This window comes from Cygnus olor, chromosome Z (assembly GCF_009769625.2).
Source record: "Cygnus olor isolate bCygOlo1 chromosome Z, bCygOlo1.pri.v2, whole genome shotgun sequence".
Taxonomy (NCBI): domain Eukaryota; kingdom Metazoa; phylum Chordata; class Aves; order Anseriformes; family Anatidae; genus Cygnus; species Cygnus olor.
The window spans coordinates 38,231,620-38,292,567 of record NC_049198.1 but is presented as its reverse complement, the minus strand read 5'-3'; the positions used below and the strand labels follow the sequence as shown (position 1 = coordinate 38,292,567).

The 60,948-nt window shown below is 35.5% G+C and overlaps 1 protein-coding gene across 1 annotated transcript; it reads right to left on the bottom strand.

Annotated features, from left to right (window-relative positions):
* Positions 1-15,373: 15,373 nt before the first annotated feature.
* On the bottom strand, positions 15,374-52,996 carry ALDH1A1 (aldehyde dehydrogenase 1 family member A1). Its single transcript, XM_040540009.1, has 13 exons — positions 52,759-52,996; positions 43,060-43,164; positions 37,999-38,139; positions 34,881-35,010; positions 33,819-33,880; positions 31,727-31,855; positions 28,866-28,979; positions 27,015-27,117; positions 26,195-26,379; positions 21,615-21,779; positions 19,898-20,055; positions 18,104-18,178; positions 15,374-15,991 (listed from the first exon to the last, which is right to left on the bottom strand). Exons 1-13 carry the CDS (start codon positions 52,846-52,848, stop codon positions 15,919-15,921), a joined length of 1,530 nt encoding a protein of 509 aa, XP_040395943.1. The 5' UTR covers positions 52,849-52,996; the 3' UTR covers positions 15,374-15,918.
* Between the last annotated feature and the right edge of the window lie 7,952 nt (positions 52,997-60,948).

The following is a 60,948-nucleotide window of genomic DNA, read 5'->3' as shown; positions in this document are numbered from 1 at the left end:
CTTGCTCCTTGTCTGCTGTTTCATATTACAGTTCACAGCAGAAGTGAATTGAGAGTTGTGGTGAATGGAGCCAAATCCAGTTGGAGGCCGGTTACCAGTGGAGTCCCCCAGGGCTCAGTGCTGGGGCCAGTCCTCTTTAATATCTTTATCGATGACCTGGATGAGGGGATCGAGTGCACCCTCAGTAAGTTTGCAGATGACACCAAGTTAGGTGCGTGTGTCGATCTGCTCGAGGGTAGGAAGGCTCTGCAGGAGGATCTGGATAGGCTGGACCGATGGGCTGAGGCCAACTGTATGAAGTTCAACAAGGCCAAGTGCCGGGTCCTGCACCTGGGGCGCAACAACCCCAAGCAGCGCTACAGGCTGGGAGATGAGTGGTTAGAAAGCTGCCTGGCACAGAAGGACCTGGGAATACTGGTTGATAGTTGGCTGAATATGAGCCAGCAGTGTGCTCAGGTGGCCAAGAAGGCCAACAGCATCCTGGCTTTCGTAAGAAACAGTGTGGCCAGCAGGTCTAGGGAGGTGATTGTCCCCCTGTACTCGGCTCTGGTGAGGCCGCACCTCGAGTACTGTGTTCAGTTTTGGGCCCCTCACTACAAGAATGACATTGAGGTGCTCGAGAGAGTCCAGAGAAGGGCAACGAAGCTGGTGTGTGGTCTGGAGAACAAGTCTTATGAGGAGCGGCTGAGGGAGCTGGGGTTGTTCAGCCTGGAGAAGAGAAGGCTCAGGGGCGACCTTATCGCACTCTACAGGTACCTTAAAGGAGGCTGTAGAGAGATGGGGGTTGGTCTATTCTCCCACATGCCTGGTGACAGGATGAGGGGGAATGGGCTAAAATTGCGCCAGGGGAGGTTTAGTTTGGATATTAGGAAGAACTTCTTTACTGAAAGGGTTGTTAGGCATTGGAATAGGCTGTCCAGGGAAGTGGTTGAGTCACCATCCCTGGAGGTCTTTAAAAGATGTTTAGATGTAGTCCTTAGTGATATGGTTTAGTGGAGGTCTTGTTAGTGTTACGTCAGAGGTTGGACTAGATGATCTTGGAGGTCTCTTCCAATCTAGATGATTCTGTGATTCTGTGATTCTGTGAGTCAGAGACTAGAATTATATTTCCTTGCTTAAGGTATAAGTTTACCTCACTGTCTTACACTTTACATATTAAGAAATTCAAAATAATAATAATAATAATAAAAAGCCACTGGTTGTACTAACTGTGGACTTTGCTTATAGTTTGATTTCTGCCCTGTTCACTTTATCACTATGCACTACAGCTACATATGTCATAAATTAGCATTTAAGCATGAATATATAAAATAGATTCAATGACTACAGAATCATGCCTTAACATTGTGTACTCACTTTAATAATTGCATAATTGAAATTAATGTTAACCTATGGGAAAAATAAATAAATATATAAAAATGTAATTTTATTACTACTGGCTCCATCTGCCAATCTACTTCCTTTTCATCTGTTTTTCCTGGTCAGACTTGCTGACTGCATCATTTAGGATATTTGTAAACTCTTTGGAGTAGGATAACCTTTTCATATGTTTGCTTGACTCCCACTGCAGAGCTACTGCAAATCTGACTAGGATATTTGAGTCTTAGTAAAATGAACATCTAGGTGTGTGAGTACTTAACCATTAGTTTCACATCCATATGTGTCATCAGATATTAATTAATTTAGTATTCAAATGCATAAGAAGAAATGCTTATAAAGCTTACTGTAACTTTCTTTTACTTTCCTTTCTCATTGCCTAATAAATAAATAATAATAAAAAAATGCATGTACCTTGATCTTTTCTCCAGCAGAGGTCACAACAACATAACATATTGTCCTGAATCTGTGAGCAGCTGCTTTAGGAAAAGATAAATCAGTACCATTTGATCCTCTAAAAGTTAATGAAACTAAGTATGCTGGTAGAGGTTCAGATCAACTGGGAATTCATAGGAATGCCAGAAATTTACTGAAGAGATGTTTGGACTAATGCCAGTAGTACAAGCTTTGCTGTGCTGGGGTTATTTAAAAGGAAAGGAAACAAATAATTTAATAGGTTGTCTGAAACAGATCAAGGGAAAATTCTGTGGAAAAAAAAATCTTTCCAATATTTGTGTGTATTTCAGATCTAATAACTGGTAGTGTAACCACTTGGGAATAAGTTTATTTGTTTCTGTTTTTAAAAACAGCATTGCTGAATCCTATACTCTGACTTATAGGTGTATTGCAAGTCAAAATATTCTATCTGTTCCCTCATTTCAAACAAGACAATATGTAACATTCATTCAAGAAGACAGCTGTAAACATTATTTATGAGTACATAAAGAAGCCAATCTGCAAACTCTTTTGAGTTTTTATGTCAGAAGATTCTTTCTAGAAAAGGAAAATAATCTTCTGATTTACATGTTATACATAAAGGAACTGACCAATGATTTTACATTTCACTGGCGGAATGCATAGATATATGGTAATATTCAAACAAAGAAAAGTCTTATCCAGAATAATTTGGAAAAAGTTTTTGTTAAGCAAAGATATTTGGTCAAACTGCAAACCGTTGGCTCCTTAGGGAATATAGCAAGTACAGGGAATTCAACAACATTCCATCTCATGAACTCTCTGTAATAGTCCAAATACCACAATAAAGACAGTTCACACTCAGAGATATTACTGAAAAGAGTCTCAGATTTTATAAAGTATAAGAGAATAAGGTGGAAGAGAGATGGTTCAGCCTCACACAAGCTGAAGATAAGTCAAGTACAGCTTCAAGGTTTGAGAAATCCACTGCAGGATATTACAGGTACCCTTACCTCCACCTTTTTTTTTTCCTGTATCATGGGTGAACAGGAACAAGAGTATCTTTCTGTTTTCTGACACCCATCTTCCCTCTTCTAACACAAAACATGAGTATGAAGCTGTGGGAAGGATCTTATTTCCAATGCAATGTAAGGCAGAGGTGCAGCCAGTTGGCAGAGTAGTGGCATATCTAATTCCTACATTGTATTTCATTTAACCACAACAAACACACATACAGTCATAAATAACTCTCCTGTAGACAACCTCTAGCATTGCACTAGAAAATGATCAGAGGGCTGGAACACCTCTCACATTAAGAAAGGTTGTGAGAGCTGGGGTGGTTCATCTTGGAGAAGAGAACAATCCAGGGAGACCTTACTGTGTCTATTCTGTATATAAAAAGGGCTTATAAGAATTACGGAGAAAGGCTTTTTACTAGGGCTTGTAGTGACATGGCAAGGAGCAATAGTTCTAAACTTCAATAGTGTAAATTTAGAATGGATAGAAGAAGAAATTCTTCGTTATGAAGGCGGTGAGGCACTGGAACAGGTTGCCCAGAGAAGTTCTGCATGCCTCATCATTGAAAGTGTTCAGGTTGGATGGGGTTTTGAGTAACCTGACATATTGAAAAATGTCCCTACCCATGGTGGGGTGTGTGTGTGTGGACATGATGATCTTTAAGGGTCCATACCAACCCAAAAAAATTTGTGATTCTGTGATTCTATAAAAGACAAATATCACCTTAACTCAACCTGCCACTGTACAATGTGGAATAAGTTCTTCTTGGTCTCCTAAGAATCACAAACAAACTAAAATGGTGTGGGAATCCAGCAACCAAAAAAGCAGGAAAAAGAAAAAAAAAAAAGGAAAAAAAATCCAGGGAAATATAAATACAAAAAAAGAACTTTACCAGGATAATTTTCTACACTGTATTCATTCCTAGCAATATTTTATTACTTATGTGGGTCTATTTCCCTGTGGCATTTTATGATGTGCCAAAGATATATAGCAGAATTCTACATGTCAGGTGATGTCTCTGCACATGTGGTGAACTTTGCTTTTACCCCAGCAAGACTGCGGGAGATTGTGCTGCTTGAAACTGCCATTGAAGTTTGGCTTCTTTTTCTAGGGTTTGTCTGTAAATGAATACATGGCCATCCAAAGTGATTCAGTTCAGACCTATCTGCAGAATGGCCAAGGAATGAGAGTACACCTTTCATGTATCAGATACACCTCTAGCTGAGAGATACAAACTAAGGAGGTGTATCCACCAACAAAGACAAGTATTTAACTTCCACTTCCATTGCTTGTAGAGAGAATTTCAGAATAAGAATATTCTCTTTCTTGCTGCCTTTCCTGAAGTTATTTGAAGTTCCTGTGAAAGATCTTTCCATCAGCAAGTTTCCCTGATGTCTGAGTCTACTAGGGCATGTGCAGACCTAATTAAGACATGATTGATACAAGTGTCAAATGCCATTTCACTCAGTTGTTCCAATACCTAAATTATCTTGTAAGTTAAAAAGTAAGATTCAGTCTTAAAACCCACTAGCTATAAGGGTGTATGTATTGTAGAGCATGATTAACACTGTGAATGGTCAGGGCAGTACTCCCCATTCTGTCCTAGAGTTCTGTTAGTGAATGGGTTTTGTTGTATACGACTCCAGCTCCAAATCTCTGGTACCAGATTTTTCCCATTGTCTTTTTCTCTTCAAGAAATGCTTGTATAGTAGCCTTCTCTGAAGATGGCTCTTTCTCCATTTCTCCTGTTCCACTAGAAACAAAGCAGTCCTCATGCCGGAATGACTTCAGAACTTCAGAGCCCACTGGTTATTGGGCCTATGTGAGAAGCTGATCTCTAGTCTGTGTCACATTTAGTTGCAGTGTTACTCCTGACTATTTTATAATTGATTATTAGTTCACAATTGATTTTTTATTTTTTAGTTGCAGATTTAAGTTCAATGTACTTATTGTGCTGGCTTGGATTCTGAGATCTCAGGGTACCTCTTGGAAATGTTCACAGGCAGCAGAGCACCTTGCAGTTAGAGATCTCAAGCCTGAGCAAGGTAATTTCCATGTTATTTTGCCAGTCTCTTGGAAGTTCACAAGTGTGTTTGCCGAAGGATTTCACTGAAGAGTAAATAAATAAAAAAAATAATGTTTACTGTTTTAATTTAATTTAACTGTAGCTCTACACACAATGTCTGTGGCATTGTGGCATAAAAAGCATGATTATTTAATTTTTTTCTTGGATGAATAATTAAAGAATATTTCAATCCTGGGTTAAAAAAAAATAAATATCTTCATGGTTCTAGAATAACTATATAATTGTACATTTATGTGTTTCTATTTCACTGACTGGCAAGGCAAGTTAAAGTAATGTTCTGCCATCACTTCCTTCAGGCTAGAACATTCTCTTTGTACAAACCCTTCTGCAGATATTCTTTTTGCAGAAGGTTTTTCTTCATATGTATAGATATGTTGAGGGAGAAAGTATTTGTATTTGCGCTATGGCAAAGGAAAAATATGTTTACTGTGAAGATAAAACAAGTCCCATCTGTCACAAATGTCATAGCAATAGTCAGATTTCACAGATAAACCATTGTTCAATGCCTTCTTGAAATCCTGACTAATATCTACACCAAAGATTAAGCTGAATGACATCCTACTCATTAGTAGGTTATCTGCAGACAATTCTGCTCTTGTATACAGCTGTTTCTTAACTATCAACAATAAAGGAGAAAATACAAGAAGATGAGATATAACTTAAATGTCAATAAATTCATTTCTCTAACCTGGACACATAGGTTCTCAAACGGCTTCTTCTCCTTTCCTTAGTACAGAACATCACTGTAAAATTACAGAAGTTTGGGGGTCACACTATATCTTTTCTGTCATGTGTACTCGCATTTCCTTTTTTTTTTTTTTTTTTTTTTTTTTAATTCTAGCTAAGAATTCTCTTAATCTCCATTATACTGAGTTTTTTCTATACATTTCTTTTCCTGAATTTAAAATTTTTAATGTCCATGTGGATCTCTAGCCTCCTGGGATATATATTGCTTAAGGAAAGATAAAAGGAAGAGTTAAAAGCTTAGGAGCGGGACATATTAGATGACCAACAAATGCAAAAAAAAAAAAAAAAAAAAAAAAAAAGAAATGGGATGAAATGTTTAGTTAAATGACAATTTTAAACGATGAAATGAAAACTTTACTCTTTCAAATGCTAAAATATGATTTTATTGATTTTATTTCCTGTTACATCATATGAGACATTTCTTTCTACCTCTGTAAAAGATTCAGTGTATTTATCTACATCAACTCATTATTAACTTTCATAACTTTTCTGCCAACATAAAATTTCTCTCTTCTCGAGAGGGATTCTTAATTTACTTTATATCTTTACTCCTGCTTATTTTTACCATGTTTACTTCTTAAGCCCATAAAGTTTTGGGAATTTAAAATCTTCTTTACCTTGCTCATCCAAGAAAACACCATGCCTTTGATTACTATGAACAAAATTTGACCTTGACATTATGGATTTTGCTAGGTGGTTGTAGTCCATGTGCAAACTTATACTGGCATATACATGCACAGATTTGTGCATCAGTGCTTTAAAGCAGCAAGTTTTCACACAGAGAGAACATTGACTGAAAAGTAAACAGATATTTTCTGTTTAATCGTGTAATGTCTTATTTATACAATGAGAATTTTAGTTTTAAATATTTAACTTGTTTCTGGATTCTCTCAACTGGTGTGCTTTTCTTTCTGTCCTCACATTTGTTATACATTTCCCTGGTTGAATGCCATTATTAAAAGTCTCACCTTCAAAATAATTTATTGTATGCAGCATTCAAGAGAAAGATTAGCTTTAAAGATGTCCGTTTGTTTTGTTTAAAAATTAAAGAGCTAAAATGCATCTTTCAGATAAAATATGTTTTTGGAAGTCAAAACAGTAATGTCACACAAGCAATCCTGAGGCAGTAAAGCACCAGACCACAATGAATAACTGGTTCTTCTGTTCAGAGCATAGCAATGCTAACAGAAGATGTTTACCTGAATTATGTGGATATCCGGGGCTCTCTAAATTAGTGCTAGCAACAGATGACACCACAGAAATCTTCAATTTAAAGACTGCCTATGTGGATGACACCGAAATTTTTATAAAGGCTATAGAATGTTTAGGGTGGTCTCTGTTGTATACAAGTCAGTACCAGCACGGACAGTGCAGAATGCTCAATTTAAGCTTTGAAAATCATATCAGTCTATTAGATTTGGTGGTTATAGAAAGTTTCAGTCTGTTAGGGGGAATTCATCACTTTAATATACAGCTAGCTTCTCCCATACAGCTCTCAGTGTGTCATGAAAGAACTGCTAATGAACTGTGAATCTTTTCTCTCCAGCTGTGGTGGTGACATAAAAACACTCAAAAATCTAAGTTAAACTGACTCACCCCACTTTCCTACCAGGTAGATGATTGTGTGCTAGGGAAATAGACACAGAAGGTAACAGTGAAGCTGTTATGAACTTTATTTGGACAGGTATGTTTGGTGTCCTCACACCAAGAAGAAGACATTCATAAGACACCTATAATTTTTTTCTTATCTGTCCAGTAGGTCAAGGTTTTTAATTTTTAAAATCTTCTATTATGAAATAAAATTCTGCTGTGTTCTATTCTTGTGAATACACTCCATAATACAATGATTTCAATATAAACTCATCTTTGTATGTCAGTGCCACAGGATTAGTACTTAAATGTACTAAATACTTAAATGTTTTTTTTTTTTGGTGTAAGCAAAATATTTATATGAAAAACAAGAAAGAAAAAAAAGTAAAATAGGTACTAAATATGTGCAATAAAAATGTCTCATAAAATTTTAATCATTTGATTAAATAAGGTTAGAAAACTGACATACATAAACCCACATACATAAGTAGTTCAGTTCCTTGCAGTGAATAAACCAGTGGAAGTTAACAATTCGGTCTGTATGTTCATGGAGGCAGAGAAAAGTGACAGATAATATGCTGAAGGTTTTGCAAGATCTCCCTTGTTTAGTGATGGCTAGTACATCACGTACAGAAAGAAACAATAGTATGTGATTTCCCAAAAAAGCGACATATTGTCTGACATGATCAGTCTTGTATCAGGGAATGGAGTAATCCATAGGCATTTTTTCTTTTGTTAAAGATAATTAAGACCTCTCTGAACAGGAGTACAGTGACATAGTGCAAGATGTGGAAATGTATTGTGAATGAAACACACACCCTAAAGACACCTTACTTTGTAGATCTTAAAATTTAGGTTTCCAAGATGTTTCCTCATGGAGATTAACCTGTCCTTAGTGTTAATGGCATCAGTTGTTTGCTTATAATTGTTTGCTGAGAGATGAACATAAAGAAACCCAACCTCCCCATCAACATCAGTGAAATACAAGATACAAAACAAGATGTTTATTAGACTGTGAAGTTTCTGTAGGTCTATAGAGAGGACTGGTTGTTTTGTCCATTTGTATAATACCATGACTAGTTGCCCATGTAACTAACTCCACAATTGTATTCCTCAATCATATTAAAGTTATTAGTTATGGCATTCAATGTGAAAGTTAACTTCGTAGTAAACGACTCCTTTATAGAGGTGTTAACAGAGAAAATAGACATGCAGCGCTGGGAAATATGTACATCAAGAAAAGCAGGTTGAAACAGGAGAAACCTAACTGCTTTTCCCATTGCACACTGGATGCCCTATCGGGAGACTAACAAAGAAACTATATGAGTTTCAATGAGATGGAATTTAGGTATGTGAACTGGAAGTGCTTTTCTTCTCTGTCTTCTTACCATTGTTAGGACTGTATTGTTCCTCTGATTTGTGATCATTCGAGAACAGGCAGTCAGCAGTTGACATGTAGAGGAGGTTTTGTACCCAAAAACTTCTTTGTTGTTCTGCTGTTTAACCTGATCTTGTAGAAAACATCTCTCTCTCTCTTTTTTTTTTTTTTTTTTTGGCCTTAGATCCCTAAAACCACAACATTAATGATGACTGTTTGTGTTTTCCTCCTTTAAAATGAATCTCAACAGAAAACTTTTATTTCCCAAGACATTAAAAAAAAGTGCTTCTAGAGAATCTTGACTCAGTACATAGAAAGAAGACCTATTTTCCCCTGAAATTGCCTGCTAGGAGAAGGCAATACCTTAATAATATTGAGTAATATAATTCATACATCAATATTGAGTAATTTGCAATGAGTGTTTACTGTATGTATTCATCATTCTCCTCTGCTGGAGAAATCTCTGTAGACAAATTACGATTTTCTTATGTTTCTTCATCATCCAAATGTAGGCACTGGCACTTTTTTCCCAGTAGTTTGACCATGACTAGAGTGCTATATGAAAGTCCTCGGACTGTGCTGAAAATAAATACTCTCTTATTTAGTGATGGAAGTTTATATGAGACATCTTGCATTTCTGGAGACAGTGAAGGCTGTAAGATCTTATGTTTTTCAAAGAGAGCCATGAACACATCAGATAAGCAGGATCAGTGATCCTTTATGTAACAGACAGATCTCTAACAAGCACAGTTTTTAGCAATATACGCTGCTTGTCCATAGTCAGTATTCTGTAGCACGTATCTATGTGTCTATGCGCTGGAGATATTTAGAGTCCAAACACAACATTCACATAACACTTTTCTTTCTTCACACTTATATGAAGTCTTTCTTAGTTCTTGATCAGAGGTACTCACAGACAGCTTTGTTTATTCCTGTTTGGTTCACTTCTTTTCCTGTCAGACATTCCTCTCTTCCAATGACAATAAACCACTAATCTTGCTCAAATTTTGCCAGTCTTGTTCTTACTGTCACTACATGGTGTGCTACTTGGTCCTTAGCATGGTCGCTATGTCTAATAAGGATCTTTATTCAGAAAGAAAATAGAATCTATATTACAAGAGTCACCAACATCCTTCTAGGAACTAATAGGTAAAGCTTTGTCAGCCTATACTTATTTGATGGTACAAAGACATTATCCTGTTTGCCATAGCTGGATATAAGCTGTGTAGATCATGTTATATTATCTAAGTTTCTTAATATTCCATGAAAGAAGTACTAATGGCTAAGAAATTTTTCTGCATTAACGGTGAGAGGGTGGTGTTCTGTTGCAGTGCTTTATTTAAAAACTTGAAATGCTTGCCAGAAGCTGTCAAATTGCTCTTTATGTCTTCAGCCATCTTGGCAAGGGGTATATTGAACATTTGTAACTGTCGAGTAATAGTGCTATTATTTAGACATCACCCTATGCTCCACATAGAACTATAAGCAATATGACTTATATAAGCTAAACTACTAAACAACAGCAACAACTAAAACTTCTCTCCTTGTTGCTGTCTCTTCTAGTTTTCTTGATTCTGAATGCCTCTTATACTATTATTATTATTATTTTTTTTTCCCTTGGAAGAGTTTGCTGCTTACATTCTGCTGCCGTCCAGGACAACATTCTTATATTTTGGATAATCTTGTATTTTGGTTAACACATCTTCCAGATCTTTCTGCAATGCCAGCTAGCAATGTATAAAAGCAGCTGTGGTCTCTTCCTCTTGCATGTCCAGTTTATTATTCTGTGTATGAATCATCTGTGTCATTGCCCTTTGAGGACTATTTCACAAGTTTGAATTTCAACAGTCAAAACACCCAATACTCAGTTCTGTTTATTGGATCTCTATGCCTGTCCAATTTTTCATGCAATAAGTGATTTATGTCCTTCCTACAAGACTATGCAGCATTTTATTTGTCTGAGTCAGTTGATGTTGTACTTCCAGATCTTTAACTTTTTTTTTTCCAGAGAAGTATATTCATCAAGGCACTGTTTTTCTCTCAGTGTAGCAAAGGTTACAATTCAGCCTTGAGAAGAGTCCTTAAGGCCTCCCACCAAGTTTACAAGACACTATTATTCCCATTTTTTCAGAGGTTCTTCTTTGACTCTTTATTTTTAAGTAGACCTTCCTAATAAGGAGTTACTTAAATCTCAGTGTTCAGTAGAAAGATAAATGGAAGACAGCTTTAACACTAAGAGAAATGGAAAATGAATGATAAGAAGGAGAGCAGAAGGATCAGGCAGTACAAATATAATCTGAGAGCAAACATGGTGACAGGGACATGTGGATGGGGGTTTAGGAGGCACTTCATCCTTTAAAGCTCTTCATATGAACTCTTACAGAATTGCAAATTGCAGTGAGATCTTACAAAATCTCAAGGTGACCTGCAGCTTTACTTTCAATCCTTCTTGCACTCCTTGTATTTCTATCATTCCTCCCTTCCTTTCCCACTCTTTTTCTTGCACTTGTCTTTTCTGCAGTTATCTTTTGTGTCCCAGACCCTACTCTCCTCCCCTCAAAACTCATTACTTGCCAAGATCTCACATCTTTTAAATTCCTCCCTAAAACCTACTTCATCAGGGAATTTTCACTCCTTATCCAAGCCAGATGCCTTTCTTGCTCTGAATACTTTTTCCATATCATCTCCTGTCTGTCTTAAGACCTGGATATCTGGCAGTTGAGGATTATCAGTAATTTTCTTTCTTGAGACAGAATGAGAATTCCTTACAGCTTCACTGTTTTGACTGAAATAGCCTAAAGGTCTCTCTATCCTGCTGTTGCTGTTCAGTAGCCTTCCTCTTTAAAAATTAGCACACTGGGGGCAGGAGAAGCAGGGAGGGATGGCTTCCATCATGGCAAGACAATGACTTTATAGACCTCACATTTCTAAGACTTGTTGTAAAGACATGGTGTAAAGTAGCCTGAATCTGATAACTTTCCAAGAAATCTGCAAAAGCATGTCCCTGGTCATAATTTCAATCTTCCTGAATTCCTTGCAGAATTAACTGTGTATTCAATAGTGTTAATGGAACAGAAAGTTTTGATCTGTGAATGAAATCATCCTATCCAATTCTTCTGGGATTTTATTGTAGATTTTTTACTCAGGCACCCACTGTTTTGGAGAACTATACTAAAAATATCACTGTTTCAATCCAAACATAAAACGTATATTTAGTAGTTTCTGCTGGCTGCAAGAGTCAGTTTTCAGAAGCTGTAGAAGAAAGTGCAGCAAGTTCACCCCTCTTTTTAATTTTTATTCTCTGTGAAATGCTGAACACAATTTCACTAACATTATGAGCAATGTTTGTAGAGAGATCAACTAGTGTTCTTCTCATGTTTCATCCTAGTAAATTTGAATGGTGCTGCTTTAGCATATTAGAAGTGTAACATGATAGTGATTCAAGCCCAGAAAGAAAGGGCCTCATTAATTACCTGTGTAATATTTGCAGAGTTTAAATCCTTATTTATCCCTGCCCTGACTGGGTAATCACAACCCATCATACCATATGCAGGTATGATGCAAAGAAAGAAATAATATTTCACCTTGAGATAAATGAAATATTTAGTGCTATAGCCCCTGCTATGAACACTCTTAATTGTGAAAAGACTCATTGGTAAAATACATTTAATTTTTTTTTTTTTTTTTTTTTTTTTTTTTTTGTGTGTGAGTGTGCTTACAGACAGATTGTATTAGTATTAACAGTGTGTGCATTGTGGAGAGAAATCCACTCCTGTCCTATGTGTTAATAACTACGTGGTTGAGGGAAAAATGGATGGGACCATATTTCTGAAATTATTTGGGTTGTACATTTTTGTCATGCACTGTGAACTGATTTTCTCTTGTTATGCAAATTGGACTATACAACTTATTGAGGCTTTGGTGTGCCTCCCCTAATCATATTTCAAGTACTTTAGATAAACACATATATTGAATTCCTGAAACTTATCAGATGCCAAAAGGCGTATCTCTTTACATTGGCATCTCTTGGGAACAATTTCAGTGTGTCATCAGATTAACCCAAAGATATACTTTGCTCTAATGAAAAAGTTGGGTATTTCACCTTGGTTGAATGGCAGTCTTTGCCTTCATTTTCATGCACAATATACACATTGACACACTTTGACTCAATACTTTTGCAAAAATGAGAACTTGAAGGCATTACTAGATGTTACATTTTGATCACATTAAACCATTTAGATTGACAAAACGGGAACATCACCATCTTTCTTTTACCTGTAAATAAATGCGAGATTGTCAAATAAGAAGTAAAACAGATTTTCAATATTGTGGAGAACTATATATATATATTGTTTGGGCATTGTAAGAAATAAAATATACATGCATTCAAGGGCAGAGTTGGTACTTTTTGTATATCCCAGTATTTATGTGTTTTGTTGTTGGTTTTTGTTTGTTTTCCTTTCCTTGGGTTACATTTCATAAAATCATAGAATCAAAGAATCATAGAATCATAGAATCATAGAATATCCTGAGTTGGAAGGGACCCATAAGGATCATGGAGTCCAACCCCTGGCACCACACAGGTCTACCCAAAATTTTAGACCATGTGAGTAAGTGCACAGTCCAAACATTCCTTAAACTCCACCAGGCTTGCTGCAGTGACTACTTCCCTGGGGAGCCTGTTACTGTGTGTAACCACCCTCTCAGTGAAGAACCTCTTCCTGATGTCTAGCCTAAACCTCCCCTGCCTCAGCTTGACACCATTCCCGCGGGTCTTATCACTGGTGATTAAAGAGAATAGGTCGGCGCCTGCCCCTCCACTCCCCCTCGTGACGAGGCTGTAGACCACGATGAGGTCTCCCCTCAGCCTCCTCTTTTCCAGGCTGAACAGGCCAAGTGACCTCAGCCACTCCTCATACGTCTTTCTCTCGTCTCCCCCTAGAATCATTAGGGTTGGAAAAGACCTCCAAGATCCAAGATGGTCCAACCATCACCATACTATGACTCTCACCCACTAAACCATACCCCTAAGTATCAAGTCCAGCCTTTCCTTAAACACCCCCAGGGATGGTGACTCCACAACTTCAAAGTCATTCTTTGCCTGTGCTTGCAATAGAAGACAGCATAGCTGAGTAGGACTGAATTTGCTGTCCTACACTGCCAAAGGACCCTGTTAGAGGATAAGGACAAACTGCCCACACTATACAAATTCAGATGTGAGTTGCTTCAGACTAGTGTCAATCTGTTTCTAAGAGCTGAATGGATGTTAGTGCTTGAATGAGAGTGCTATGTCAGACGTAACATAAGTGAGCATTTTCTGGCTTAGTGGCATTCAAAAGACATCCAGTTGTGCTACCCTGTATCACTCCTTCATGTGAACCAAAGAAGATAAGAGAGGATAATCAGGAAAATCACTTAAGAAATTCACTGCTGATCCAAAACAAAATACATATGTAGACTTATTGTCATTTGACTGATTTATCCCCCATTTGGACTTCCACAACTGACTTCAGCAAAAGCAGAATTTGGACAGTAAGAGATTTATAAAGCCCTGTACATCTTCTACATTATGTTTTTCATTTCTTTCAAATATTTAATTTTTCACTGAATCCATATTTTCTGTAATACTGTGGTTCTTGCTGCCTTTAAAGCGTTTCTGAATTTTTTTACTTTTTTTTTTTTTTTTCCTTCCTTCTCTGCACCTTATCTATTTAAGAATTTCTTCTTTTTTTTTTTTTTTACTTATTTTTTTCCTTAATTTTGCAATTATTTTGTTTTCTGTCCTTCTCGATGCTTTTCTCTGCTGAAAAATCTCTGTTGATCAGTACACAGCACATACTGACACAGTATATTTTTCACTTTTGATTCAGTATTTCCTCTTCTTTTTCTGTTGTTTTGTTCCATGTTTCATGATATGGAATCAGGGAAGTGTTTATTTGCCATAGCTAATGAGATTTTTTCTTGCTGATATGTGGCACTTTGTGGTGTGCTATATTCTTACTAGTGGTCATAGCTTGTACGTAAGTCTGTAAGGTTGTATGCATGGCTGACTCTAACAAGAGACAAACTGGACTTCAGTGAGGCTTAGACAAAATACGACTTAATGAGCAGGAGGCTATGCAACTTCTGTAGGTGGTGTCTGCAGACAGATTTTTCCTGGTTGCTGCTGATGGTTAGCAGCCGTCAGAGGGTGTTGATGGCTGAGCTAGTAGAGAATTACTGGACACTGAAGCTGCACAGACTGAAGGACCTTATGAAGTTTTGATCAGCTTGAGATCCACATGTCTGCAGAGGGACTAATGAGAATAAGTAAATATATATATATATATATATATATATATATATATATATATATAAAAATAAAACCCTATTAAAAAAAAAAAAGGCAAAAGACTGAGGAAAAAAGATGAGGGGAAACAAATGAACTAGAGGAAGAAAAAGGAGGGAGGAAAAGATCCTTTCTCTTACGTATTTCTTGTTTGTCATCTATTAGGACTTTTTGATATACATAAACCAAAGTTTTATACCAAAAAGCCAAGCTCAATCTCTTTGCAAATAGGCCAGTGTTCTGTATATTCATATTTTTCCATTGATAATACTTGCAAAGAATTAGGGAGTTTAGTCTCCATATAGCCAATGTAATATACTTCCAATAACCTAAATGTACAATTGAGATAGTAGTTCTTCTTTAAGGATATAAAATATGTGCTATGTAGTGCCCAGTGGTAAATGGATGTGATATAAAAGACTAATGAAAAATCAGTAATGTTTTGAAGATGTATTTTAATACTGTTTAATATTATCCAGATTACATTTGTGTAGTAATCAATATGATGAACAAATTCAGCAGTCTAAGAAATATATATAGAAGTCTACTATTTTTGAATGACAAAGATAATTATCTATCTGCTAGTTACTTATAAGTGCTTTTGTTAAGGCCACGAAGAAAGGACAGCTTGGCATCTAACATTTAGAAGACCACATAAATTTAAATGGTACCTGCAAGATATATTGGAAAACAAATATTTCCAAAGCACTACAGAAAGCTCCCACTGAAAATAAAAAATATTTTTTTCTTAATACAAGTTTAAAAAGACATTAGTCATGTTCCAAAAATTAAAGTTTCCCTTTCTCAGTTAATCATGGTAAATTTTTCTACATTATTCTTTGTATTGTTAATGTAAGCAAGGTTCTCTTTTACAATCATAAAGCAAAAAGGTTAATGAATAATCTGGTATATAAAACTTTTCAGAATTGAAATACATTTTTCAGATTCAAGAAGAAGATACACTCTGCATGTCAAGCAGCATTATGAGTTCTTCTGTGGGATTTTGATAGTGACAGTCTTAACTTCTGTGTATTCATGAAGACCGTATTCTCCCCTAGATAAAACAGAACAAAGAGCCATACTTAGGTTAATGCTTTTTATATGAATTATGTCCTTGATGCTATTTTCTGTTGGTGCTGTGCAATTGGCCAGATGTTTAACAAGGATACTGGACATACTTGGAAGACATCTGTGCAGCTAGACTACTGCTGGATGCCTTTTGAAAAGCTGCAGCAATTGTCTCCTGGGAAAAGTGTGAGAGAGAGCAGTTTCGTTTCTGTGCAAAAGAATGCTGATTAATCAATTTAGTGCATTTCTAAACTGAGTTTCGTGGTCTTTACAAGCATGTTCATCAAGTCTTTTGAAAAAGCCTTCCTCTGCTGTCAAGATTTTTTTTGAGTCAAAAAATAGGGACTTCATCTCAAGTAAGTGGGAGACATAATTAATGTGAAATCTCCCAGACAGTAAAAAATACTTAAATCTTACTGACATGTCATTAGCATAATTTCATCTTCAAGTTTTACACGATGAGATGAATCTTACTTGTATGCCTAGCTGTTTGGTAGTTGTCACAGACAAACCATTTAGACATAATTGACTGTTTTATGGAACACAAAGTTTTTACAGTACACTGGATGCCATCCAGTTCCCATAGCCATCTTACTCGGTACATATGTATGCAAAAGAGAAATCAGGACTCTGTGTTGTAGGAAAATTATTACTGATTCTCTTTTTCACATTATTTTGAGGAAGCATTCTGTTAATATGTAGTTTTCTTCATAATGGCATTATTATTCCAAGAATTACACAGGTATTTTTATTCTGTGTTTCAAGGAAATCAATGGTTTGACACAATGACTTCCTGATTATTTCAATGAAATTGCTTCACACATACTTCTGCTGCTCCTACAACTGATTCCCACATATTTACAAAATTTCATTTTTCCATGGCAAAATTTCATGTCTATCCCATCCTTGCCTTTTAGCAGAAATATCTTTATTGTTTCACTAATTGTGATTTTGAACAGCATGAGGAAAACTTCATTTACACAAAAGCTGAGTACCTTCACTTTTATAGAGATAATTAATTTTTATGATAGCATATTATTGTTTTCCTGTTATTTTCAGCAAATAGATCATCAAAACACTTCTGCAAAAATCAGCAGTCCAGAATCAATTTTCCGATTTTTGGCAATCAGCAAATGCAAAACAGTCTGTGTTAGTAACGGCAAAAATGTGGTATTTATTTATTTATTTATTTATTTTCCGTTTTGACATTTTCTAAAGCTCTCAGCATTGGCATAACTGCTTCCTTTGAAGTCAGTGGAAACTTTGCCATCAGGAGCAGATTTGATCCAGGGATGAGCAAGCATAAAAACCCAAGACTTTATCTCTCTTAAGAAAAAAAAAAAAAGAGCGAGAGAGAGAAAGCATTGATGTATTTCATTTGCACATATAATTTTTAATTGCTTCAATTACTCAGTAAAAGTGCTTTGCAGTTTGCATAATGTCAGGAAGAACATATATGTTCTGATTTGTATTCTTTGCTTTAAAAATAATTTAATTAAACAGTGTAACACATTATCCATTGTTAATATGAAAATCACAATGAATGCAGGAAAACAGGACATGATTCAAATTGAACCTGAATTAAACCTTAAAAGTTTGAACCAATTTGATTAACTTTTAATTTCTGTAAACTTCATTTCCTTTCCCACTTCTTTGGGGAAAAAAAAAAAAAGTCTGAAGACTACAGAGGGTTATTTCTGTCATTACATTTATCCAAGCTGTATAGACCTTTCAGGGAGCATTTAAAGGGGATTCCACAAACTATGTATGAACTGTATGTATATTTAAATATATTCATGGAAATTACACTTTCTATATTTATGCAAAAACTGTACATCATAAACACGAGGAGCAGTTTTGCATATCAGTAGACTGAAAAATATTAAATGCAATCATTTTGGAAAGATTTGTATCTAAGCAATTTTCTTATTGGCTTCATTGAAGAATTCTTTGCTTGACATTGTGTCTGACAATGTGTGGCCTCTGAGGCCACAAAGTAGTCTGATAAATCAAATAGGGCATCCTAGTTGTGAATGTTGTTTTTAGAACTTCATTTTGTAGTTCCTGTGAATCTACAGTTTAAAAAACATTTACTTACATTTCTCGTCCATTTCCTGACATCTTAAATCCTCCGAAAGGACACTGAGCAGACATTGCACTATAACAATTAACCCTGGAAGAATAGGAAAATGACTTTAGTGTTCCACATTGTGGAACAAGTTTATTCACTTCTGAAAAATCAATGTTGTTCCATGAAGTATAATAAACTTGTGGTGATATTCACAAACTATATATGAGCAACACATTTGCAAAAATACATGTATTTCAAGACTGAAAAAAACAAAGCATTACTGGAAAATACATCACTATTACCAGGGCTCTAAGGCCTACAAGCAGTGACACATATCTATCTGTTAATAATTATAGTAAATCTCCTTCCAAATTAATGAGCCTAATTAATTAGGTAAATTCAGGGTCACTTCAGTATCTATTTAGGGAGTTTTGTTTGGTTCTTCTCAATGTTAAGCGATATTCTGTACTATGGTTGAGAACAAAAATACAATAATAAGTGAGAATGGAATTTCATAAAAGAATTTGTAGCATGAAGATTTTTGCCAGAATGTACATTCTACTCCATAGCTGAGAAGTTCTTTCTGTCTTGCAACCTTGTCAAATCATATATTCTTTATTTTCATATCTTATAATTTCTCCAACTGCCAGTCTACTGGTTTCAGATTAGATATTAGGGAAAGATTCTTCACTGAGAGGGTGTTTGGACACTGGAACAGGCTCCACAAGGAAGTGGTCATGACACTCAGCCTACCAGAGTTCAAAAAGTATTTGGACAATGCTTTTTGGACAATGCTGACATATAGTTCAATTTTCGGATGGTCCTGTGTGGAGCCAGGATTCGAAATTGATGATTCTTGTAGGTTCCTTCCAAGTCCCAATTCAGTAAAAAAGGTTCTCCTCATTATTAAGGATTCCTTGACAGAGCAATAATCACTTAAGAGTAAAAATCAAGGATTTTACTTTTATTTTAAACTTTCTTCCTTTTGAAAGATTATTGACAATAATTTTCAAAATTGTTTATTCTAAGAAAGGAGATGTTTTTTAAGTCACAGGACCCGGGCAGGAATTTTTAGTGGCTGCAGGTGCTTTCAGATAAAACTTGAAAAGGACACAAATTCCTTTGAGTTCAAGTAAAATTGGTTCTCTTTCTGATGCATTGTGATAACTGTAGGGAAATGCAGGTCTCTGTCAGTGATAGTCGTCAGATGGTCTTCTATTCCTCCAAGATTTCACTATTGTTTCTCTCAGACTTTGCCTTTCTTGATCCATGTAGGTGGCCTCTTTCTTTTCTATTTCTGCATGGCAGATTCATCGGCTGCTTTTTCAGCCTTATAGTTTCCCTTGGTATCTTCTTACTTGAAACAGTTCTTTCCCCCTCTTGTGATTTTTTCCCTTTCTCAACCACATTTTATTAATCTTTTTCACTACAGGAGGATACTCTTCACAGGTTAATGACCAAGCAATTACAGAAAATGATCCCTGTAATTTGAGGATGTGTTGGGGTATCCCCAGATCCCGAATGGAAAGTAAAGCAGTACTCTTACTGTTTTTTTTTTTTTTTTTTTTTTTTTTTTTTTTTCAGACTAAGTTTACAGGACAACTGCATGAAGACTTAGAAGAAATATTTGTCTAGCAGCACTTTAAGTATGGAAAGGTGAGGGGAAGAGAGTCAGAGGAGGATGGCACTAACCTACCTCTCTAAAGGTGAAAAAGAATGGAAATAAAAATGTATGCCCCCAAAGAAGTGTTAAAATGTCCTACAATTACTGCCATTGTCAACTGTAGTTCTGAGGGAAGAATTAAATAAGTCATGACTTACCATACTGTCCCAGCCTGAAGAGCAGCTGCAAATGTCAGTGCTTTATCAATGTCTTTGGTAAAAACTGCTGCTGCTAAGCCATAACTAGTATTATTTGCCCTCTTGATAACTTCATCTACAGTTTTAAACTTCATAATTTGTTGAACAGGTCCAAATATCTGTTTCAAACACACATAAACATATGAAGTGGACTAGTATTGTTAAAAATAATAAATATTTAATACAACTTTTTTTGTTGTTGTTGTCAGACAGTCTTATTCCTAAATTAATTTGGTCAAGAGGATACATTTAAAACAGAGTTCTAAAAAGGATTATAAATTAACATAAAGGTAAGACTTTTTAGCCTGCAGCAAATGAAGTTAACCTCTAATGGGGAAAAAAATAAATAAAATTACCCAGTGGTAATGCTGTATAGGCAGGGGGCACTACCACATCTAATTACTCTTTTTCCCACAGATTGAGTTTTCCACTTGATTTTCCTTGAAAGTGTTTAATGATACTTTCTCACTGGACTTGTATGGTATGATTCATATAGATCAGAAGAACGTTCTCCCACAACCCAAATATTCCTTAAATTGCCTTGGCTTTGTGGAGGTTTATTATTCAATAGATTCAAAATAATGTGAGAGGATCTGTTCTTGTTGTATTATTGACCTGAAGGAAACATCTCTGTGTTGTCTCCTACCTACCATCCAGACCAAAAAGAATAACTGAAATTACTTCTTGGGCAGCTCTCTCCTATTTTTCTTCCCTTTGCAATCAGATCTTTATGCTCTGCTGTTCGTTCATTTTAACATGAAGGTATGTTCAGCAGAATGCAGCAGCAGTATTGCTGGCTGCAAATAGTAGCACCTAGATTTCTGACAATTTTGAAGGAGTTTCTAGTGTGAATTATAATGGACACCAGTTGCACCCATTATTAATCAGGATGAATGTAAAAAAAAAAAAAAAAAGACAACAACAACAACAAACAAAAAACCAAAGCAACCAACCAACAACAGCAACAACAACAACAAGCAGAAAGAGAAGAGGTCATAACTGCACTCTGGGGATGTTTTTGGAGGACTGGTTTCTCAAGAGAAAAGCAGATCTGCAGTCCTAACGCCCTGGTTCCTTCCAGCTGGTCATTGCTGCCCTGGGAATGCCCCCTTAATTGATTTAGTACAAGCCGTTCAATACTGTGTGGGCACTTCTGCAAACAGATCTAGGTTAAATAACCCTGCAGAGGCAAAACTTTGCTTTGTTGAAATTGTTACCAGGCAAAATGCGTGTGGAAGCACAACCTCTCTCATTGCAAAATAATTGTTTGGCACATTTGTGTCAAACCACAACCTGAGTGGCTCCTTAAGGAGTGAAGAGGTCATAAGCTGTGATTTCAAGGTTTGTTTCTCAGTTACAGGTTACCATGACTGATATCTAAGACACGGGTAGTATGGGGTGATGTTATTAACAGTCCCAGCCTTAACATTTCTTGACTCCTATCAGCTTAAGCTGGAGCCTTTGTTGGCAGGCCAGCCTCACACTCCTCTCCCTCACCTCCACTGAGTTGGTGAAATGGGCATAAGAAACCAAGAAAAGGATTTTAAACAACACCAGGCTGGAACGACAGATTTACTGGGAACATTTTTATGCCACCACTTGACCTTCTAAATGGATATTTTGTACAGAAATTTAAACAATCTCCAGTGAAAGTATGGACTGCCAAGAATTTATTTACCTCTTCTTTGGCGATGCGCATATCATCTGTAACATTAGAAAAAACTGTGGGCTGGATGAAGTAACCTTTGTCTCCCCATGGACCTCCTCCACATTCCAGTTTGGCTCCATCTTTTTTCCCACTCTCAATTAGCTCCAGGATTTTTTGAAACTGCTCCTTATCAATCTAAATGAAAAGATATTGCAGGGATGAAAGCAGCATACACTGATAACAATACTTCTAGCTCATTAACTGCAACTTAACAATGTTCCAGCTTTGTTCAATTAAATGTGTTGAAGTAGAACATCTGGACAGCCCTGCAAACATTCTTGTCATTAACTTTTCAAAAGTTTTTTTTTTTTTTTTTTTTTTTCTCAAATAAATCATTAAAAAGAAATTTTGACATACTAGCATCAGCTGTGCAGGGACTGATATGCTGTGTTTCTTCAATACAAAAGAAAAAAAAATGTATCTTATACTTCTCCTAGTATTGTTGTCAACCACAAATGTTTAATCCAAATGAGAACTGCTGAACTTTTTTCTGCAATCATAACAGAGGACTTGATCTAGCCTGCAAGATTATTCTGTGCTTTGCTGTGGCTGGTAGCTTGTCCCTGCTTTTCCCCTAAACTATTAAGGAAAGGTAAAAAGAAATAGTACATTAAAACTGAAATTCGGTGCTGTTTTCTGGTCCTTCTGAGTTGTTAGTGGAATAAAGACTCTTACCTTTGTGGTTTGAGAAAAACAGATGACAGATGTTTTGCTGGATGAAGCCAATCTCTCTCCCTCTCCCCCAAGTTCACCAGGAAATACAACATATGCCAAGCATATTTCAGTTTTGCTCTATGGTATAGCAGGTTTTAGTGCCTTTGGCTGGAAAGGGAGTTTACACTTCCACTCACAAAAGCTCACAAAGGGGCTACAAGAGAGATTTCCACTTCTCTAACTATTTTTTTAGTGACAAAATGGGTTGAAGAAAATATTGTACACCTGAGTAGAAAGAGCTCACATTTATTACAGTCCCAGAATCATAGAATAGTTTGGATTGGAAGGGACCTCAAGGATCATTGAATTCCAATCCCCCTACTATGGGCAGGGAAACCTTCCACTAGACCGGCTGGATCAAAGCCCCATCCAACCTGGCCTTAAATACTTCCAGGGATGGGGCATCCACAACTTCTGTGGGTAACATGTTACAATGCCTCACCACCCTCTGAGTTAAGAAATTCTTCCTTATAGCTAAACTAATATTTTTTTTTTTTTTTTTTTTTTTTTTTTTAGTTTAAAACTGTTGCTCCTAGTCCTATCACTCCACTCCCTGACAAAGAGTCCCTCCCCAGCTTTCCTTTACGACCCCTCTATGTATTTGGAAGGCCAGTATAGGGTCTCCCTGGAGCCTTCTCCAAACCGAACTACTCCAACTCCCTCAGCCTGTCTTCATTGGACAGGTGCTCCAGTCCTTCGATCAAATTCATGACCCTCTGGACTCACTCCAACAGGTCCATGTCCTTCTTGTGCTGGGGATCCCAGAACTGCATGCAGTGGTCCAGGTGGGGTCGCACAAGAGCAGAGTAGAGAGGGAGAATCACCTCCTTTGATCAGCTGGTCACACTGCTTTTGATGCAGGCCAGGATTTGGCTGGCTTTCTGGGACTGCAAGTGCACACTGCCAGCTCATGTTGAGCTTCTCACTAACCAGCACCCCCAGATCCTTCTCATCAGGGCTGCTCTCAATCCATTCTCTACCCAGCCTGTATCTGTGGGATTTGTGGGATTGCCCCGTGCAGGATTTGGCCTTGTTGAACCTCATGAGGTTTGCACAGAACCACCTCTCAAGCCTGTCCAGGTCCCTCTAGATGGCATCCCTTCCCTCCAGTATATCAACCACACCACACAGCTCGGTGTAACTGACAAACTGGTCCCAGTACTGACCCCTGAGGAACACCACTCATTACTGATCTCCATGTGGGTATTGATACATTAAGTGCAACTCTTTGAGTGCAACCATCCAAACAATTTCTTACCCAGCAAGTGGTCCGGTCCATCCATCAAATCCATGTCTCTCCAATTTAGAGACAAGGATATCATGCAGGACAGGAAAGAAGAAAACTTCTCATTTCCTTTCCTCTTCTCTCTAAGACCTCTAAGATCATCAAGTCAACAGTTAACCTATCACTGCCAAGTCTACCACTAAACCATGTCCCTAAGCACCACATCTACGTCTTTTAAATATGTTCAAGGATGGTGACTCATTCACTTAATGGGACAGCCTGTTCTAATACTCCACAACCCTTTCAATGAAGAATTTTTTCCTAACTTCATGCCTGTAGGGAAATTGTGTACAAGGTAACATTTATTTCAAGAAAAACTCAATGCTTCTTTGATAAAGGCCTACAATACAACACCCTCTCTTTTATTAATTAATTTATTTATTTATTCACAGTTTCATGACTCTTTTCTTCACTCTTTCGGAGTTCAACCCTTCAAGAACTGGCTCACGAAGACACTGAGATTACTTCTGGGGGGACTTTTGCGCGAACACTACTTCTCTATGATAATATTTATCAGCCAGTGAAGTAGGTGTGCATCTTATTTTCTTATTCATACAGTTAAAAAGGTGGCATTTCAGCTTAAGCTACAAGTCTTACCATTGTAGAAAAAATATAGTATTTTAAAATGTTTTGGGGAATCTTGGATGTGTATTAGACTAAACAGTTACTCAACTAAAGCTATGATAAAAGCTATGATATTTATGGGGATATTTATTTATAAGGATATTCATAAGGAGGTGGTTTTTAGTTCCATGTGCTCCCCTTGTCATTATGCTTTCAAACAATTACCTTAGTACATGCTGAAGACATAAAGTTTCTGCTACCTTGGTGGCCAAATATCTCTTGTGCATAAACATCATGAAGAGAAGAAAACGTTTAGATGATACAGCTCATGTTGTTTTCAGTCATCCCTTTGTTATTATTATCATCATAATTTTTCTTAATAATGTGTGAATTAGCATATATATGATCTTTTGCATTCCAGTAGGGACTTTGTCTCTTCTTTCATGCTCACTGTGCAAAGCACTACACAAACTTTCTGCCTGAGGCAGGTGCTGTCCCAGAGAGCCTGTGAACTGGAGGACAAATTTGGCTTTCAAGGAGGCTCTATGACACAACACAGTGAATAGGTTTCCTTTTCAAAAGAGAATTAGGCAAAGAACAGCACATGATTTAAGGGCAATGAGAGACTAAAAGCAATTACTGCAAAATAAATTTATCTAAAGTGCATGATTACATTTTCCATTAAAATTGGACTATAAGAACAGCACAGACAGAAACAGAACATACCAATTCTAGCAGGACAAATTTTGTTAACCTTTGAAAAACTCATGATTTCTTCTAAATCTTGCTAACAAGTAAAAGAGGTCAAAGAAAGCAAATGAGAGCAGCTGAGAGGATTCCTCCCCTTCCTTCTAATGTTTTAGTATTTTTTTTTTTCAAATGTTTAACTGTCCCTTTTAAGTAAAATTTACTTTTGTTTCTTATTTAAAATGCTAATATGAATTTCAAACTCAGTAAAGCCACAATAATATAAGACTAGATTTCTGTTAGCTCTGTGTTAGCTGTACACCAGACTGACAAAAATATACCTGAATTCCTGGAGTTCCTTGTTAGAAAATTCTTGTCCTCTGGCATTTAGATTTATTTAGCTGAACATATTAGCTCATTAGCTAGACACATCACAGGATATCAAAATAGGATCCTTATGATTTTTACATTAGCTTGTGTAGCTTGGAATAAAATTTCCCAATTTACTTTGTTTCTTTGATTACAAAAAATGACTGTGATAACCAATGAAGAATATATTACATTATTGAATGTGTGGGAGTTCCTTTGTCTCCAGCTTTTGCTTTGTCTCTGGTACAATTCCTTTGTTCTGTGATGATCAAATGTGTTTATAGTAGCTCTTCCAAGAAAATGTATATCCTATAGTATAAACTGATATGGGAATAAGACTCCGGAAAAAAATAATTTAACAATTCTCTGACGTGATTGACAGAATCCACTGAATCCATAGTACTATGATAGTAATGCTTATTAATGTTGCATTTCAGCCTTCATTTAATAGGGAAGCTCTTGGCATACACTTTTAACACAACCAGTAAAAAATATAAAGTGCTGTTTTTTAATTGTGGAATATTCTAAAATTGAGAACATCATAATGAAACACTAGCACCTTGGAAAAGGGTAAAAACCACTACCAGCTTTAGTTTCATCAAGCTACTCATTTACATTGGCAGTGTTTGAATATAATGCTAGCACTCCAACATGGGTGATCGAACTTACAGTTTTACAGCTGTTGCTCTGTAATTTTCTCAATGCATTTAAGTTCTATATAATTGTCCCCTTTCCATAATACTGGAAAATAGAATGAATATCTACCCTTAGGCATATCGTGGTAATACAAACAACCCTCACTCCATTTTTTTATCCAGTCTAACTACTGGACAATAATAAGTAGACTTAACACTAGCACTGGAGTAGATTTTGAAGTACTTTAAAGTGTGATGTTCTGTCAAAATTATATAAGATGTATAATATTACTTACTTGAGGGCCCTGCTGTACACCAGGCAACAGAGGATCCCCAAGGGTATACTTCTTTGCTCGTTCAATGCTCCGGCGAACAAACTCATCATAAATGGGCTCTTCCACAAAAATTCTAGATCCTGCTATACAACACTGTCCTTGGTGGTAGAATAGACCAATATGTGCAAATTCCACAGCTGTGTCCACTGTAAAGAAATGCAGAGTTCATCAGATCTTAAGTTTGAGTGGTCACCTCTTAAATTATTTGCAAACCTTTGTAATGACATCTCGTTTCCCTTTTTAACAGTTTTTATTTATATGGTCCTTTAAAACATGGGTATTCATCTATTTACTCAAGTCCAAAGCTACTCTCATGTAGAGTAGCACAGTATGGCAAGACAAACACACATTCAACTGTTGTATGTGAAATGTTGGTTCAACATTATTTGATTTATCGACAGTACCAAGAGAAAAATTCAGCTAGGAAGTTAATAAGGTCCATCTAGCTGTTTTTGGTTCTGAATTCATGTTCCATTAGAATCATAATTACAATAAGGCTTGGCAAGCTGTCAGATGTTCCTGTTCATTCAAGAGCCATCAATTTCTGATGACAGTTTGCTTTGAAACTATGGCAGGACCAGAAAACAAAATGGAATAAAACAAAACAAACAAGCAAACAAAACAAAACAAAACAAAAACAAAAACGAAACAAAACAAAACTCTTCTTTAGGCAGATGCTTTTTTTTTTTTTTTTTTTTTTTTTTTTTTTTTTAACAAAGAGGAGAAAAACTATATGGGACTTGAAAAAGTAGTCAGTTTATGTAATGAAAATGCTACTAACAATCCGCATCTGCAAATATAATGTTAGGACTTTTTCCTCCAAGTTCCAATGTAACTCTTTTCAGGTTGCTCTTTCCTGCAGCTTCTTTGATCAGTTTTCCAACCTAAAAGGCAGAAAAAAAGACACCTTAACCTCAAAAAATATCACCCCAGTAACACTTCTCTGATTTCCTTGAAAGTGGAAGTCATAGCTCAGAATCGTGTAACCAGTAGCTATAGAAATAAATAATTGTAGAAATAAAAATAATAAGAAAAAAAAAGGAGAGAGCAGAATTGGAAGGAAAGAGTCAGTGTGTAGATGAATTGCAATCTACAAAGCAGAACTGCTTCCTAGAACTGTTTTCCCCTGGAAATATTAATTTTATCTAACAAAGAGATCTGATGTCCGTTTGGTACCATGATTCTACTTGCTTGCATGTGTAATCAAACTAGACATTGATTTGTGCTCTGCTACTTGCTCTCAATAAATTGAAATGTATATATGGGAAAACCCTTTGATACATGAATTGAATGAGAGAAAATGTAGATATCTACAGTGCCTGCATGACTAACTGCCTTATTATAGTTTCTCCCTTATCAGTAATAAGGAGACCTGAAAGAAGAGGAAATGGGCACAGCGAGGCAGAGCCCCTGTCCTGTTTCTTTCCACTGGTGGCATAATTAAATGAACTTTTTTTTATGAGAATTATCCTGGGAAAATTGTGAGGAAAAAAAAAATCTTGCGGCACTTGCAGCTTTGGCCTGTAACTGCTAGTGTGTAGTAACCATCAGATATCTTCCCTTGCGTGTCAGCCTTCCTGTCTTTGGGAATAGCTCTTCATGATACTGTTGGAAGAAAGGGACAGCCACCAAAATCAGGAAATATGATTCTGAAATATGATCCTGAAATATGATCCTGTCCACCTGCCTTTGGAGGACATTGGGCATGGGGAACTTAGTTACTGTCTGCTGGGAATATATATGGACTATTTCTCATATGTCCTGGTTTTGGATCCTTTTCTTTTCCCACTATTTTAATGCTGATGGTTTCTGAGAATAAACACAGATCTTGCTCTCAGTGTACACTGACTGTTGACATGAGGCAATGATATTTATCTTTGGAGTGCACATCCAAGAAGTTAAAAGACCAGTTGGCAGCTCTTCCATGTAGCATGCACACAAACAGAAAGCACTATGCATACAGACGGATAGTACTGTACTGTAGTAAGGATAAAGTTAGAGAGTGCCTGCATTGAGAAATCTTCGGTCATATCAATCTTTGTTCTCGAGAGCAGAGGTTAGGAAAAGTTAACAGTGACCTTCCTTTCAATTGTTAAACTGATACATATCCTTCTGATGTATAACTGATACATACACTTCTAAGACCACCCAAATAATTATCTGTATCATTCAAATACCCTAAACCCATCACCTCACCTACATGTGTGCAGGACGAGGAATGAGAATTCTGAAGTAAATTCCTACCATCATGTTATTAAAGAGAACAGAGCACAGCCTTTTTCACTTTTTGCATTTTTTTTAAAGTTATACTTAAAAAGAAGCAAACAACAAAAGTTATTAAAATGTTTCCTTTTTAAAGGACAAGCCTTAAAATAGCATTGGTATATAGAAACCATTGTATCTCATGGAGTGCCTTTGTTTGAAGGGCTTTCCTGCAATACAAACATTGTTTAAATATGTTTAAAGTTAATAATAACCAACAAATCATTAAACAGACTTTGTTTAACAAACCAGCAGCCAAAAGAAAGAAAAAAGTTAAAACAGTTACATAGAACAAGTTAGACATTAAATCATTACTGGGAATCAGAGGGGCACAGTTCCTGCTTATATTTTCTTGCATTCATTATAATACCTCAGTAGAGCCTGTGAAGGCCACTTTATCTATATCCATATGGTGAGAAATAGCAGCTCCAGCAGTAGGTCCAAAGCCTGGCACAATGTTCACAACTCCAGGTGGAAATCCTGCCTGAATTGGAAGAGAAAACGCCATAAAATTGGAGAAGTAATGATGACTAGAAGAACATGTCTCATATAGTCTTATTTCCCTTTTCAGTTCTCCAGCCACTTTTTCAGAGTAATACAGTTATTCTCAGCCTTACAGCCCCAGACATGTCCATTTCTCACATGACTTATGAACCCCAACAGATTTTTTTTATGCCATTGAGCATTTTCTTAAAAGCAAACCATAAAAAAAAACACAAACACAAGAAAAGAACACATTACTTTAGTTTTTAGTGCCGTTGGCAAAATGTACATTTTTTTTTTTTTTTCTCTCTCACTCGGATATGTAAAGGAAAAGATGGCTTAATTTTCTGTCAACATCATTAAAGTTGTTTGAATCATTCTGTGTGCTTGGTGATTTTTGCTCATTATCTCTCATATTAAATGGCATTTAATTAATGATCTGCTGACTTCCAATAAAATTATTTTAATAAAAATGATGGAAATGATACTTTCGACTCAATATTTTTACTTCTTTCTCTGGACAGCAGTAGAGAATGGATAAAATGACAGCTAACAACACAGAAAGAGAAGACCATTTACCAAGCATGAAAAAGTTGGCTACTGAAGACATGTAAAGTTCCATTATCTGGCAAACTTTATAGTTAAAGAAAATGGAAACTTTTGAGTCAAATCAAACCTCTATTTTCCTACAAATTCTATACTAGATATGTTTCTTCCGTTGACAAAATAAAATATTTTTTTCTAACTTCAGGCAAACTCCCTTGAATATATGAAGTGCTGCTGGATTTCATGTCAGTTTATGAAGTAGCTATGGAATCTCGATGGCACTTATCAAGCAGAGAAAGCATAAAATTAAAAGACAAAAAAAATGCATCTCTTGTATTGTCACTTAAATATGTCTCTTTTTAGCATTAATTAAATGACTTTTGAATTGCATGCGTAGATTCCATTTTTGTTTGTAAAATGGTGTATTTCAGTTGGTGACTTATAGCTCCTAAGCCTCATGTCCTTCATTATGGACAGCAGACAATTACTTTTGTTTGAGTAACTTTATTTTCTTACAGGTTCAAGTGCTCTAATATGTTCCATCAGTTTTTTAATGCTCATTTAACTTTTCTGGTTAATAAGTCATAGAATACCCAGGAACTGATGAGATGATGAGGTTCTTTCGATTTTCTCAGTATTGTGTTTCACACATAATTTGTAGAGAAAATCTTTCTATGAGACTAATTCACACCAATTTTCATGTCTGTGTTAGAAGTTATTCTCTGTGTATTAGCAAAGAAATTTTGTGAGGACTATTAAGACGGATAGGAAGGATTACCAGGAATGACAGTATTTCTTTTTTAGATGTGTATACTTGAGAATAATTTAGATTTTAAATCATTACACAGTTTCACAAGAATTCTAAAGTAAGTGGTGAACTGATCACTGAGGTTTTGATCACCAACAGGGAGTCAGGTTCCAACTTTACGTGGGTAATCCAGATGTAAACTAAACTAAAACTCAGCAATGTTTGGTTGAATAATTCTTGAGGGACATGATGATGTAAATTTGTCTTTTATTAAAACCGTACTATATCTACCAGATAATACACTAAAGACATTTAACAATGGCATACCTAAACTTCTCATCCAGATGAACACTAAATGGGTAAAATGTATATCCTTTACTAAAAATGTTTTAGTGTTCTACCAGTCATTATCAGTAACAATTCTAAAATGGCATGCAAAAGTGATCTATGATCACATTCCCACTTTAGAGCTCTCCTTTTAAGTAATCAGAAATAATAGAAAATATACCTGCTTTTTTATCTCCTTGACCCAATATTATCTAATAGCATTTCCTACGTAATAAAATAACAGTAGGATTTAGTTTCTTCTTAATACTCATTTAATTTGTTTGAAATAGCACTGAAGACTGTGTGCTATGCTGAATCATTGTTTTGAACCAGAATAATAAAAAGTGCCAAGTCATTGCCATTAGCACTGTACAAGGTTACTGAGCTGGCAGTTATTGACATCTGTGCCAACTCTTCAGACATGTTAGATTACATTTGTTGATCTTATTGGGAAGCGAGATAGCTAAACTGTTTAACTGTTCTTTGGGTGTTTGCTGGGCTGGGCACAATAGCCAATGTAAATTTGGAACCGCTGGATAAACTATGACACTCCTTACATTCAAGAGCACAAAGTGCTCCCAGTTTCTGTGTGAAGAAAGTTCATAAGTTTGGCAGCAGTCAAGCGATGCAGACTTACATCTGTCTGTTAATTACAAACCCAGCTGGGTGAAAAGTATATTCAGTTAAATAATAATAATAATTATCTGATAACAATTAGCTGTACAAACAGGTTATTTTCTGTGATAACTATGCTAATAAAGCCATGGCCACCCACTTCTAAATACCCTGCTCCTGGCTTCTTGTTTACTTTTAACTTTGAAAGGTACTGTTTACCAAGGAATGGAGTTTACTAAGTTGCTATTGTGAGTTTTTTTTTGTTTGTTTATTTTGTATTGTTTTGTTTTGTTTACTCTGTGTGCGTGGATAAAGCTGAAAGATATGTATGCTTTTGCCCTGGATTTGTTTCACTGGTTTACAGTAGGGTAAGTTCCATAGCACAAGGCTAGACATGCAATGAGAAGTACTTGCAGAGGACAGCCTAGCTTATATTACTTCTGTGGCATTTCAGCTGCAGTATTCTCTTACATTTCAAAGAAGGGCAAAAAACTGTGCTGTTACTGACTTACCTCTTTAATTAAGGATCCCATGTAAAGGGCAGTCAGTGGTGTTTGTTCTGCTGGTTTGACAACCACTGTGTTTCCACAACAAAGGGCAGGGGCGATCTTCCAGATAAACATAACCAATGGGAAGTTCCACTGAAAGACAGATGAGAAGGTGTATCCTATTACTAATACATAACCAAAATGCCTTTGCTTTTTTCTATGATAATAGCACCCAACTGTGTGGATGAACTCTTTGTTGAACTCTTTTCAAAGTGAAGGTATTTCAAAAAAGCATCTGGCAAGCCACACTATACAAAGACCACTGATTTTGGTATATGTGATTCCAGGGGATCCAGGGTGTTAGTTAAAAACTGAAGAGAACAGAAGGGTACTCCTATAAGCAAGACTGTTGTTGAATTAGTGGTAAAGTTGGGAGTTTTGCTGTCTTGTTTCTTAAATGATCGTGTTCAGCATCAATTCAGTTTTCTAAGGGAGACAAGGCAATAAGGTATAACACTGCTGCTGTTCTCTTCCATTGTGGTTTCACTGTCTGCTTTCTACTGTGTTTAGTCCAACCAAACTGCAGAGCAGCTGATTCCTTTGGACTCCATGTTCAACAGTGTAAGGGACAATGTAGTTGGGGAAAAACGGGCTGCCTCTTTGAGAATAATTCTAATAACTTAGGATGTATTAAGCCTTTGGGTCTCAGCACAAAAGATGCACAAGAGGAAAAGGAAGTTAACAGTTACCTAGTATGTCGGAAAAGCTTGGAGTATACACGCAACTGTTCTTTATCTCATTTAAACATCACCCCAGCCTCAGAAATAACTGAAGAACAAATAACCCAAAATAAAGGATTACAGGGCTTTCTGGTCTTCCTTATTGAAGAAGAACTGGAAGTGGAAGGGAAATGCTGAACTAGCAAAAGTGTTCTACAGCATTCACATAATCTTTAAATTTTGGTTTATATACAGACCTTGAACTAGGTGGCTTTAAATTTCAATGGGGAGAAAACAGAGATATACTTAGAAATTCTTGAACATTTTGTATGGAAAGCCGGCATTTGTACAAATTGTCCATAATTTCAGGCTGTAATTTTACACAGAATAGTGTCTAGTTCTTTACCATATCTTAACTCTGTGCTTCATTTGAAATATCTTGTGCTGGACTTACAAAAGAAACTAGATCAATAGATTCCCAAACTGTACTAGAAGCTGGATCCATATGCTGTGTTCTAGAGATGTTCTCTAAACCAAAGTAGTGGTCTAAAGATACAGAAAATCTGCAAGATCAGCTGAAAGATGTCAGGAACAAGAGTAGGTCCCACATATCGGAACAAACCTGATAGACAGGCTGACTCTTTTAGAATCTGGCAAGCTGTTGAGCAGGTCAAGTCAGGCTGCCAAACCTAATATGTGCAAAAAGGCATGTGGATTAGGCGCGTCTAGCTTATATAACCATTTTCACAGCTACCTGTTGAAAGCATGTAGATCTCACAAAAGTGTTTGAAAGTTCATTTCCTCAGTGTTTTGGGATGCTCAGACTCAGGCAGGCCTTTTGAAACTTCATTTAGAATAAGCAATTTCAGAACTGGGAATCTTGACACTGATCAGGAACTTGGGAACGTGTCTTAGTATCATTGTGCCAATTAAATATATTCTTTATATTGCTTGTACCATCAACAAGATAAATGATTCTCAGCCATAACTAGAGATTGCTGTTGTCCAGAGATTATATATAACAGAACAGATATTCCAGGTACCAAACACTTTATTGGTTATAGGCTTATATTACCCTCTCCAAATAGTTTATTTCCAATTCTTGTGGTTCCAGCAGAATGCAGTTCTATCTTTCAAACTAATTCATCAGCCAATCTTTTGTGTTTTATTTGCCCTCCACATACAGGGAGAAGAGAGACAAGGCTGGACTAGACTAACTGTTCAAAATGTCATGATTTGATGAAAGATTTTGATGAATACTTAAGATAGTCTCTAATTTTAGAAACAAAGTTTCTGACTGGTAATGTTTCACTAATCTGTTTGCAGAGAAAACATTTCAAAAGCATGCCCATTTACAACAGGAACATTTATGTGTTATATAAATGGCTTCAACTTACAGGAATAATTTGGCCACACACACCAATGGGCTCATGTCTTGTAAATGTGAAAAAGTTTCCATCTAGAGGAAGAAGAAATAAATTAGACATTCAGGAAAAACAGTTGTTAGAAACAGTTAAATCAGAAAGAAGATAAAGTTGGATACCAAACTTAGCTACATACAATTTTACTTAAGATATTTTCAAAATCTTAACTGTGCAAGAACAACTATGAAGTACATCTGGATTCAATCTCTACTTTCTTCATAGCTTCAAGGTTTGACTCTGCCAGTATGACTGAGTTTTGGTAGTGAAAACCCTGCTTCTCAAAGTGGTATGCACAGCATACCAACGAGCATTCTTCATTTCTTTTTTCTCTTATCACTTTTTTTTTTTTTTGAAAGTTCTTCTCTAAAAGCTACTTGCAATCCTGGGTACATATCAGACTTTTTTTTAATATTAGACCTTAGCTTAAATCAAATCCATTAAGTATAAAATTCTCTTTGATTCAAATAAACATGTGTTCCATTAAGCCTAGCATAGGGATCCATGTCATGCAAAATGTTTGAAGTATTTATCACTCCAGTATTCCTTAATTCCTTCTTTATTACCATTCTTTTCTTTGTCCTTCTGAGAGAAGGCGGCTAGCAACAATGTTTTCTTAGAGCTGCTTAATGGGAGAGGGAACAGAATAAAATTTCAGGAAAACAAAGAAAAGTTTCCTCATTCCTCTCTTTTAGTACCCTTCTTAATAAGCTATCCAATAACTGAAAGAAATACTATTGTTTCTGCTAATCTTAGCTTTAGTAAGCTGCTACCTGGCTTTCAGTATTGTACCCTTGCATAAATGATACCTTGCTATGCAAAAATAACCTATGAGTCTTACTAGATGTACATACAAGCTAAAAGTTTTCTTGTCAGTAAAATGTATTGGTGCATAAAACAAGATAAGCTATATTAAGAACTGTCTAAACTATTTTCCATTTAATATGCTTTTGGTGCCGTGAAGCTTCTAGAAAAAGGTAGTTTTACACAGGTCACATTGTTTCAATTATGTACATTTGTTATCTCAAAGCTACTCACCCATTGGAACAGTCCGACCATGGATTTTATCAGCCCAGCCTGCACAGTAGCGTAATGTTTTAATACAAGCACCTAAATCCATTAGGTAGGCAGTAGAAAAGAGTTTCCCACCATCGATGGCTTCCATTGTCTGCAAACAACAGCAATTACATAGTTAATATGAACTATTGATAAGCCTTCTCATATCTGTACTTCATCACTTAGTATTTGGTTGTTCAGTTCAGAGTACTAGCACTTAATACTAGCTTCTAGGGGATTAATTCCCCTCTAAAGGCTACTTAGCACTTGAAAAACCCAAGGTGGGAATTTGCAAATGAGAAAATGTCATGATGGTTTATTCTCAGTGACCTATCCAGATAGCATGACCACCATACATTTGAAATGGTAACCTGTCTCGAAGAAAAGAATAATATTTCTCCCATTTGAATCAGTTAAGATGTTCCAGTTTAAACTGAGTATTATACAAGCTGTAGATGTACAGCTAGGGGTCTGTGGGTTAATTGTTGCAAATAAATTGAGTGGCCTCCCTTGGCTTATGTACATTGACATACAAGGAAGGCAGTAGTTTCCTACTGATAACTGTCACACTAACTTGGGATCCTCTACTTTTTAATTATCATGAGAAATCTTTCTATGTGCTTAATGAATGATTGGCATCTTATATGAACAAGAAGAGACAAAGTATGGAATATAATTCTAAAATAAACCCCAAATCTCCTAATGTGCAAAGGAAAGATCTGAGACATCGGGAACTATTAAGAGAGAGAAATTAATTGTATCATTCCAGCCAAATCTAGGGAGTGTGATTTGAATTAATGCCATTTTAATACCTCTAACTATTGGGACATTTAGCTAAAGACTACGTGAAGTCCTTAGATAATGTCAACATAGTCTTAATAGTGCTAGATTTTTTTTCTCAAGTGTTTCATCACAGAGACAGTGTGGACCTGCAGCTTTGTGAACAATCTTGTAAGGATGCTTAGTAGTAAAAACCTGAAGTATAGTTTCAAGATCTAGTCAGATCTTAGAGATATTATTTTATTTTCTAAATTTGTTATTTTGCATGTCCAAAATTCCTTAATGTTCATAATGAGTCTACTGACTAATTGTGAAAGTACAATGTTTCACCAACAACCTGCCTCTAAAGCCCAAAATTTTAGTTAAATCGATGCACTGCAGATATCAAATTTGAGAGGACAGCAGAACAAATGGAGAAGTTATCAATGCTTTTTCAGCATACTGCTTACTATTCCAGAGTATACTTATATACCTATAGGACTGTTCAGCCTCTGGACTTCATGAGACTTCATGGACTTCATGAGAAACATAACTATATAAAACAGTGAAATGGAATAATTTAGATCCTGAATAGATGCAAAAACACATTAAAACACACTTGAAATGAGCTAAGGGGTCTATTTTGACCTCTAATATCTATAATGCTATTTGTAGCTGTAGCACTAGCTCTGCTGTTCTTAGGATAAGCTATGAGTGGACAAAGTCTGTGTTCATTTTGATGAAGTCTGGAAAACGCTTTGTTCAAACACACCTTATCTAAAAGGGAAAAGTAGGCAATAATGTGAGGAAGACGGGAAATAAAAACAAAGTCAGCAAAATAGAAACTTGGGAGGGGTCTCAGAGAAAAGGAGTATTTTAATATTATGAAAATGGCTAGTGGGAACGAAATCTAAATGTTTCATTTTTCTTATGGAAAAAAAAAAAAGAAAAAAGAAAAAGATTATTTCTCTATCCCCTTTGCATGTGTAATACCTTAGGTGGTACAACAAAGAAGCAAATGCTAATTTGTCCAGTATTTAACTGAGAAGTGGGCATACATTTCCTATTAAAAAATGTAACTCTCTTAAAATTTACCCTTTCTCAACTCCAATAAATCTAGCACTGTCAAGGACACATTAGCCACTGAAGATTTCTCCTGAAAAACTAGGTGATTGTTATTCCATATCAAGGTGACAGGATTAGTTCAGTTGTTCAGAGAATCAACTTTCTTGAAGAAAAGTGTAAATCTGGGAGTTGTAATCTTCTGAGCTTGAGGACACAACCTCAGTTCCTTTGAATTTTTCATTTGTCTTTAAAAAGCTGTTTGGACATGCACAAGTGCCTTTGTATACTAAAGCCATAAAGAAAATAGAACAGGAAATAGACATTTCATTGCAGCTTTTACATATTTTGGAGGTTTAAATTTTATTGACTTATTGGTGTGTTTTGTAACTAATGGCTAAATACTTCTAATTGTGATTAAATCAGTCTGAGTGATGATCCTGAATGCTGGATGCTCTTGATTCTCTCTCACATATTGGCATATACCTGGCACAAAACCAGTGTTCCTCTTCAGGAGAGCACAAACAATTAACTTGCCTAAACGTTCATCCCAGAAGGCATGTGAAATAGGAAAGAGATCATCTTAATTGTAGCATCAAACATGGAATAGGTAGAGTATTGCACTGTACCAAATAACTGGAACATTTATTCGTTAAATGTTCTTCCTTGAATTACTGCAGTTAGATGGTGGTGCTACATCTTACGTGTCCACAGTTGAGCAGTAACATGGCCAACAAACAATAGTTGATAAAGACAGGAAATGATTGCCTACCACCCATGTTCCTGGGTTAAGGTGTTTTTTGTTTGTTTGTTTGTTTGCTTCTTTTAACTCATAGCCATTTGCAAGCTAGAGTTAGTGAAAACAAAATGTATAACACTGAAATTCAGAATTTCTTCCCACACTCATTGGTATTATCTGTAAGCTCTGAGCTAGGCTTTGAGGTAAGGCCTTGACTCAGGTCTTGGTTTAGACAAGCGTTAAGCATAGGGTCTACATTAACGTGTCCTTGTGATTCAACAACTGAAATTGCATGGATTGTAGGCAGCTTTAATATCATCTTAAAGTTAATGAAATACTCAAGTACTTTGTGGATTTAGGGTGTCTGTCGACCAGAGTGTAAAACAGTTTAATGTGGTGCATTTGGAATAGAGAGGGAAAAATGAACACTGGAACAGCCTCATTTTCCATGGTTTTAGTGCATTACTCTTGCTTATATCAATCTTTAAAAATCAGAACACAGATTTTTTTTCCCCCTTTTTGTTCACATATTATACTCACAGCTAAAATCAATCTCTCTCTTTCAACTAAATCAGCTAGTTTATTTAAGAGCCTTCCTCGCTCTGAAGCATCCATTGTACGCCAGGGTGATCCAAGCTCAAAAGCTCTTCTAGCTGCTTTAACAGCCTTGTCTACATCTGCCTGTGGGAGAAAAAAATAAAATAAAATTAATCAGTAATTGATTCTGTCATCCAGGCTTGTTAGTTGCTAAACAGGCAAAGTGTTTTGCAATCCCAGTCTAATCAGAATTTGTACAGTAATTTTAGATATATAGGTTATTTTCTTTCAAACCCTTTTCCTATCATTTCAGCAATGTGAAGTTGTATGAGAAGCAGATGGGTTTTCAAAGCTCATGAAATAAAAAATAAAATAAATAAAATAAAAATAAAATAAAATAAAATAAAAACATATTAAGGAACTCCAGTTCTAAAAAGTCTCTCTTTTAGTGTCTGTAACTGGGGATGAATACACAAATTACAAATTTGCATTTGCACTTAAAATAATATTAACAATTGAATAATTGACTACATTCAAAATGCTAAGCCTAAGTACTTTAAAGTTTAGGCATTGGCTCAAGATAATTTGTCAGCCCATTAATGTTTTTTATAACATAATGTGTTATTTACCATATGGCTTTTGGTGTAGTGAGAAAATATACAATGAATTACATGAAACTCTTTTGTGTGGAAAGTTGTTCCACGTAAAATGACTAAAAAATCCCTTGAGAAATGGTTTTCAAAACCTGGAGGTTTTTTTATATTTCATGTTAAAGATTCTGAAAGAAATATAACAACAAAAAGGAGGTTTATTGCAGTCTTTTGTTAAAAATTAAAAACAATGATTTTTGAAAAAGAGAAATACATATATGGAACATATTTTCTTAAGCAATTTGATTTTTTTTTTCCTTCTGATTGCAAGAATCTCATCCATGTAAATCACTATGAGGTTAACTGAGTGAGCAAAGTTGACTGCAGGTCAATGCGCAGGTTAAGTGGGTTCTGAATGTGGACCAGATCTAGAATCTTTAACTGATGTCTAATTAACTAATTCTCCTTCAATAGGGAAAAAAGAAAACCAAAGCCACAGACTAAAGCCTGGTATAGATCTGCTGGACAGGAGACTCACAAAACTTCCTAGGATGAAGTTTGGAAAAATGATAGTTGGGAAGGATCTTTACAACCTGCACAATCATTACTGTACTGACCCATTGTCTACAGCAGGTAGCTGAAATCTATCAGATTAAAAAGGGCTGTTTTTCTTCAAAAACTGCCAAAATGTTGTCAGATACCTCATCACTTATCTGTGACACAGAAATATGCATTCAGTGAATATTTAATTCTTTTTTTTTTTTTTTCTTCTTATCTCTTGCTATCATAAAAGTTCTACAGCTTTGCAATACAACTTAGGATGTATGCCTTGGCCTACACCAGTAAAGAATGGGAGAAACCATGAGCTGCAATTGTGTGAATGATGTAAATTAAAATTAAAAACATTGCCATGTGTTCTTTAGTGCGGAAATAATTAAAATCAAGAAAAGGATATTTAAAGATAATTATGGACTGTGAATAACAAGTAAGGAAAAAAAAAGATATTCTTTAAATATATGAAATTTAATTTGGGAACATAAATCTATACCAAGAGAATAAAGCCTGTTAGATCTATACAGAGCTAGATTTTTTTTTGTTTTTAAATAGACTTTTCATTAATATACATTTACCTTTGTTCTTACTGACCACGTGTTGAGCTGCTTTATTATTACTAGGGGCCTTTAAGATTAGTGAATCTGGAAAAAAGTTTTTTTTTTTAAAAAAAAAAAAACCATATTGCACAAACAAATTAATTTCCTAAAATCTCTTGGCTTATTATGTAGAGTAGGCTCTAGAATATCAGGTTCGCAGTGACCATGTAATTTATTAGATTTGTACAGTTCATTTGGCAATTTATTTAATAGTTATTTTCTTTACACATTAGTTGGAAAAATTATTGGAGAGAAAGCAAACCTATGCATCAAATAACATCATCTTTCTATTTAATGCGTTGCTATATTGCCTGTAAAAAATTAAAACTAGAAAAATTCTGAATGTTAAATGAACAGTTGCAGGTCATGAGCAATTTAATTGGAGAATGAACAAACATTAGGCCAGCCTGATTTTCAATATAATCTTATTTTCAAACACTGAATAGAGAAGTGATAGAAGTAGGGTTTTGCATCAAAAGCACTTATGGTGCTTTTCTGATAAAATTCAACAGTAAACAACATGCTTATGAAATGTTTTGGCTGAGGGAAAAACGAGCCTGAAATAATCTCAGTGATACTGAGACAGGTAACTGGGAATGAAAAAAAGCATGAATAAAATGTTTTAAGAATTTATGATCAGACATATGAAGTTACCAAAAACTAGATTCATGCAGATTTTTTCAATTATCTTAGTCAAGGAAAAAGTTTAAAATCTGTCTTCGCTATAGCCTTCCTGTATGGTCACTATTGCTCATATACTAGACAGAGAGCTCTTGAGCCAAAGTTCATCAAGACATTCAGGATGAAATTACCAAACAGAATAACTAAGTTTCGGTGAGCACAGGAAGCTGAATGAACTCTGTTCCTACACATTTCTCAAAAAAACATTTAATTTCAGAGTGAATCTCTGTACAGTAAAGTCAAATATTCTTAAAGAGAGTGTGCTAACTATTTTGACAATAAATTGGTGGTGAACTTCCAGCACTAATAGACTGTTTATGAGTTTATTAATATCTTTCATGGATAAAATGGTGTTCAACAGACATTTTGCTGCTAAATTTAAAACAGGCCTCATACACAAATAATTCTAGTGATGAATATTTCTTGGCTGAAATGAACATCAGATATCATTTTGTGAGAAATAAAAGAAAAACTATTCCATTCTTTTTTTTTTTTTTTCTTTTTTTTCTTGCATTTGGACATCTAAATTTGACTTCGAAAGGGAAAACTAGTAAAGGAAATAAATATTTGCAGGAACCAAAACATTAATTGCAAAAACAATGTTATTTTCGAACAGTATTTTTTAATAATATTTATTTGTCTTGTGTTTGTGTGTGTGCAACTGTCAACTGGAAATAGAACATTCACTTCTCATACTTATTTTCTCAGACTTTATCCAAAAATTTATTTAGTCATCAGTTTTAAAAGTGCTTAAGCAACATTGTCTGTTCTATTTAAACAAGCAACTCCCCTATTTGATAACATATACTTAAAATTTGTGGTCAAACTAAGTAAATCCTTTTTCATCTAAAAATACTTACTATGATGAAAACACAAAGTTGCTTATTTGAGGACATAGCTTTTCATTATATATCTGATTAAATGCCATTTTTCAGTATTTTTTCTAGTAAAAAAAAATCTCATACACGTAAAAAAAAAGTTTGTTTTTAAGTGTTAACAATGTTTTTACTTCTTTGCTTAAAATCATCAATTTAACATCCAGTACAGAAATATGCTTTGTTGGGATTAATGTCTATTTGGTAGATGACCTTCAGCTTCATAGCCCACTTTTGTACTATGTTTCAATATATTCTTCACAAAACTACATTTTCAAGATGACACTACTGAGAAGAAAAATTCACAGCTAAAAATGTTGATGGTAATGAACAGTTTCCCACAGTCTCCATCAGAAAATGTTAGTATTTTTCTAATTTATGGCATCTGTAATGTAAAAGCTTACATAAATGTGTTATGAACAGATTAGATAAGGAAGAGCCAGGAAAACAAATAAACAAAACAAAACAAAATGATGATGAAAAATAATGACAAAATAATAATAAAACTAGATGCCACTGATCAAACACAGCAAAAATAATTACTATTATTAACAGGAAAATTAACAAAAAATGTTTCTACAAAATTTTCCTCATCATATTATTAGTATAATACCCTAAGAGTGAAGCAGAAGAAAGGAGGATGGAAGTATAGAATCACAGGATATCCTGGGTCCTGGATGACCACAAGGGTCATTGAGTCCAACTCCAGGGTCTGCACAGGACCACCCAGAAATCAGACCATGTGTCTGATAGCGTTGTCCAAACGTTTCTTGAACTCCAGCAGGCTCGGTACTGTGACCACTGCCCTGGGGAGCCTTTCCCAGTGCCCAATACCCCACCCTCTGGGTGCAGAACCTTTTCCTAACACCCAGCCTGATGCTCCCTTGTTGCAGCTCCATGCTGTTCCCCCAGGTCCTGTAGGTGTCCACTGAGAGCAGACATTAGCTACCTCCTGCCCATCTGCTCCCCTCATGAAGGAGCTACAGGCTGCCATGAGGCCTCCCCATAAGTCACTCCCACAGAGTGACTTCAGCCACTCCTTGTATGTTTTCACCTCTTTGTTACCCTTCCTTGGACATACAGTTTTATGGTTTTTTTTTTTTTTTTTTTTTTTTTTTTTTTTAAGTGTGGTGCCCAGAACTGCACAGAGCTCTCAAGGTGGGGCTGCACCTGCGCAGAGCGGAGCAGGACAATCCCTTCCCTCAACCAGCTAGCAGTGCCATCTCTTGTGCACCTGAAGGTACGTTTGGTTCTTTTGACTGCCGGGGCACACTGCTGGCTCATGTTCAACTTGCTGACAACCAGAACCCCCAGATCCCTTTCTGTGGGTCTACTCTCCAGTCTCTGAGCTCCCAGTCTGTATGTACAGCCAGAGTTACCTAGTCCCAAGTGCACAATTCAGCACTTGCTCTTGTTAAACTTTATATTTGTTAAACTTCATATCTTGTTAAACTTCATATTAACTGGTGATTGTCCAGTTCTCTAATTTGTCAAGATCTCTCTACAAGGTTTCTCTACAATCAAGAGAATCAGCAGCTCCTCCCAATTTAGTATCATCTGCAAACTTACCCAAAACAACTTCTAGTCCTGTATCCAAGTCATTTATGAAAACATTAAAGAGTTCATTAAAAAAAAAAGAGAAAACATTAAGAGTTTATATCAGCAGAGATGGATGCTCATCTTCCTGCTTTAATGCAGAATTGAATTTAAAGCTAAGTTTAAAAGAAAGAAAAACAAAACAAAACAAAACAAAACAAAACCCTCTACCTTGTCGCCTTCTTCAATCTCACAGATTTTCTCTTCATTTGCAGGGTTAAAGACTTCAAATTTTTTACCACTGACTGAATTGTGCCATTCATTGTTTATAAATATCTGTAAAGGAAAAAACAGTGCATTACTATTAGTAACATATATAGCTGTTGCCTATCTTCTATGTTAAAGAAAAACACCAAGAGCTGTAAGATAAGTACCTGAATTCAAAAAGGAATAGTTATTGCTAAATTACTATGAAGAGAAGAGCGATCATATATGCAGTTAACCAACTTTTTAAAATTATCTTCTTTTGGAGAAAAGCAACTTTCTTTCTCCACAGCATATTTACACTTTGTTTCATACTACGAAAAGTTATTTTTGCACTGGGATCCTTCCTCTTTCAAACCAAAGTCTGTGATGTACGGTAGACGTACACTCCTAAATAACCTACCTAAAACTACCTGACTTTCCTGTGCTCATAGGACTGGTAAATATGGGGGGCCTTTCTGTTACATGTCTCTTCAGAAATTAACACAGTAAAAAAACCCCACTTCTTTATTTACTCTTTTTCTGCCTGTCCTAGTCTTATAAGTCTAGCATTCCAGATCAAACCACTACACATCAAAATGTTTACACTGGCCACACTAAAAAAGTTCAAGAGTTAAGAAGCAGGAGAATTTGAACAGTGACTCGTGGGCAGCATATAACCATAGTCATATTCTAACATAGCTACACATATAATCTAATATACCCCTATAGATCTTAGACAATAATATGTGAAAAACTATGGCGCTTCTGATCAGTGCTTTCAAAGTGAGTTCCCACTTCTCTTTTTGAAAGTGTTTGCAGTACCTTGGTCTGAACATTTTTGCATCGCAATGCTCTATTTATTTCACAGAGGTTACGCTATGGGTGGCAGAAGGGAGGTTCTGGTCACGTGACCATAATGTTTAATTCAGCACATGAATATGATCATATAAACACATAACAAATGTTGCTGCTGACAGTGTATATAACTTCAACACTTGGCAGTATTATAGTTCATGGTAGTGTATATGGGGGGGTTCTTCTCCCTGCCCTCCCTACCTGAATATCTCTCTGCAAAACACCAGAAATTCAAGCCTCTCTGGTTTGTTTTTCAACATGTTCTGTAATTCCTGGTTTTGAAGGGTAAAGCTACTTTGTATGACTTCAGGCTTCAGTAAGATGATCCTTGGGTAACAGTTTTAGTTGTCATTGCTTTATGATCTGAACAATTATCTTATGTTTAAAATGATACTAATCATTTGACGCCATTCATTATGTATTCAACAATTTCTATCAAGGTCCTGATTATCTCCAGTTTAATGGCTGCAGTCTCCTAATCGTTTGTCACCCTCAAATCGGTATCACTTCCTTGCCTCCTTTTTAGTAGATAGACATAAAATGCAACCACTCCTGTTAGTCTATTACCAACAGTTTTATTTATTTACTTTATTTTTTTATTTTTTTATTTAAACTGCAAGGGGTACTACAGAAAATCAATATTACTTGTGTCCAGTCTGTTAGTCATCCATCCTTCGTTCTAACTCTGAGGTTCCCTGTTATGTCTCTACACCGATGTTGCTCAACAGACACCAACACTTGATTTTCCACCAGGAAAAGCAGGCCAGCATACTTTGCTCATGTAGAAGTTTTTCTCACAACTGTTAAGTGACATTGATTAGAAATGTCTAATAACATTAAAATAAGATACATTTGTGACTACAATTTAAATTAAATACTGTCCTGTTATATATTTCTATTTCAGTCTCTTCATAAACTACCAAACATATAGCTAGCAATTAAGAAGCATGTAAGAGGAACAATTGCACAACAGCTGGCCTGAATCAAATATAATCACAACAGCTTACCTAATAGTGGTGAAATTGAGACCCAAAGTTCATTTAATAAATGGTAGGAACTGTGTCCCTACTCAAAGATTAAGCTTTTATACAGGCTGAAAAGCACAGTGTGTACTGAATTTGCTTTGTGTGGCTGGAACAAACATCATCACATCTTAATGGCACAAGTAGAATAACAGCTAAACAAGGCAAAATGGGCATTGTTGTTTCCATAATTGAACTTTTATGATCCAAAGCCTTTTGCAATACAATACTGGCAATTCAAACCTAGAGACTTTCATATGGGAATAACTAATTAGCAAATGCATCACCACAACCAAAAGAAAAATTAAATGTTTGAAATGCTTATAATGTCTAAATGACATTAGTGTCAAACAAAAATACTTTCTCCAGAGACAGCACAAAATCCCCACCATGTATACTTTGCTTTTACTATTAATTTTGTTATCTGTTTGGCATGGTTTTTCCTTCTCTTCCAAGACCTGGTGTCCTAATTTCAATCATCTTATGTATCTTTTAAAAAAATGCCTAAAGAATGTACCAGGAGTGAGCAGTTCTGCATTTCTCTGTTTTTGGTTGCTGTTAATAAGACTGTTGATGCTATCTGTAGAAATTAGTCTGCTTTTCCACGAAAAAGTAGGAAATAAACCACTACAATTATTCCTGAAAAAACAAAACAGACAAACAAAAAAGACCCACAACAATATTTTTTAATTATGTCAGGAAAAATATGGCAACATGTAGAGTATTCTTAAAAAGCAAATGTTGCCTTTTAAAAGATCTACGTTATACCATTATAGAAATGTTATAGTATTTCTGAAATTTCTTTTCTGTTCTGTTAAAGAAAATACCAAAAAAATTACAGAATTACACAACTGTTGAGGCTGGAAGGGACCTCCAGAAGTCATCTGGTCCAACCCCCTGCTCAAGCAGGGACACCTATAATGTCAAGCTGGGATGCTCAGGACCATGTCCAGATGGCTTTTGAAGATCCCCAAAGAGACAGACTCTACAACCTTTCTGAACAACCTGTGCCAGTGCACAGTCACACACACAGTAAAGTGTTTCCTGATGTTTAGGAGGAACATCTTGCATGCCAGTTTTTTTCCATTGCTTCTTGTCCTGAACCAGTTCAGTAACTGCTGGACAACAGAGAATAAAATGAGCTACTGAAAATGTGCCCTATTTTAGCTGTAATTACCAACAAGTTTTATAACATTACACAGCTGTGAAAATTTAAAGGACAAGCAGAGCGAAGGCTTGGGATCCCTGGGTGAAATTTGAGGTACTTATCTCCATTTGTAAATGAGAAATAGATTCTGGGTCTGATCTCCAGGTGTGTTAGATCCATGCTACCCCAGAGCCTGACAACTTTGAATCTCTGTGAATGAAATTGTCAATGGGAGTTAACTTTTTCGTTCTGATTCTGTAGGTCAGTCTTCAAAGAGAAAGGCAAACCTCATTGGAAAGATCTGAAATATATCACAGAGGATGAAAAGAGAAGGACGTGTTGCTACCAAGTGTGATGTATGTTGTTCTTTAAGGTGAACATGGCAATGTATGCAGTCCAATGTTACAAGCAGCTGTCATCCTCTGTCTAACCCTCAAACCCTCCACCAAAGGAAAGTGCACTCCCTTCTCACTGTCCACCAGTGTCATTTTGTGGCCAACATGCATGTGAGATCTTGCTCATGCTCATCACTGAGCTCATGGCAGACACTGACTGTACTGGGTATTTTGTGCTTGAACTGTGGGTACCTTGAGGATCATGGATGAGAGCAGCTTCCCCACATCTAATCAATCACTGGTTACAACCATGCAGGCAGAAGACTGCATGCTCTGAGAAGCAGGAATTTCTACATTTAAATAGAAAAGCAAGAAATATTTGGAGTTAGGAAAATTAAAGCAAATGACAATTGATAAAGGGCAGGACAGAGACAGGATGACATAACTGCAAGAATATATATATATATATATATATATATTTTGTCACATAGAACTGTGATTTAAACCCTACCACCACAACTATGTGTTATGAATATATGACAGCTTTCTGGGAGTTTTAGGTTTTTTTTGGCATACTACTGAAATTATTTACTCTGACTCTCTGTGTAGTTACTAATAATTGGTTAATGGTTTGATAATATTGGCAAGACTGATAAAAAGATTATCTCTAAATTTATGTGGTAACAATTTCCTGTTAATATATTCCTGTATGTTTCAGCTTGATTATATGTGGGCATCATATATAGACTGTCGTTAGCTCTGGTCATCAGGGCAGATCAGCAAACTCCTGATATAATAAAAGCTCTAAGGGAAATTAAAATATTAGTTCCTCAAAATGTCAGATATGCAATGAAACTGATCATAGGAGTATCCATGCAAAATTCTGACTGTTATGAAAGGGCAAAGACAGCAGTTAAGTAGTTAATATGAAAAAAAGCCATCTTTAGTAACTAGTTACATTGCCAAGAAAAGAGACAAAGTAAAAGGTAAATATTAACATAACAGTGCTATGATGTTACAATATGCCAAAATCATATCTGTCTGTAAAAGGAATAATAGTAAAACATACCATTTTTGGAAGTTTTGAAAGTATTTGTTTAAAAATTACATTTATTGCCCCAACCAATATCAACCATAATATTACTTTAGAATATCTTTCTCATTAATGTTTCCAATACCATTCCCATTTAAACCATAACTTCATTACTTTAGCTATATACACAACATTGTATCAGGACTGTATAAATCAAACTATCCAGATGTCTTTTTTTTGAGCAAGACAGCAGTCTTATGCAGGTATGACAGACAGAATAGAGAAGGAAAAAAGTCAAAACCCTCCATGTAAGAGACACATATATGCGTGTATACGTTGCAAGCAGCTGCATTCAAATGTGCATGCAGACATGCAGACATACTCATTTAAGTTTGTGGAGTTATGCTGAAAATGAACAAACAAACAGGATAAGACTCTCTAAATCCAGGGAACACTGATGTACCATCCAACAGCAGTCTCTGCAAGTCCCTCGTCTTGCTGAAAAAAAACCACATTTGGGATCATTTTGAAATGTGTTACGCAGTTTTGTCTGTCAGGCAGAACTCCTTTGGCAGCTTAGATTCTTTTTTTCTCATTTGTCAGATGTGAATGCAAAAGACCTACTTTTCTGTTGTACGTGCTGTGCATTGAGGATTGTCTCTGATGACTGAACATGGTCAATGAAGTTTAGGGCTGCAAATTTACTTTGCAAGGATTGATGTCTTAGAAGTGTTGTTGCAGTCATTTTTTAACTGTCGTTTCACTGGATTTTTTTTTTTGATGGAAGACAGTTTTTATTTCAATAATTTGAAGAACTAATGACTATCACAGTTTGCACCAGACCTGAAATAAACATTTTTTGTAGATGAGGAGGTATTACTCTATTAAAGCTCTGTATTTAAAATAAAGTCCAGGTAACAAGCTGTTGTAAAGACCCTTTGATTGACCTTATTTCCTAGTATCAGGGTGAAATAAATCTTGATTCTCTGAAAGGATTGTTTTCAATTCAGAAAATCAGATACCAGTCTACTAGTTGTGGTAGAAGTTACCTGCAAGACTGTGGTATTTACTTGTTTAGACAGTTGATGTGACCACCCTAGTGATCTCAGCAGAAAACAAGGAGACAAGACATGTTCTTTGACTTTTTTTTTTTTTTTGGTCAACCCAGTGTTTTTTTGTTTGTTCATTTATTTTTCTTCAGTCTTTGAATATTTTGAAAGGATTGTGAGTTCATTTTATAAAGTATCTGTTAGACAGATGGTGCTATATTAGTGTCTGTGCTGCAGAAAGATTGAACTTGATTCAGAGCAGCTTTGTCTCAGATGGACCATACCATAGCTCTGCTGAAATAGTCAGGATCTGTCTATAAACTTATTCTTACCCAGGGAAGAATTTTTATGTAATTCACTATTACTATTATAAACTATAATCCATACTACTGAGATACTATCAGGAAAAGTAACAGAGCTATCTAAAATATGGACAATCCAAAACTGACCTAAGGGTAGCTTTATAAATGTGGAGTGAAATGTTTAAGCTGTCTTTCTAGCTATCTTTAGATACAAGAAACTCTTTCAACTTTATGTAGCTACAGGAGAAAAAATAACCTTTTCCCACCACAAATGTGCTCCCAGATAGTCTGCGATAGTGCTTTTCTTGACAGTGCTCAAGTGAGTCCAGCTGCTTGTTTTACAGAGCTAAAAGCAATCACCTAATTTTGACAGCTGTTGAGGTGACTGTTCACAAGCTCTCTAGGGCAGATAGTAAACCACGAGATGACATTGCTAGCATTTCTGGTAAACCAGGAATAGTGAAAAGCTTTGACTGAACTCTTGCATACTGGGGGCTGGAATTCAACATCACTCAGGTGAGGTGAAGCACATTGCTGAAAAATTGTTGCCCCCTGCTCACACCTGCTCTCATAGAATATAAGGATCATTCAGATATTCTTGAATTTGATGCTATCTGTAAGTTTACAGTCATATCCAAGACTGAAAGAGATCTGTGACCCAAGAGCATATTCATTTCAAGTGCTATATTCTCTGATTTACTTGTCCCAAAGTATCTCATGGAGTCTCACTGTATTCTTTAAGCTGTACTGTTAAAATACATGAAATTATTTAAGGAACTACTGGAGACAGAAACTGTAAACTTGAAGCAAGTACATCAATATGCAATACCTATGAAATCTTCCTAAGTTGACCTCTCCCCTGGTGTTTTTCTACACAAGAAACTGATAAGGGGCTTATATATTTCATATAAGATTTTTTTTTTCCCATTCAGAATTGTATGTATGAAGAAAATTTACATAATGAACTAATAATCAGAGAACATACCCATTCTGTTCATTATCTATTTGAACTTTGGGATGCATCAGTTAGTGGCTTTTTATTTACAAAGTCAGCTGAGCTTAAAAAGAGTAGGTTTCTATAGTAGCTTTATAGCCAATGACCTTTCCCCAGGTATCTTAATTATATATATTTTTATATTTTTATCCCTCATCTTTGTTTGTGAAAGTAGTGATTACAAGGTACATGATACTTAGCTAAAGTTTTTCTTCACTCAGGGTGGTTTACCCTTCTATGTTTTCTGGTATTCCACACAGAGCCTAGTGAGATAATGCGTTGTCATTTTCTCTCCCTCATGTGATTTAACAACCTAATAATTAACTAATCTGAGTTTCTCTGTTTAAAGGAACATCATAAGGCTTAGTATATTTGAAAGTATCATGACAAATCATTTGTTACACAATCATTGTCTAATTCCTCAGTGCTGACTAAGTAAAATATTTACTAGTACATTTGTAGCCAGGTACCAACACTCGTTCTGTTTGTTGGAGTATCTTTAAAGGGGATTCAGATATGAAAGCAATTCAAGATCACATTTTGTTCACACTTGTGGTTCAACAACCAAACCAATGTAATCATTGAAAATTAATCCGATTAAACTCTTGGAATTCAAATTTCCAAAGGAGTGCTTTGTTTTATGGTACATGAGAATGGCACAATTGGTAATGTATCTATACCAACTTACAGATCCGTAGACTAGACTAGACTAGGATAGGATAGGATAGTTCAGCTGGAAGGAACCTACAAACATCATCTAATCCAACTGCCTGACTACTTTAGGCCTAACCAAAAGTTACTTCAGGCCTAACCAAAATGTATTATTGGGGGCATTGCCCGTGTGCCTCTTGAACACTGACAGGCATGGGACACTTCTTCCTGTTCCAGTGTTTGACTACTATCATGTAGTTAAACGATTTTTGTATGAGACCCAAACAATTCTATCTAATTTCTATCCCTCACATAGAATACAAACAAACAGGAAAGTGCATTTAGTTTAAAGGAAAGTCCTTGGGATATCTCCTCTAGACTTTCCTCCAGACAGATAGTGGTGGTAACTGTACCATTGTATACAAAGAGAAAGGAGAGTTTTCAGGTAAGAGGAACCTGTCGATGTCCAAGGTGCTTCAGGCAGAAGGATTTATACATCCATAGTGATTAATACTTTCCTGGTTCCTCCAGTGTAAATAGTCACAGCAATCCCACGTTCCATGCGCTGACTTGCATGGCACAGGAGAGAAACAGGACAGGTGAGAAGACAAAAGTGGAAAGGTTATATTAAATTGTGGGAGGGAGGACTGATGGATTTGGGATAACATTTCTATTATCCCAGTTCTCTGTCCCTCAGTTCACTGTTGTGGCTTTCAGATAATCCTGTGTGTTATTTGAAGAGAGGAGGAATGCACTGCAAAATATTTGATCTAATCAAATGTAGGTACATAGTTTTGCAAAGAAATGCATTGTATTTCTCCAGAGATACATATTATATGTTGTTTTTCAGGAAATGGTATCTCTTGTCCAGGCAAAAAACACATGAATTTACTATGTGTCACTCTCCTTAACTGGGTATTACAGAAACTTCAAGCATGCTGACTGTTTTGTGATTCCTTTTCGCGTTACTAGAATGGGTTTTGCCGATGAATAGAAAGATAAAAATTTTTATAGGAATTTCTGTCATTTATGTCTTGCATATTCACTTACACAGGATTTCTCAGTAGGCAATTTTCTCATATTAGTTGTTTTTGTTTTCCATTGGGGAAAGAAGAGGGAAAAAACAAAAACAAACAAAACAAAACAAAAAAAATCACTGTAGTTTGTTGTTTCTAGAACACCAAAGTCCCCTGTGTACAAATGTATCATCCCTGAATTAAGCTTTTTTTTTTTTTTTTTTTTTTTTTTTTTTTTTTCTGGGACAGGAAGAGATATCACATGGTAGAGCTACATAGCTTTCCTAGCCTGTTAAATATTTACAAAGTAAGGTCCTGCATGATTTATTCAAGAAAGATATGCATTGAAATCTGGGTAGGTTTTTCCCATGAAAAAACAGGATAGAATAGAGTTTAAAAGAACTAATCTAGATAATTGATGAACTCTTCTTTTAGAAAATAAAATAAATTCTTGGAATGTAAAAATTATTTCTATTGCAATGGCAATGAGAATAAGAAAGATCCATAAATGTCTCCAAAGAGAACAGGTCCTTTCTGATCAAATGTTCTATCTGAAAGTTTCAGGGGCAGAGTTTCAGTATTCTTCTGCCAATGATGTGTTCAAAATACTTGAAGATTTTTGTGTGCTATGATATTACAGAAGAAAAGGGCCTTTCAAGCTGAGAACATAACACTGGACTCAGACCCTCTTTATCTGTTTGTTTCTAGCTGCATATGGAAATAATTTATTACTAAAAAAATGCTTCTAATAGAATTAAGTAATTAGCAATGGTAGACTTTGTTTTATTACCTGATTAGGCTGAAAAATCTCAAAGATAAATAAGTGAGTAGAATGAACTTAGTTTCATTTTCACACATCCTTTTCCACATAAGTATATTTGTCATAATTATTTAAATCTGCTTATAATACAATGTGAAACCCTAGCATTTCAATTTGTTCTCACTGTTCTGAAAAATATTGTAGTAACAGAAACCTTTCCTTCTTTGTTCCATTTATACTTTCTAAGAAACTTTCTACAGAAACTTTTGTTTCAAGAGACAAAACAACTCTAGTTCCTAATGAAATGTGAAATGATTCTCTCACACTTGCACACTTCCTGAAATACTTATGGTAAAAGGATCACTAAACATTAATTACTAACATATATAATATCATAAAAAGATCAGAATAAACATTTTAATTACTGATGTAATGTTGCTTTCATATAAGATGAAATGTACACGTCTTACAGTCTGAGGTGAATGCATAAGAGAAGTTAACAAACACAAACACTACTAACCTTGGTGTACTTAATTTTCAGATCTTTGAGTGGTTCTGGCAGCACTGGCAAAACTGGAACGGGATTGCTGTCTGAGCCTTGCTTCTTCATATTGTCAAATGAGGAGTTTGAGGACGTTCCTGAAACACAGGTGAAATGAGGTATCAGGGAAGCACAGTGATTTTTGTCCTGACTGAGTCCTTAGCTTTATTTGTGCTTTTTTATCTGTACCAGCTATGGTATATTTGCATACAAGAATATGATTGGATGAAAGAATTCCCTGCAAAGAGAAAATGACACGACTTATTTTTAAGACCAGAAGTAACAGCCTTTTCACTGAGCTGAGATCTCGAAGTAGCAAACTCTGCTGACAAAATGCGTTTAGTCAGACTCTGTGTTTTTCATACTGGAGAACATAGTTTAAGGCCTCCTCTTCTTACCTGTAAGATTACTTTCTCTCAGAAGGCAGGCCCTTAGATTTTAAGTGAAGTTCTTCACTTACTTGATGGCAGCTCTGATGGTAAAGACACACTTGTGTCTTTTTTTTGTGACACACTTGAACTAAGCACTTCTCACTAGAGAGCTAGCAAGAATAACACCCAGAGCTGGAAAGTATTCCGTAGAAAACAAGCCAACCTAATTTGTGCTTTACTATGTTCAGAGTAAATTATAATTCTTATAATTAATACTTGTTTTGTAGATCACAGAGATAACAGATGACTATGCTAATACACAATCCTTCATATGTTTTTCAAGAAATGTGAAGGTAAGACAAAACAGTTTAATCCAGGAAAACAAACAAACAAACAAGCAAACGAACAAACAAACAAACAAAACCCAGCCTCTCTGGGTAAAACCAAGCAAGAGATTGTTCTTATTTTTCCAGGTAGCAGCACAGATTTTAAGGACAAACTCTTTACAGTAGTGTCCTTTGGAAAATCTGAGTTTGTGCCTTTCAAAAGGAATTGTTTAAAAGGCAGAGCTTTCCTACCAAGAATAGAAATCACCAGCATGTATATATACAGTTCTGATTATTCAAAAAGAAGCGTATCTCTCGTACTGGTATATGTCACAAGAAACTCCTTTCTTCATGAAGTCCTACTTTTTCTGAAGAATGACATCACAGAACAAGATGGGATTGCATTAACACTTGTTTTATATAGTAAGTTTCTGATATATGCACAATAAATTTGAGCCATAGAAATAAAGAGAAATGATGTTATTGCTTTCATTGAGACTGCACAGATGCTTGAAAAACTCACTGAGCTCAGTTAATTCATGTATCAGGCATCATCTAAACCATCTGGTAATGGCGGCTTTGTTGCTTTTAACTGATGGATGATACAGGACATCATGAAATTAATCTTACGATGCATTAGTTATATGTAACATACTTTCTGAATTAAAGAGCATACTATAATTCTCAATGATTATTATTGTGTTTGGACATATGATTGGAGCAAGGGTTTCTAACCCTTAGAAAATTCCAAGTAACTTGTGGATAAAAGATAATTTTCAGAAGAGTCTTCTTGCAGTGACATGCAAAGAGCTGTGGGTACCTGAACAAGTTTCAGTCACCCACTCTGTTACGTGAACAAAGGAGTCCAGTTCTCATTGCTATAATGCCATAATATCTAAGGTTAACAGCTGTTATTTTCTTTCGGATGTATCCTTCAGCTTTTTTTCCTCAGTTGGCTGTCTCAAGATGTCAAGCTAGCTGGCTCAAGACATCAAGAATGATATATTTAAAAATGCTGTGAACAACACTTTCTGACCCTAACACTTTGGATTACAATGTTTGCTTGCCTTAGAGAATGTCTTTCTTATGAGATTTATGAGGCTTAAAGAATCTCACCAAAAAAAAAAAAAAAAAGATAATGCCTAAATAGGGTTTGTTCATTAATGACTCTAAGTATTTCCATAGTTTGATTCTACCTGTATTTGGAATATGAGTTTTCTTTCCTCCCTCCCTTCCTTCCTCCCTCCCTCCCTTTTCCTCTCTCTCTCTCCCATTTAAATTTAAAGTCTGCTCTAATAATCTTCCTGTCACTTATTGCTCCACTAACAACTTAATTCATCTGCTAATTGCTTTGATTTGCATACCTTAAACAGAATTTAACTGGAGTGGTAACAGAAAGACCGGTGGAATTGCCTGGTTTCGATCGAAAAATAAGCTTTCTCCCAAGTGAGAGTGTTCTAAATAAATGTTGATATTTTGATACCATTATATTCCTGATTTATTTATTTACTTATAAATGTTCAAGTTACAAGTCAATTATAATAATTTCTTTGAAACACAGCGAGGCTTTTCTCTTTAAATGCCTATAACTACAGCCTGAAATCTGCTTAAATAAGCTTCAGAGATACTTCCCTGGGTGCAAAGTTTTGACATCTCCTAACATGTTGTTAATAATTGTTATATTCTTCTAAACCATTCATTCATCTACTTTATCCTCTTTTTTTTTTTTTCTTTTTTCTTTTTTTTTTCTTTTTTCTTTTTTTTTTTTTCTTTTCCTTTCTGTTTCCCTCTTTTACTCTTGGAATGTGTGAATCACCTTCACTACCACTCTTCCTGAGAGCCCTTTCTTTTCTCTGAAAACCTTATGCATTGTTAAAAAGATGTCATCTCCTAAAAAGATTACTTGCTATCTTGAGCTCTTTGCTTGCCCTGTCATCTGGTCTTATCTGTTGAGCGAGACTTGCTCCAAGCTTTAACATTAATGTCAATAATTCCTTTAACTACTTTGTGTTCTTGTATCTCTGAATGCCTTACTCCCTCCCCTTTTCCAGGAAATTCCAACTATTGCTTAGAGAAGCTGTTCATGGTCACCTCAATGGTTTCCTTCTTCTCATAAATTTCATATTCACTTTCAGCCTAAGATTCTCCTAAGCTAGTAGAGAAATGATTTCCTTTTCCTCACATCCTGTGTTCCTGGTTTTTACAGTTTCTCGTTCTTTTCATTCCGTATTTTTTTTCCCATACTGCATCATTTTTTTACTCATTTCACCTAAATAATAATGTGCACTTCAAGCACTATATATTTAGTGGACTTCACTATTCTTTCAAATAATGGATAAAGCAACACTTAAATATTGTACCCGGAAATTTACATAATATTTTCCATCTAACATGGTAAACATCAGATTCTGTCTAGCTTTTTGCTTTTCTTTTCTCTTTTGTTTTTCTTTTTGTTTCTTTTGCTCATTGTCTTTACTGTTTACTTATTTCACTTCTGAGGAAAGAACAGCCTTTGACACTCTATATCCTGGAGAAATACATGATGTACTAAGTGACTATGTGATAGTGAGTTCTACGTTTTAATACAAAACTTTTCCCTAGGTTTAAACCTACTGAGTTCCCCTATTCAATACAAGATCAAAGAGGAACAAAGAAAAGTCAGTGGTTCATCATGTAAATTGTAATTAACCTATGCGACGCCTTGCTGCATGATAGCAGCAATAATGGTTGGTAATAAAACACAAGATTGAGGGCTGCATGGATTTAGGACTGTCTTAATTTATTACATCAGTAAGTTAAATGAAAATTGTACACCAGTTAGCTGGGAGAAGCTGTAAATCATTAGTTCTTGTATTTCTTCATAATGTTTAAAAAAATTAATAACTAACCAAGCATAGCATTCCACAGTACAAGTTACCTCTCTCCTCAGAAGTCATACAGTAAGATATCACCAACACCATTAGCAGTTCGATTGGGTTTGTTGCAACCTAGGTGGGCAAACTATTTGTCCTATAGTCTTGAGATTCATTGAACCAGCATATTCATTAGATACTACTTAATAGACAGCAGCATACAGACTAAACCAGAGTTTTTAGTTGGGCTAGTTGGCAATCCAACTAGTGAAATCCGTGTGCCAAAAGAAACAGCTGGAGGTAACCTGTGACTATTTTTACTTTCCTAAACATGATACAAGCATCTTCTAAAATGCTCTGTCGTATCCAAACAGCACCGAGAAGTCAGTCCAGAAGTGTCTTTGCCAATTCATATCAGTGTCTCCAGAACTGTCATACAGCTCTAATGTCACTAGGTGACTATTTCTAAGGAAATGGCTTCACAAGAACCAAAGACAAAGTTTATGATTCTATTTGGTATATTTATGTTGATTTATGCATTTAATAAAGAAATATTTTCCTTTTAATTATACTGTAGAAGATTATTCTGAGAATAGACTCATCTCTTATCCAGAAATTGCTTTGACTTTTTTAAAGGCCAGAAACTGTTTTATTGATTGATTTGTTTGTTTGTTCATTTGTTTTGTCTCTCCCCTTACCCTCCACCCTCACAGAGGTCAGCTCTTCAGATCATTTAGAAACTGTTACAGGACTAGACAGAAACTTGTCTCTTTTCAAAACAGTCTTTATTATTATTACTATTATTACTTTGAATCACTGCCAAACTATCTTCCCAATTCCCACAGTCTGTGTGTCTCCATTCTTTAGCAATAGGGGACAGGTGACTTACATTTTGTGTACTACTGAGATTACAATCACAGCAGTAAGAAATTCTTGTCCATAAGTTTCTACAGAAAAGAGAGTTTGCCCTTCAAAACACATGTATTTGATCATTAAAGAAATCTAACTAGTGCCTTTTACCAGACAAGCTCAAAGCTAAATAGATCAGATAACACAGAATGTGTTTAGCTTGCGCTACCTCTAATGAAGGACAGTGCAAGTATTTTAATGAAGGTAAACAAAGTTTTCTAATTTCAGTTTTTGTCATTTATAGTTCTGGCAATGTTCCAAATTGCCTATATTTGGCATCTGATAATCTATCAAAATTACTTCTTGAACTGCGTAACAATTATGCCTTTTAAAAAGTGAGATAATGGTTTAAGTAACTTCAAAAAAAATAGTTACTGTAGCTCAAAACACTTAAAATTAGTAATCTTTCATAGTGATTTAGGGCACTGTTGTCAAAAATGCTCTGGAATAGGAAGTGAACACAATCATCTGCTGTACCTCACAGTTTGGTAGTGGTATTGTATCATTTGTGTTGAATGTAGTCTTTAATGTTTAAGCATGACCTTATCATAAAAAATCACTTGAAAAATCTTTATTTAGACAATATGACTGTTATAGAAAATTCTGGATAGATGAACCACTTCTTCCAAACTCAGATAATACAGGGATTGAAGTGGTTCACACGGATATACTTCTGATACTGACAGAAACAGCTGTTAACTTTGGACTGGAAAGTGAGTTTCAAGAGTACCAAAACAGGTTAAAGAAGGGGGAAATCGAGTTTCATAAAATAACTGGACCTTCACTCTGAGATTCACTTTGTTAATCTTTCTTATGTCATCCTATTAATGGTGGTACAGAAGAAATAGAGGTTATTATTTAGAAAGACAGACATACTGGAGTGAACTGTTCTGAATTGTGTGCCATCTTTTATCTCTGAACTGGGAGTCTGAATGTCAGTGGCAGGTACTAGATCTGGAAACTTTAACTGTGAAATATAAACTTTCAAGCCAAAATGATTTTTTTTCCCCCCCGAGGCTACTGACAAAATTCTTTTGACTTTAACAGTATCTGAGTACCTGGCATTTCTGAAAATCCAATCATTCATTTTATTTAAATAGAAGTATCTCTGAATACAATTAGAAATTCTTTAGTCATTATAAAATTTCTGTGAGGTATAAACTCATAGGGTGAGGCAGCTGAAAGATGCATAAGCATTTAATTATTTGAAATTTAAACCCAGTGAAAAATCTTTTCCTTTTGCTACATGGACAGTAACACTGTAAGAAGAAATGTCCTGGAAGATATTTCTCCATAATGCCTCCACAAACAAGTCTGAACACACATTTTAATACTAGGTACTGTTTGGCTGATTCATGCAAACACCTTTGCTCCAGTAATGGCCAGGTTTAACTTGCTTTGGTTCAGTACAACAAGGGCAGAGCCAGAGCAAGAAGTAGAAAAACTAGTGCTACCCATTTTGTTATCTTGATATCAAGAGATATTGAATAACTTCTCGACATCTGCGCATGGTCTGCTCAAAGGGATGCCATCATGAGGTTTATTTTCTGCTGAATCCATAATGACATTTTTGGTCCAAGACACTTTCTGAAAGGAGGGACAAAGTTAAGTGTGTCCTCTACTCTCCCACAAAAATTTGCAGCCACAACAATTTTTTTTTCTTTGTTCTTATTTTTGTCTCTCTCTCTCTCTTTTTTTTTTTCCTTCTTATTTTTCGTTCAAATAGAGCCCCACCTATTAGTGGAGCAATATCTTTTCTTCTAATTTCATGCACAAATCAGGTACTGTCTGCTCAATTGTATGCAGAAAGGCCTGTGCAACAAATTTCATGAAAATTCCACCTTTTCAGCTTAAGTACTTTCACAGCAGACAACAAAGTATGACAAGGGAACAAGAGAGAGCAGAGTACCTAGAAAGGAAAGTTGGGGCTTGGAGTTAAAAAAAACACAACCTATTCAAAACATGAGCATCAGTATAATACTCTGTAAACCCCAAACACAGTTATTGCACAGTTATCTGTGGAATAGTGGCATTGCAAATCAAATTTGCTGGTGAAAACCAGTAAAAAGCCACTTTTAGAAAAACAGTCATAATTCCACTCCCTCAGATTTTACTGGGCGGAGATGACATGTTTTGTCTTGATTAGCCAATGACATGGTGCATTCTTCAATAAATTTATGTCACTCCCATACAGTTATCTACTCTGCTAATTGTATAGCAACTCTTCATAATCAGTGGTGAGAAATAGGAACACTTAGAGCAAAAATCCTCACACTCCAGAAGAGGTATCTAAAGTAGGTCAACTGAATAACATCCCAGAGGTAAATAGTTATTGTTGACAGTAAAGGAAGTCTAGTCATCTACCTCTGATATAAAGACTTGGAGTTACCTGGAGTGTCCTAGAGCCAGGTGAAATAGGTTATATATATATAATACATATATATTTTATTTTCACTATAGGGAGATGTCTTCATGTCTATCATTTATGAACAATTATATTACTTGTGGACTGCAAACAAAGCTTAACAATATCCTTCTGTGAATAGCAGGCCCTCAGGAGAAGATAAACACATCCTCTCTGCCGAAGAGTCTTTGCCCTTTAAAAGATTGACTGGGAGCCCAGGAATATTTATTTAAAATCTAGCTGCGTTTAACTAGAGCAAAATGTTTTATTAGAAGCATGTACATCAGTCTAAACACATTTTCAGAATGCTCATCTCTCTTCTCTGGACATCTCTGCACGGTCTCTACTTTCTGTAACATGTTTCCTACTGTGTATTGATTCTGGGGGCAGATGGTCTATCTTATATGAAAGGCAATTTGCAGATTAAAAACAATGACTTCAATACAATCATAAAAAAACAACATCAAAGAAAAAATAAAGTAAAATATTAAAGCAAATAGATATTTCGTGGCAAGATGGAAAAGAAGAGTGTTTCATAAATTATAAACACTATTTCTGGAAAGGTTAGTTACAGAACCTATTTCAGGCACAGGAAGCAATTTTCTCTGTAAAGCAGATTAGGCTAAGTACCAGCTATTTTAGTATTACTGTACTTCCTAAAAATTGCAAGAATATTTATTAGCTTCTAACATAGTTAGCTTCTTTAAGTTGAAAAGACTTGTAATTGTTTTTTCTTCCTTCTTTATACTATCATCAGAAAAATAAGAAAAAAAGTAAAAGAGATGATAGTTTCCATGAAGAAGGTAACAAATAAAACCAACCAGTTATAATTTGGTACATCAAAAATATACATGCAGTTCTGGAGAACTCATTTTTTCACAAATCTGATGTAAACCATATTAATCCAAAATATAATTGTGAATCTTAAAGGTGTGTGACTGCACGTGTTTTCCCTAAAATATAGAACATAATCAATTATATATGTATAAAAATAGCTTTTTTTTTTTTTTTTCCAACTATTCTAATTATTTCTTATTATTCATTTATGTCACTAAATATGTGCAAAAAGAAGGTCATAGAAACTGTCCATTCATAAATTAGCAACTCCAAAAAGTATGTGTTTTTCACTCAGGCTAATCTATTTTTCATGTCAACAGGATATTATTTAAATAAAACATTATTAAAGGCCTTTTTTTTTTTTTTTTTTTAACTAGTCTGAAACTTTATGAAGATTTATAACTCTTTTGTCTCATTTCAAGAAAACTATAGAAAGAACATAGTATCTGGCTGTAGCAAATGAGAACTAT

What these genes read in the sequence shown, in the direction of transcription:
- ALDH1A1 (XM_040540009.1), bottom strand. Translation starts at nt 52,848, where the DNA reads ATGAAGAAGCAAGGCTCAGACAGCAATCCCGTTCCAGTTTTGCCAGTG. An exon ending in GTGTACAGCAGGGCCCTCAA is followed by an intron (nt 21,780 to 26,194) that starts GTAAGTAATATT and finishes CTTTTCATTTAG; the next exon opens with ATTGATAAGGAGCAGTTTCA. An exon ending in TGCGCATCGCCAAAGAAGAG is followed by an intron (nt 20,056 to 21,614) that starts GTAAATAAATTC and finishes TGTTTGAAACAG; the next exon opens with ATATTTGGACCTGTTCAACA.